The sequence below is a fragment of the Protomyctophum parallelum genome, assembly GCF_964188405.1.
Source record: "Protomyctophum parallelum genome assembly, chromosome: 2".
Taxonomy (NCBI): domain Eukaryota; kingdom Metazoa; phylum Chordata; class Actinopteri; order Myctophiformes; family Myctophidae; genus Protomyctophum; species Protomyctophum parallelum.
This window is the reverse complement of record NC_139699.1, coordinates 52,729,744-52,801,832: the sequence shown is the minus strand read 5'-3', so window position 1 is coordinate 52,801,832 and position 72,089 is coordinate 52,729,744.

The window sequence follows — 72,089 nt, the reverse complement described above, 5'->3', positions numbered from 1 at the left end:
AAGAATGGTGGAGCGATGCTTATGTTGGCGTCGGCGGGTGAGGCCCGCAGGCCGCGCAGTAAGAGGCGTGAAAGTGGTTTAAGGTAAAGGCCAGCGGTGGGAGCTTCTGACTAGCGTGTAATGTGTGCTCTGCATGCAAACACTGAGCTCATTCACTGTAGGCTAGACCCCCCCCCCCCCCTCTCTCTCTCTCTCTCTCTCTCTCTCACACAAGGTCTGTCTGTCTCTCTCCCCTCTGTCTGTCTGTCTATCTGTCTCTCTCTCTCACTTTCCTCCCATCTATTTTTGTCTCCACCAGGCCGAAGGCATGGGGAGAGAGTATGTTTTGCACTCCGTCCGTCCGTCCGTGTGTCCGTCCGTCCGTCCGTTAGAAGCTAATCTCGGCCACCGTTAACCCGGTCGATGCCACATTTTGCACACACACTCCCTGGATGCCAACGATGAACCTCTGCCCCAAAATTTCCAGAACGGCCTGTTATAGCGCCACCAGGAGGCCGCTTTGTGCAAAACAAGTTTTTGCACAGTACACCTACAGATTTTGTCCAAAAATCCCGCAAATCGTTACACAGTATCTCCATAGTCATGTGCTCAAGACGGATGTGTCTGATATTTCATATTCCATCCTAATTGGCTAACATTGGCTTTCAAATTTTGCAGGATTGGCCTGTTTTGAACAAAAAACCTCAAATCATGAACGCAGCGTGCAATTTCACGTGAAATCTTTCACGCACTTTCCTACTAGGCTGAGGAATATAGCCCACCCATTTCACATTGCCCTGTTATAGCGCCACCAACAGGTGGATTGTGCATGCGTGCCATCAACACGGATCTGCACCATTTCCCATATTCCATCCTGATTGGCAAAGATTGGAACAAACAAACAAAAAACATGTTTATATTACTCCTAAATATTCCTATCCTCCTGGTGGAGACCTGTGCCCAGAAGGGCACTTTTTCTAGTTCACATTCTTCTTCTCTGGCTTGATGTGTTGTGTGATCATTTGGAATGCAGAGTGTAGTGTGTGTTGACAGGACAAGCAGAATGAAAGAATTAGTGCTACAGTACAGATCTCTCCATTGATGGCGGGAGAGAAGAGGCAGGCTCAGGCAGTCAGTGGAAGTTCCAATCATATGTAGGCAGGCAGGCAGACTGACTGACTTCTAAAGTGTTTCCCTCAAACACGTCCATTGTGTGTGTTTTTAGTGACAAGCGGACGAGATCAAATCCATTTGTTTACATCCCCGTTGTTTCCAATAAGGAAGTGGTGTACAGTTTTGGTCCAATCAGATGGTTTTATTTCAGCAGTGATTCGGTCGGCGTAGGCATACCTACCGGATCTTCTTTCGAGTTTTCCTGAAAAATCTGCTTTTGTTGCGTTGGTTTATGTGCTAAAAGAGTGACTTTGAGAGCTGTTTCCCCGCTACAATGGAAGTCAATGGACCCTTTTTTTTCTTTTTTAAATGACTAAGACAAGGAAAACACATAAAAATCACAGGAACACAACAGAAAGGTAAAACAATAATTAAACCAAGAACAGGGTACACAAGAAACATAACAATGTCAGCACATGTCACGGACTGTGACAATTGGCAGGTTTTGTTTATGCTTAAAGGAGGATACAGGATAAACAAGTTAAATTTAAGTGATGGAACTAAACAAATAATTGTCAGACAAAATTGAAATACTGAAAAGATAAATGGGTTCTCTCTCCTGATTGGCCGATACCACCCTCAAGTACTCCGATACTTTGGGCCGAGTACCAAAACATCCAATTGACACTAGGCTGAACGAATGCAACGGGAGCAAGTCTGACCCAACACTGTTTATAATCTACAATTATAAATGACAACTGACGTGTAGATCGGAGATCCATTTGCATCTATGACAAAAAGGGGGTAAAATTGGTGGTTACTCAACAAAAATAAAGTACTCGTATCGGTACTCGGTATCGTGAGTAGTAGCACGTACTAAAGAATTGTATCTCTAGGCCTAATTACTCTAATTACTATTACAATGTAGATCTTAAAAAAATGGTGGCAAGACACAGGCCAAATGGAGGATTTAAAAACATGTCATTGTAAGCCGCCTCTAGCCTCTGAGGTCTCGTCGCGTTTTCAGGAGGACATTTAATGTTTAATCAGCTCGGATGAAGATATTCACACCTGTGAAGACCCTGTGTGTGTAAAAGGCTGTTAGTGTGGTGGTGTTTCCACTGAGAGCGGCTCTCTTGTGGCTTTGGCTCCTTCAGGTTCGTCTGAGCCCTCACCCTTCTCTCGTCTCACCTCCCCGCTCAAGCCTGAGTCGTGTGTCGTTGATACATGCCGAACATCGCAGACCTACAAGCTCACAGCACAAGCTCACGACGCCTTGTGAGCTTGTAGGTCGTCTGTTTTTGGCGCATGACACCATGCGGTGGATCAGATTATGAATTAAGCATGAGAGGGAGGAGACTGAGGGAGCTCCTTTGCCTGATGCTCTCCCAGGCAGAAACATGCAGGTTGTTAATGTGTTCCAGACAGACAGCGTGCCAACCAGCCAGCCACACTCTGCTCAGTGGAGCAGAGAATCAACTGCACAGACCTTCACTATCGCTAACATTACTGATGATGACTGTCTGTCTGTCTTTCTGTTTTCAAATTTCTGCCGGGTGGTGATCTCACCTAGGGTGTCGGGATGGCCATAAACTGCGCTGGTGTGAACATTGGGAATATGATTTGCATATATCTATGCAGTGAGTTTTTCCTTATGGAACAGACCAGGTCACAAATCAACACAAAGAGAACATTTATCAGAGATGGAGCATGTTTATTTACAATCTGAGAGAGTAATGTAACCAAGAGAGAGAAAGATATTAAAATAACCAAATGACCATACAACCTACAATAACATACCATTGAACGTCAAATATTTAAAGGTAGTGTACAGTAAGTGATTTTTCATTTGGTTAAAACAAAAGGTTTTTGGTGAATCATTCATAGTAATCATTGCTCTAGTGTTTGTTCAGTAACAGGGGAGACTCCAGCTCTTTAGTAAACAGAAAAAAGAAATTCAGTTGTGTTGTCATTTTCATCCAATCAAGAGACAGATACTCATTTATGCCCCAGTTCCGTTTTCATCTGCTATTTTTTGTTTGTTTAAAACCCATTTTGGACTGAAGCCGATTCTAAAAAGTCTTCTAAATCCTCACCTAAGTTTTCTGAAAAACTTCAAATATTTATATAGCAGCATCACTTTCTTGTCATTTTGTACATACTGTACAGAACCCCAAGAGGGGTTTCCATCCAGAAGGGTTAGAACACCTAAAGGGGTTCCTGCCCAGAATGGGTTAATAACTTCCAATTTGAACTTGTTTATTTTATTTTTTTATCACTCCTAATTGGAAGATATTTGTGACTGGACAATGTATAGCACTGGAGAGACCAGGAGACCTGTGTTACTGAACAAACACTGTGTACAAAGAAGCTAACGTACACCCAGGTCTTTGTAGCGGTGCCGGCACAAAGGAGAAAACTAGTGTAGAGGATATCTTGAAAAAACAAGAGGGTGACCGCACACGCCAATAGCCAGAGTGCCAATATTTTATTATTAGGACAGCAGGTAAGACAAAAATGAATCCAACGTTTCGGTGGTTAAGCCTTCATCAGGGAATGGTGAAGGCTTAACCGCCGAAACCTTGGATTCATTTTTGTCTTACCTGCTGTCCTAATAAAATATTGGCACTCTGGCTATTGGCGTGTGTGGTCACCCTCTTGTTTTTTCAAGATATCCTCTACTGAACAAACACTATCACTGATTGCTATCAGAATATAGAGATATTTTTAGCATTTATTTGAACAAAAACATATGTACTTACAGTGCCTTTAGATGTGAGAGACAGAGGAAGGAGAGAGAGAGAGAGAGAGAGAGATTACACCAAAAATATAACTAGGCAAAGAGTGAGGAGGGAGAGTTGTGTGCATCAAATCTGGTTAAAACGGTGCCGTGACCTTGGCCAGCCAGCTGACACCAGCAATCATCTTTAGGTCACAGTGTCACAGCCACTCAGTTTAATGACATCACCGCACCGCTGGGCCCGTGGGGTCTGTCCCGCCATTCCTGTGACATTGCACACTATCAGTGGTGGAAGTAAAAGTAGCAATGCTGCCTGCAATGCAGAGATAGTCAAAGTAAAAGTAAAAGTCCCATATTCAAAAAGGTATGTGAGTGAAAGTACAAAAGTGCTGCATCAGAATATACTTAAAAGTACCAAAATAGAAAATAGAAGTACTCTTTATGACGTCATTGGTAAACGGGTAAACTGTCCACAGCCCACCAATGAGACACAGAGTGAGTAGACAGAAATGGTGCTGTCTTATAGAGACACACGGGGACTACAATTTTCACAGACAGCGGGCCCCACTTCTGGTCCGTTAGAACGGTGTACTGCACCCATAGAAATTCCATTGAAATTCAACTGTAGTTAGCCTACTTTTAAAATAACAATGAATGAATGAATGAATGAAGTGTCTTTGTCAACATATATTGTTGTTTTCTCAATAGAGGATCTATTTCCCATTTAATTTACCACTTGAATGAGTTACCCATAATGTTAACGGCAGACAGAGAACCTGTCGCTTTTAAGGACGTCACTGCCTTTACGAGGCTACGAGCGCCTTTGAAGAGTGGAATTCTCAATAATAGGCCTACATCCCGATCCCGACTGACTTTGTTCATTCACGTCTATATTTTAAACATGTCACGGGCTTACTAATGTTCTACCTACCTCGGAGCTCCGACGGTGTGTTTTACCGTTGTCAACTTGTTGTTGTATAATTAACTTGGCCGAATAGTTGGGAAAATAACCCAGCTAAAATGGAGGAGTGACATATCGTGACATTTTCAACTACCTAGTGAATTCCCCAGATGCGTATTAATAATTTGTCTTGCAAGCCTGTTTGGATAATTCTCATAGCATATACATAGCATATAAAACAAAATACCACAAATATATCAGGGTATTGAAAACCTCAAGGGATGCGACCGTGACGTATATACCGTGCGACCACTTTGACTTGAGATTTACAATGCTAGCACTTTTCACAAACTAATGGAGTACATTGTGGGTTGTATATTGAGATGGCAGGTATGTGACATTGAAAAGGACAAATCAAACATATGGGACACTTTATTGGAACACAAAAAAAATCGCTACAGCCTCAGTAATGAACCAGTGAAATGAGGGTATTTTATGATGCCTCTCACAGGGATTGCATTGGCAGCTGCAGTACACCGTTGAAACGGACCAGAAGTGGGGCCGCTGTCTGGCGTGAAATCTGTAGTCCCCGTATGTCACTAATTTAAGCCCTTTCATCCCGCCATCCCATTCTGGCCTGTCATTATACAGTAGGCAGTGCCTACTAGGCACACACACAAAACGACAACGGACATTGTGACCTTGTAGATCGGGAATTTTCGCCATTCATCACCTAAAACAAAGAACAGTATGGTTAAAGGAATACTCTTTTATCTCCATATCTTTATGTGCGATGTATCGATCTGGATCAATCAATCGATAGATCGAATGATCCAACCTAATCGAAGCAAAGATTTCAATAGTGCAGAGATATCGAGTCATGTTATTTGATAACGAACGGTTATGTTGATCAAACATGTCACACCTCCAGTACCATCCATGGTTTTCATTGTTGTTGCTGCTGCAGTACTGTTACATTTGTCTTAGCACCTTCTGTAAGGAACAGAAACTTATTATAGTAATATTATCGAGGGCACCTAGGATGTTTCACTTTACCACTTTTTGATTTTCATGAAGAAGATTGCCTAGCAAGCATTACTTTTATTATTGGTCTTAACTTACAGTCATAGACTTAAAGCAAGTTGTGATGAGTGCGTGTGCTATTTGGCTGTTTTAGTAGTGGTTACAAAAGACGATCTATAAGTTCCTGATGCGTTGTGAACTTGTAGAACTCATATTTTGTCTAACAAAAAGCCGCAAATAAAAATAGGGACACCAGGCTGAAAGTGGTTAATGAGAACATGGGTAGAGAACCATGTATACTGTACAGTGTCTTACCTCAACATTACAATACGCTTAGATACTCCTAAAACATAAACAATAGATAAGATAAGCGGAATATTGAATCATTAACCGTAAACGAGCGTCTTCAGTTGACGTCACAGAAATGTCATGGACGCTAAACCGCAACAGCGCTCACCTCTGAAGGTTACTCAGAGGAGCTGGCACGTCTCGCCTGAGCTCTTCAGCCTGTGTGAAGTTCTCTTCTAACCTTGTATGTCCACAACTGTTACGTTTAAGGAAAAAATTTAAAACAATTAATCTAATGTATAGTCACAAGCTCTTGTGAATAACTTTTCATTGGTTCAATTAACTTCAATATTTTATGATAGCCACAGACACACTATCGCTTTCAAATATGTTTTGAAGATAGTTAAATCACAGATCTACAAGCTACACCATGTAACGCATAGTGAGCTTGTAGATTTGCTATTTTTGCGTGTACATGTTGAAGTGGGGCATTAAGCAGGGCATTAATAAAAAAAAGATAAAAAAATAAACGTTGAAAGTTGAAATGTGGAGATACAAGGTTCCTGCCCGACAGCAGTGTTATAGTGCTGGAATAACAAAGCGTGTGTCAGACTGAAGGTACTGCGTGGTCGGGGTAGAAGTTGGTTAGTGTGTGTGTGTGTGTGTGTGTGTGTGTGTGTGTGTGTGTGTGTGTGTGTGTGTGTGTGTGTGTGTGTGCGTGTGCGTGATACTGACTCAGGCTCTGCTCCTGACCTCTCTGTCTGTCCGCCAACGTGAGGATCAGAGAGTCTGCAGCCATGGCGCCTGGAAGCACAACTTCTTTGATGACTCCAGATTTATTAGGTTGTTTTAAAGGCCGCGTTGTACTTCGTTGCGCCACACTTTTACGTGCTGATAAGGTATAAATTGTGGAAGACACCATGAGAAAGATCACCACCACCCTCACAAGAGATACGATGAGTAAAGGGTGATTTATACAGAGTTGCACAATGGTGTCGTCCAATGACGGTAGTCGCGAATGATTTCCACCTGTGGTGGAAATTCAGTGTTCTCCCACGGGATCAAATAGGTGATTCAGATTCCTGACACATTACAGGGTCTATCAGGGTCTCCCAAGGTCTATCAGGGACGGTGACCACTGCAGCGTGGTGACGTCATGTTGTAGTTTTCGGTGGTCACCTCTTCACTGAAAACTGGACTATGAATAGGCCTTTAGACTCACACCTCCTGGTATTGAATCCCGCTGCCAACACTATTTTTTCCAAGAACCGTTGACTACTTTTTTGGCCGATAAAGTAGGGATTACTGTAGGTGTGTTAGGCATAGGGTTTGTGAGGTTAGGTTTAGGTGTAGGTTTTGTGAGGTTAGGTTTAGGTATAATATAACCACTTGTGTGTAGTACAATTTTGAACACAGGACTTACTTATAACATGATAATGATAATGAATTTATTTATATAGCACCTTTCTGGACATAGTCCTTTACAGCGTCGAGCAAAAACCGTCACCCAGGTGGATGCGTGCACACAAGCTTCTCGCTCTCGGGGCGTCTTACTGGTAATGTTGCTCTGGAGAGGGAAGACTGGAAATCTCTGTTGGAACTGTTACCTCCGCGACCCAATTCCGGATAAGCAGTGGAAGATGGAAAGAGGAAACAGATTTCCTGCTGTTGTTTTTTTAGCAAAGTTTATACAACTTTGTCATCATCATCTTCCTTTTGTGAAATGGTCCCAAATCGAGCTACACTTTGCAATGTTATCACTGCTTGATTCCATGCAAAGAAAACGGGCACTCGCTCAGATTTATAATCTGTCCCAGATCAGGAATCTTTATTTAATCTTAATGCAGAGTCCCATGTCATCTACCATTAGTGTTTTGTTGAATTCGGATGGATTTTGATTGCAAGCAGTGTGCAAGCGCTGTGAACCCATGCATGCATCTGAATTGTAATAATGCATCCAGTGAGTAAATGGCTGCGATGTCATTGCACTGGATTTAGAACCAGTTTAGGGCTTCCGCTTTTTGACTTTTCTCACTCTGCCTAAAGCTCATCCACACCAAAGATCCACCATGCAACTCCTTGCAACCATTATCACAATGGTATAGTTACAAGGAGTAAAACTGTTTTGTTGCCAGGAATTGCAACTCGTTTCATTGGTGCGTTTTGGGCTTTAGATAGTATTGCGCCAGACGACACCTACAGTAGTTTTAAGACCAACACGCCTCTGGACATACAGATGAGTGCGGTTAGATTTAATTACACAACATGGGTTCTGGGCTTGAAAATGACAACCGTGTTGGTTGGAAACTAACAATGACACTTGCGTTTCAATGTTGTGCCAGTTTATACCGGCTGCAAGATATCTCGATATTCACAACGGAACTGTTCAGGTCACTATTATAGGCCTCAGACCAGGGTCCCATATAAGCAAATGAGCCTATCCTAGTGATGTAATGGGACGCACCAGAAAGTGATCCATCACTCCTTTTTGGATTCCCAAGCCTTAGTCACCGTTGTAGACTATCCACAAAGTCCAGCTAGGAACCTGACGTGTGTGTGTGTGTGTGTGTGTGTGTGTGTGTGTGTGTGTGTGTGTGTGTGTGTGTGTGTGTGTGTGTGTGTGTGTGTGTGTGTGTGTGTGTGTGTGTGTGTGTGTGTGTGTGTGTGTGTGTGTGTGTGTGTGTGTGTGTGTGTGTGTGTGTGTGTGTGTGTGTGTGTGTGTGTGTGTGTATGTGTGTGTGTGTGTGTGTGAGCCTGCGTGCGGTGGAGGGTTTGACAACAGTCAAATGAGTGCCTCAGACCGCCCCTCCCCATGGACAGCACTGCCCCCCATGTGGTAAACAGTGTCCATCTTGGCTACCTTTTATTTGAAAGGCGTGACAAACGACGTAAACACGTGAGCTCAAGTGACAGGGTCGCCATCGCGCACGCAGTCAGTTGGTGGGGGGGCTGGATTTGTCCTGAAAATGTGAGCAGAGGGGGAGCGAAATGCACTCTGACACAAAATAAACCATTATCGGGCACCGAGGGAGAGCCGCCCGGGGGTCACAGACTGCTGGAAGAGACCTGGAAGTATGGGGGGAGTTTTGTACACTATAGCTAGGTAGTCCTGGTTTACATAGGAGCACTTCACCCATTGCAAGCTTATCTTCATAATCGGTCCTCACTCAAGTCACGTTAATTATAAAATGGCACCATGTCTCACTCTGCTTAGAGGAGGGTTGTGGACAGTTCAGAAACCTGCCTAGTGCCTACCAATGACTTTATCAGTATATAGGCAGGTTTAGACATTTCAAACAAGGATTAAATATATATATATATGTGTGTGTTTTGTAATAAATAATCGATCTACAAGCTCACAGCGCATCACGTCATGGACTTTTAGATCTGCTATTTTCACGTGTATATATCACGTCATGAGCTTGTAGATCAGCTATTTGTGTGTGTGTGTGGGGGGGGGGGGGGGGGGGGGGGGACCCAGGGGAACCCCATTCAAACCAAGTATATGTGGGGTTTAAGTGGTTGAGGGGTGGGGCTGGCTGTGTTTTGGAGTCGGGAGGGAAAGTGGACACTGGATCAGATAATCCAGAGAAAACAAACTTCAAGGTTAGGGTGGCTCCAGGACACTGCAGATCACCACGCTGAGGTCAGACTCTCAAAATAGAGACGACTTCTCCCGACCCTCTGAACGCTGCATTTGCCCATTGGTTGATTTATTGGCGGTTCATGGCAGAACAGCAGGAAGTTTGTGTTTGTTTACTTGTGGGATTCAGACTCTGAAGTGCTGTTGCCTTTGAGGCAAGGGATCAGCTTACCCCCCTTGCCGGTCGCACAGCTCACACTCCTAACCTTAGCCGTTTGTTTGGAATCAACGTTTATAGAAGCACCACAGGTACTGAAACACACACACACACACACACACACACACGCTAATGTGCCGAACATGCTTGCACTATAACAACACATGTACATACTGTACATTAATGCTGCACAAACACACAGACAATAACGGGAACTCACCCGGTCATGCGCACACTGAAGCCATCTAGACTAGAACTAGAACTTTTAGGATCTTGGAATACAGATAGTTATTGATTTTCATCAACACAGTTTCCCAAACTCCTTGTTTTTCCCCCTCTTGTCACTAAGACCAAACAAATTGAAACTACAGAAATGCCTCCTACTGCATGCAAAGTGAATTTCCTCAATTCATCATTTGCGCTTGCTATAATAAAGCAGTTATAGTCAGATTTACAGTGGTCATACAACGGTGACGCAGGCTGAAAAACGCGTTGCCAGACTCGCGATGCAGCGATTTGGGAGCTAATATCAGCCCAGCGTGACACAGAGTATATACCGTAAATCCTCATTTATTATCCGGGGCTTTTATTTGTCTCAACCGATTCTGATACTGATACTTTTATTGGAAGGAGGCAGCTATAAGAAGAAGGCCTATATTTCTACTTTTCAAACCGATCATAATGAATAATCACATTTTGTATCAGTTAGAACCCAGTAAAATGTACTGGGCTCATGTATTGAAAGTTGAAACCAAGTCCTCATGAAATATTAAACAGTGCAGTTGCAGGTGCTCAATGGTGATTTTTATATATTTTTAGAACAATATTGCCTATGGTAAATACTATAATAACATCAACACATCAATTTAACTTGAACAACCAATGTCAATTTGAAGCTATGATTCCCTGCTTTCATAAAAAATTCAATGGCAGTCCCTCAGTCAAATCTGGTCACAAATATATAACTTCAACTGAGACATTCTACCACAGTAGCCTACTGTGGTCCATCCTATTTAATGCACATTCAAATATCTGTATCTAGGCCTACAGTTAGGCTACTGACAAGTTCAGAAGCAAATAATGAAATAAAATATACAGTATGGCAGGCTATTTCCCATAATATCTAATAATTATTATTAATCTATAATATATATATAAGCAGTTTATATATGAACAGTGCCACACTACAGTGATCCGACTGTTGTAACTTCAACGGGGTACATACACAATGAGAGAGAGAGAGAGGGTCGCGTTAGCAACAAGCTAAGCTTAGCGTTAGTTCTATAAACGATAGATCAGCCAGGAGAATATATTATCCTGGCTGATCTATCGTTTATAGAACAAATTGAATCGTTGCATAAAGGGCAGATCTGCGGGCACAGCGCGTCGTGTCACAAACACTCACTCATTGTAGTAGGCTGTGGGGTAGATTTAATTTGCTTGGTTTTGTGTCATTCTCCTCCCTCCTCCGCAGTTATAGACTGCTGCGCTAATTCGTTTTATTGTCCGTAGCCATGCAAAGTGCTTAGTGGCGTTCTCCCCTGTTAGTTTGTTGTTGTTGTCCACGAGCAGCGCGACCATCGGCATCTGGACACTGACGTGACAGCCAGTCAGAGCAGGAAGGTATCAGATATGGCCACTTGAAAAAAAAAAAAAAAAAAACGGCTAATAAAAGAAGGAGGATCTTTATTTGCTAAATTCAACGCCATCCCCGGTAATTAATAGGGGGGACGGCTTTTTATTGAAGGAAGGAATGTATATGAGGATTTACGGTAAATGAAGCATAAAGAGGCCGCGTAACGTAACACATACACAAGCCAGTGTGAATCCAGCCCAGGTGGTTCTGTCATGCAGTTGTAACAGTTCAGCGTACAGCAGAGGGAAGTGTATTGTCAGCGCATGTCCGTGTAACACTGATAGTGAGATCCTCCTGTCTATTGAGCGGAGGCGACATGCGATCCCCCCACACCCCGCGGAGCAACGCCGTGACCTCTGACCCACAAGCCCTCCAGCCAAGGCCCTGCTGCCCCACCGACAGATGCAGACCACTGGAGCACAGCCTTCAGAGGTCTGACAGCTTGCTTAACCCCCCCCCCCTGCACACCCACCCACCCATCCCATCTCATTCCTCTGACACACATGCGCACACGCGAGCATGCACACACACACACACACACACACACACACACACACACACACACACACACACACACTCACACACACACATACACATACACACTTTCACAGTTGGCTTGTGAGGACATCAGCGTTTCAGGACAGCAGTTTTATGTACAGTATGCCATTTAAAAACAAATGCTAATTTTTAACCTAAGCCTTGTAGATCAGCTATTTTGGGTGTGCAACACAGGCGTGCGGTCAAGTATAAGGCATACCTCCAGCCCCAGCCCCTAAACCTAACCTTTTAACCTTATAATTTGCCTAACCCTAACCCCAACCTGAATCATTTTACAAATGTGCCCTCACAATTCTAGTAATACAAGTACACTCACACACCGCTACTCCGCCTCTCCTATTTCAGCCCCTCCCCCCTCCGTCTCACACCCTCTGGGGAAACCCCTTAACGACTATCGACTCCTCCCCTGTCGTCTGGGATTGGCTCCATCAACTGCCTATCTGCTCCGCCCACAAGACCCGCCCACTCCACTGACCCGCCCCCACCACCCACTCCATCGCCGGTGACCCGTCTCCAGGACATCTTGACCCCTGTCGCTGAGTTATGGCTCTTTTGCTTTACTTTATGTTTTTAAATGTTTCGCCCAATTTGCCTGATGTTGGAACTTAAGTATGAAATGTTGAAACAGTTTCGGTATTTCATACTTAAGTTCCATCATCAGGCAAATGTACTTTTTGATCCACTACAATTATTTGAAAACTTAATTTCCAAGTTACTTTGAAGATTTAGATTAATTATTACAAATTAGGCCCTATTATACTTTTTTTCAAAATATTTTGAGTTTGACACCTTTTGAAATTTAAAACAAAATTTAAAACAAATTTAAAACAAAAGTCAAATGGTTCATTCTGCATAATGGCAACTTTGACTTTTTGTACTTTTTTAATTTTCATTCACAATACATTTGCTTTAGTAAAAGAGTACAGCCTACTACTGTACTTCTTCCACAACTGGTTTCTAGGACATGTTGACCTGCAAGTTATTGGTAGAGTTATGTCTGGAGAGAGGGCAGTGGAAGGGGGTGGTGGGTATATTTCTGTCTTCATAAACACAATGGCAGCTTCTCTGATCTATCTTGTCTGACCTTATTGATTGAATTAGAAGGGGGGGAGAGAAGAGAAGGGGGGTGATGCATGGTGACGGTGTTTAAATGACACATGGCAGTGCTTCATGCAGGCCCTGCCAAACGGCCCCGGTTTGGGCTTCGTTCAGAGACCATCGTTTTTGACGTGGGTGTTTATGGCAGCTGTGAGTCCTATTGTTCCCCACTTGGCCTACGGTATAATACATGCTTACCATATCTAGTCATAATGTTCTTACAATTGCAACTGTTGCAATCCTGTGTTTACTGTTACACTGTTACATGATTACTGTTATGCTAGATGCACCGCCATCTTTATTTTTGTTTGTCCTTTGTTTCCATTGTATTGTGTTCAGGAATGGCCCTCAGACAATTCATTTCAGTTTATTGTCTAAATTGTAAATTGTAATTATTTTGTCAGTCCAGCAAGAGTTAGGCTATTATTATTGTTGTTATTATTATTTTTGACTATTGTTTATTCTGTCTGTAAAGGAAATGCTATATGTAGTCTGTCCTGTGTCAGCGTGTGGAATCTGCAGCGTGGGGTTGATCTCCCAGCAGCCAATAGCAGAGCATCTGTAGGCTGCTGTGAGTTAGTGGGATCAGATAGAGAGTGTTATCTGCTGCTAGTGACTGTTATCATCTCTGCTCTACCTCAGGCCTTAAGGAGCTGAGAAGTTCAGACCACACACACACACACACACACACACACACACACACACACACACACACTCCCGAGAGGAAACACTTGGCGTTCAGCCAGACGGTGATGAATTGACACCACATCACACTATTTCAATCTAAGTGGTTAATAAATAAAATGTTATCAGTTAAAAATGTGTCTGAAATATTTCAACATGTTTTCTGTCGGGAACCTCCGTGTCAACCGTATGTCTTTGCGTTGAAAGTGTCCCCCATCTATAACCTCTTTATTTAACCTCTATACTCCACTGTGCACGAGTACAAATTGAGGCGGTTGTTGTTCTAGTCTCAAGTTTAACAAGTCCACACTCGCTGCATGTGTTCTGAGTCTGCCCCGGTGGACGAGCGGGCGGCTGGCTGGCGCCCTGCATCTGTTCTTCTTTGCGGCCAAAAGCGGCCTTGATCTGTCCCTGCGTGTCCACTTCCAGGTCATGCCTTGGGCAGGGGTGTGTGTGTGTTTGTGTGCGTGTGCGAGCATGCATTACTATTCTTGTGAGGGCCAACTGTCCCCAGAAGCATAGTAGAATTTGAGAAATACATTTGTGAGGACGATTTTTGTGGTCCTCACAAGATAAATAATTGGGGAAATATTCACATTGGGCTTAGTGTTAGGATCGTGTGTGTGTGTGTGTGTGTGTGTGTGTGTGGTGGAGGGCATCTTAAGGAGGAAGAGGCGGGGGCGGGGGGACAGGAAATCAGAGACAGGCCAAATAAACAACGCTGTCAGCCGTAGCATGCACCTCTGACCCGGGCTGTCCCATCTGTTTTCTTATCTCCTGTAGCGCTAATACTGACAAGTGACACCTTTCTCTGTTTCCCTTCCACTTCCTCACCCCACCTTTCATATGGTTAAAGGAGAGCATGGTGGCAGACGTGACAATGAAAATGTATTTGGCCCCTGGAACCCCATCGGAAACTATTTTGTGTCAAAGATCCCCATACAAGATTTATATTAGAATGTTAAAAAAAAAAAAAAAAGATTCAGACAAGCTTGTTGATCGTCTGTTTTAAATAGATGATACTATATTAACACGTTTAACCTCCTGGAACCCCCTCAAGGATCCCTGGAGGTCCCTGGACCCCACTTTGAGAACCAGTACATGTCTCAATGGAGAGTGCAGTAAGGAGAGGGGGCCACCTCTTTAACAAAGCTTGCAAACGCCAGAGTCTGAAAATATTTCAGCTCTCAGCAAGCAGATAAATATGACTCACTGAAACGTACACGTGTAAAATAAAAGCTTGTCGTCTCTTGTCACGTTGTTGTATTTTCCCAGATGGTTGGCGGTCCCTTTGTAAACAATTAAAAACATACGCTGTACTCGGGGAGAAAGAAACAACTTGGTGGAGAGTGGAGACAGCCCTTTCCTCGATCTACCACAGTGGTTCCCAAATCTTTTCATGTCAAGGACCCCCAAATTGACACTTATCAGCCCGCAGACCCCCATTTGAAAAGATATGCCAGGGACCCCATAAGAGAAGATTTTTACGGCTCTAGCAGAGATTCCCAACCCATTTAATTTCAAGGACCCCCAGTTTGACATGCATTAGTCATTTAATGACATTTCTATCTCTGGGACCCCCAATTTATATTGTAAAATCACTGTTGGTTTAACTCTGAAAGTTCCATTTGTACACTGATCAATTGGTTGATAAATGGCAAGGTTGCGCATCATTGTGTAAACAATGCACGCCCCACCCAGTTATTATGTATGTGTCCCTTTTATACCCATATATGGAGTTATTTGTCAGGCATGCCAAATGAGGCTTTTGTGCTGGTTCTGGACAACCCGGAAATGCAGAGTACCCGTTCCACCCATCTGTCTGTACCTTTTATTTCAATATATGAGGAGGTCTCCGTCCTATCAAATAGTAATGCTCGACACTCAGGACGGAGATTAATTAAAGGAAGGAACTTTATTGATATCATAACAGAGCGCATCGCTCCACAGGCTGGGAGCGCCTGTTGGGACGGCATCCAAAATGTTCCCCCACGTTTAGTGGATGAGACCGAAAATCTTAAAACGTGTATAAATCGTGGTCCCATTATACCTCCCATTGTTGTCGATCGCCTCAGGGGTGTTTTGGCTACATCTAGCTACTTCAGCTACATCCAAGATGGCGCCTGGTGCATCTCGAAATGTGCTCCGTTGCTGCAAATCGCTTGGCGCTCTGATTTAATGGTTAACACATCTACAAGCTCACAACGCGAAGAGGTTTGCAAAATGCAAATCCACCTTAGCATTCCCTCACCTGCTTATTAACACTTAGTACATCAATGCCAAGTTCATTGTTTAGGAACTTACAACACTCTCTTTCGATCATGTCAAAGTGATATTTTTTGCCGAATTCATACTGTTCAGGAGATGGGGAAAAAAAGAAAGTAGTTATTTAGTGACACACTCTTGTTAATACTTTTCATTGGTTATAAATTCATAGACAAAGTCACACACACACACACACACACACACACACAAACACACACCCGACATTCATTTTCAATGTTTCAAAAGTAGCAAAAATAGACCATACGAGCTTACAACGCATCGCATCGCTTGCACTGTAGAATGGCTATTTCTTTTTTTTCTCTTTTTTTTTTTAAATCTATGCACGAAATGTCTATGTTCACAGGCTTCTGTGTGCGGCCTAGAGGAGATCTGAGCATGTGCAACACCATACCTCTTACACAATGTGTCCTTTGGGAAACCGGGCCAATGTCTTTGTCACTGCCTTTGCGTGAAATTCTGACTTCTAATAAAGTCAGACTCATAATTTACAAAATAAAAGTTTGTAAGACAGCAACGATTAGAAATCTGTGAGGGAAACGAACGGGAACTCATCATTACATTGTAGGTAAATGGAATGACACAGGCTGATTGGCAGTTTTACAGGAGGGGGGGTTTGGCTTATCTAACACGTCTTCAAATGTCCCACGCTGGGACGCTTGGTAATCCCTCCAGTTCTAAACAAGAGGACGGGAACGAAGCCACCGCAGAGCACTGCTAAAAACAACCCAAACATCTGCAGTGTCAAACTCACCCCGACCCAGCCAAGCAGATGTTCTGTGTCCAACATCACTCATGCACACACGTGCACATGTGCACACACACACACACACACACACACACACACACACACATATGCGCAAATTGTGAATGCACTGTCCAACACGTCACATACACACACGCATACATAGAATCTCTTGCGGTCATTCTCACAAATACGCTGATACATGCTTTAATGTAAGCACTCACAAAGCCTATACATGTAAGCGTGTGTGTGTGTGTGTGTGTGTGTGTGTGTGTGTGTGTGTGTGTGTGTGTGTGTGTGTGTGTGTGTGTGTGTGTGTGTGTGTGTGTGTGTGTGTGTGTGTGTGTGTGTGTGTGTGTGTGTGTGTGTGTGTGTGTGTATATTCTCACTGACAGACATAAACACATCCTCTTGTGAGAGTTGGACATGCAGCATACTGACATGACAAATATTTCCTGTAGTGTGACTTTATCTTTCAATGATAGCAACTGATGTTAATTATATATTGTACAGTTCAACATTCACACGGTATAGCTAGGTATAGAGCGCCGCAGTCCCGCCCCCAACGAGCGGCCCGGAAGAGAATTCCCATTTCCCATTCAGTTTTCCCAAAGACGTTTCAAAAAGTAGTTTTTAAAGACATGTAAGCCTCGGATAAGGCCAACTCGGCTGCTGACAAATCAAACAATTTTTTTTGGGCCGAACAAACATTTAGAAAGGGCAAGATACTGTACAACACTTTTGTTTTTAGTTTTTCTAATTATTTGTTCAGAAAAATGTAGATTTCTATGTTAGATATTATGGAGAATTAAGTTTAACATTCTCAGATTTTTTACAAAAACGGCGCTTATAAACTAACCGATTAATCGATCGATAAGCTTATCAAAACTTATCAATTAACTATTAATGCATTCATTGATAATTCACATCCTAACCTCGACTCATTTATTTTTCACATTATGTTTTATACTTTGTCATACTGTAGATATGTCCTGTGTCACTGATGTCACAGGCTGCACAATGGAGCCTCACCTTCACGTGGATCCTGAGATCCACATTTTTGTACCCTTTCATGGTTAAATAATCTGAGGCTTTTTCTTCTGTGCAGCGTGAGTGATGGTTCCTATAGTTCACACACTGCAATGAGCAGATCTACAAGCTCACAACGCGTGCATCGTAACACATTGCGAGCTTGCAGATCTGCCATTTTCCAAGTGTGACACGTCATACCGTGAAGCATTAATCAGGCGTGCGGCAGGTCTGTTCTGCAGGGGGGCTGTGTTTAGACTGGGCCGGCGCCAGGCGTCATCGCCTGTCTCTGGTGACAGGTGAGAACTTTCAGCTGAAGTCACCACACCCTCCCTCTTCTGACAGCACACCACCTATCCATCACTACTGTCACAGACACACACACACACACACACACACACACACACACACACACACACACGCACATCTCTATACCACATCAACACACACAGGATGCATACTGAGACTTTGATTTGGTGAGAGAGAGAGTGAGAGAGAGAGAGAGAAAAAGTAAAGTAAACAGGATTATCATCATTGTAACCAGACCCGTCACATTTAATTTCATTTGAATGAACGTGTGTAACTTTCACTCTGGCATTGTACATTAGACTTTGTGTTTAAAGGTCTGAACAATAGGTTACACCACAGGATATTTGTACACTGTTCAGAGTTGCATGAACACTGAGGATTTGAGGGTGTATTATGGAGACCACAGGAGGGTGGAGTTGAGATGCTGTCAGCAGCTGCAGTCGGTCCCAAAGGCTCAAACAAGTACAATATCTACTACGAAGTGTGTGCACAGTGTGTGTATGCATGCGTGTGTGCATGCATGAACAAAAACAAGCATGCATTAATTGCACTCATGATATGACTGCATGTAGCTGTGTGTATTTGTGTGTCTTGTATTCTGCAGATGAGTGCTAATCTAATCTGAAAAAGCCACGGTGTATGTCTCTCTCTCTCTCTTTCTGTCTGTCTCTCTTGCTCTCCCGCACTCTCCCTCTCTCTGACCGTGACACTGTGTGTGTGTGTGTGTGTGTGTGTGTGTGTGTATGTGTGTGTGTGTGTGTGTGTGTGTGTGTGTGTGTGTGTGTGTGTGTGTGTGTGTGTGTGTGTGCGCGCGACTGCGTGTGTGTGTATGATGGCTGTCAGGCAGCCACAGAACAACACTGATGGAGAATTATGCGGGTCGCACACACCCAGAAAACAACATTACATCAAGAGACAAAGACAGCAAACCGTAATGGATTGTCCCTCTGTAAGTGGATCTGCTCTGCTTCTCCTCACAGAGGGACAGATAGGCCTGTCCGTCATTTCTCCCTGCTTTAGAAACAAAACGCTGGAGGAGTGATGAGGGAGATTTGGCTGTTGGAACATTATTAATTATTACAGTGGTGGACAGTAACTAAGTACAATTACTTGAGTACTTTACTTAAAGTATATTTTTTTGAGTATTTCATATTTCAGTTCATGACGTTCACTCCTCTGCCACTGCATTTCAAATCGAAATATTGTACTTGTCAAACGTGCTTACTTGTACGCCATATTTCTCTTTCCAAAAAGTGTGAAAATTTGAAGGGCGCTAGCTAGCGCCCCTCAATATTGTATTGAACGACTGGCTCTCAGACATGACGTCATGTCATGTTTCAGCCAAGTCTATGGACTTTTAACGTTTCAAAAAACAGGCTCCCACTCATGACGTCATGTGACTTGTAGTGTTTGCTTTAAGCAGTGACGTCATGTGACAGCCGAGTGTGAGTTTTTCACTACTAGAGCTTCAGGGCGATATGCAGCCCTCACACCTACTGTACTGTGCGTTGCACCACGTTGCACCGCTGACCTGGCCATTATGTCCGGTCTGTGTCCCTTTTATGCTCAAATATGGAGATCCCCGATGCTTCTTATATATATTGGCATGAGTATATGGGCTTATCGGTTTGATCGCCGGTTGTGGACAACTGGATATCCATACCTACTGTATATATGAACAAATCGGTCGGATCAGCGGTTCTGGACAAAACCCATATCCGAAAGGACTCATGACGATGTGTCTGCCCATCTATGGTCGTAGTAGGTTTGTTTATGGTTATGTCTGAGTCACAGTGCCCTGGTCCACCCGCCGGCTGGCCCGCCCTCCCATTGTTTGTTTTTTACAGCAATGCATTGATATTAAAGATAATGCTTTGCAATTTGTTCTTTTCAATACTTGAGTATTTACTTGAGTATATACAGTACTACTACTCCACCACATAGGCCTGCCTGACATTTCTCTGTGTTTAGAAAAGAGGAAAAAGTGAAGAGGGGGATTTAGAAACGGGGAAATGAGAGCGTTGGAACAATATTAATAAATCACACAAAGTAACTCCAAACACTCATATGAGGTCTTAGCAGCGGAGACATAATGGCCCCTCTCTCTTTTCAAAGTGTGGAGAAGTACAGGTTCAATAAATGACACACTCTGACAGGGTGAATGCACTCTGGGAGTTCAACATCAGCCTCTCACACACACGCACGCACGCAGACATGCACATGAGCGCGCACATGCAAACACTCACGCACAAACTCAAGCATGCAAGCAGGCATCCATTTAAGTCACTGGAATTACTTTAAATGCTTTGAGAAATGGTTCCCAGTCTTTTTTCATAGAAAGTATTTCTAATCCATTTACGTTGCATGGACAAGCCTTCCAGAAGGCTAACAGGGTATGATTATTCATTTGTTTGACACTATGAATTTGTTTTGAGGAAGTTACATCTGAAAGAATCAGTCAATGTCACATTCTGGACAACTCTAGCTCCACTATCCTGAGGTGAAATTCAGTGAAAATAACAGATCTGCAAGCTCACAATGTGTCACTTATGTGACGAGTTGTGAACTTGTAGATCTGTTATTTTCAGCTAAGATATTTGGTATAGAGCGGTTCGATCCCTGACTCCTCCTGGCAGCTTATCTAAGGCCCCTTTTCCACTATGGGGTGGAACCAGAACTATCCAGAACCTGAACCTATTTTTTTTAGTTCTGGGTTTGTTTCCACAGCGCACAGCGCGGTACGGCACGGTTTCAGACCAGGTTCTCAGAACCTTTTTTCGGCCCTGCTTTTGAGGTAGTACTAACGCTGAGTTCTGGGAACCTATGGGCGGGGCCAGCAGCGCTGCTGCTCTCGATTGGTCGAGCTGAGGTGACAACACTGAGGAGACCGGAGCGAGGCGAAGCGCACAGCCAGTCAGCCACACAACACAACACCGCACATTTTAAACTTCTGAGTGCGACACAGCGCCGCGGACACACAGAAAAATAACCTGGAAAAGCCCACAGAAACGCTATGGCCACGAGAGAGGGAGAGAAAGAGCGTGTGTGTGCGTGAGGGAGAGAGAGAGCCATAAAGCTGTCGCGACGAGTTTGCTTGCAGTTGTTGTTCTACCGCTAACAGCTAGGCTAACTGCAGAGAGGGGTGTCCGGGGGTGTGTGTGTGTGTGTGTGTGTGTGTGTGTGTGAGAGAGCCATGATCTATTCTAAATTGTCAGAACAGAAGCACGATATTATGAGGCTAATGCTACTGGAGATTAGTAGAGTATATTGTTTTATACACGGACAGTAGTGTGCACTAGACTTTTTTTTTTTTCAGGGCAAGGCATTAGGCATATCATTACTAGAAATGTGCTGTACACAATACTAAACACTGGAATAATTAAATTCAACTAGCACAACGGTTAAATGATTTGTATTTGCACATTTCTTGATATTGACATTACAACTGGACTGGATGTTATGGCACAATCTGCTCAAGAGGCACTATAATTGCAACCTACACTCATGTTAAATGCTATATTCAAAAGGTGGATTATCATTTAGCATCATATGAGCTATACGAGATTTATTTTTATCTTGCCGTTTAAGCAAAATATTGTAGACAGGTAAAGGTTGGAGAACAACTGGTCTAATGCATTTAAACGGGTGTTTTACTGTTTTCCCACTCCCCACATGGAATGGGGCAAATATAGCCTATATAGCGGCAAATATAGCCTATATAGCGGCAAATATAGCCTATATGCAGAATGTATGCTGCATCCATGTTCATACACTACAGTATGTGCATATACAGTATATGTATTATGTATAGGAAATATATGTGACAGCTGTGGCATATGTGACATGTGGCATATAAAAATATGTTCATATTATTGGTTTAGAAAAGTACAATAAAGCAAATAAATTTGAAAATAGACAATCTACAAGCTCACATGTGTCTCATCGAGCTTGTAGATTGTCTATTTTCAAATGGCCGAAATGTATTTAAGTACAATACTATATACATAGCTACTTTCCACCACTGTTGAATATAATAACCAGTCATTATTTAAACATGAATATCTCTGTATTCCGGGACCCCCCCGGCCGTGCCAGGGGGGGGGGGGGGTGTCCCTGCTGGCCGAGCTACTCAGCAGTGGGGGAATAGGGGGGGGGGGGTTCTGGTTATATGGAAACGGAAGCAGAACTTGGTTCTGGAACTACACATGGTTCTTGGTAGTTCTGGGTCCTGGAAAGTTCTGGTTCTGGTTCTGGTTCCACCCCATAGTGGAAAAGGGGCCTAAGTGTTCTTGAGCTGAACACTGAACCCAACTGCTCCTATGGTCACCTGCTTCGAATGGTGCCAGGTTTCCTCTGCTGTTAGTGTGTGAGAGAGAGTAAAGAGAAAGGAGTCAATCTGAAATGCATTATATGTGCTTTGGATGAAGGCGGATAAATGCAGGCCATTTAAACAATCAACTACTGTAACTTTAGGGTTTAAGTTAAAGGATGTAATTGGTCCTCAGTGATGTTAGTTCAGTCAGATAACTCACGAATAGATTGAGAGTTGAGACCAATTGCTTCCGGACATTTTATTTATAAATTGTAAATAAAAGTGTGAATATTATGTTTGATCTTGTTCTTGGTGTTCAGGCTCTGCTTAATACATTACTCCATGCTCAGCACATTAGCAGACAACCATTTAAGAGCAGGGAGATGTTCTATGATCTATGATCTATACTCTATAACAACAACAGCCTAGTGGTGGTGGGGGGAAACAAAGCATAACATCCATGGCTGGACTTCGGCCCGGTCATTTTCGAATCACGAATTTGCCTACCAGGCAGGTTTCTGTTCTGGCCACAGCTAGGCCTCATCTGAGACACAGAGCAAGTAGTGAGGACCAATTGAAGTGCTCCTTTAAGCCCTATTTTATACTGCGCCAACTTAAAAGCTCTATTGTTGCTATTTTAATAAAAATATATAATTTCTTTGTAATTTACAGCAAACAACAACAAACCCATCTGAGAATTCTCGTTTCTGGACAAACAAACCTCCACATTTTATAGCTTTTACTTCGTTTTTAGCGCAGCATGAAGTGAAACCCACTCTGCTTCCTCATCAAGGTGAATATCACACGACCATCCCCAGGACAGCTTTACAATCGCAGAGGTTAAACGAGGACCAATTGCTAAGCAATATATTCTAGCAGGAGCAGTTCCAGTTAAATGGACTGGTGGTTATAAATATTAGCAATCAGCCGCGGCACGTACGGACGGAGGAGGGAAAACACCATGGATCCAAACGCTGAAATAAAAATCAATTCATCAGCAGCTGTCCCTTCATTCACCTCCGGTCACAGCCGCACGCAGACAGCTCTGTCAGCTCGTGGGGACATTTGGGGTTTAACAGAAAGTGGCAGTGGACATGTGTCTGTTTTATAGGCACCGTGAGTGCTTGCATTCACTGCGGTTAATTTCCGATGTTGCATAACGCGGTCATTCTGTTCTTGGTCTTCCATGGATTGATATCATTCATTCTGGCGTTAATGTGTGTGGACCTCATCATGCTAACAATGGTGGGATCTTTGGTTGAAAGGATGCAGAAGAATAAATGCACCAAAACATTGGGCCAAAGTTGATTAGGCCACAGAAACATCTCCATTCATTCTTTTTCACATTTTATACTTTTAATTGTATAATGGAAGTCAATTAGAGCCAAATCAGGGGAAAATGTCATCAGAACAATTCTATATCTTTTTTTTAAACAACGCCATGTCAGTCGTGGATTTTCTGCGTGAAAGGAGGAGGGCAACTGTGGAAGTACTAAAGTCTAGACTGGCTAGTAAATGTTAGACAGGCGTGCGCGTGTGTGCGTAAGTGTGCGTGTGAGTGTGTGAGACATGGCATGGCTCATTGAAAAGGCTAATCCAACCTCACCTGTGTGCAACAGGCAGCCTGCGTGGCCTCCCAACTCCCTGCTGCTCACTCTCTTTCTGCACACACACACACACACATGTGTCATGTGCATGCACACACACATGCACAGCTCTCTCTCTCTCTCTCACACACACACACACACACACACACACACACACACACACACACACACACACACACACACACACACACTGTTCTCCAACCCCCTCTCTTTTCTCCATGCATTTACAGCCTCTAAAAGCCTTTTCCTTTTAACAGCAGGGGGGGTGGCTGAGAGTGACAGGGAACAGAATGCTCCTTATGTTGTCACTTTCCCACTGTGGTGGCCTCGAGGGACGCCTGCCTGGCACACCGGCACTCACCACACACCTGCAGCATGCATGGACAATTCATGGAACATTTGAGTGTGGTTTCCAGTAAAACAATAGTTGTATAAGTTTGCCACATGCAACCTGGCTCCCCAAATCCTCAAGATCAATGATGTTCATGCAGCTACTTTAACCATTTTCATCCTGGAGTCTCGATTTTGGGCATGTCATCATAGGAAAGAAATTACACAATATTTCAGAAATATCGATCCCAAAAAGAAAATAAATACATTTTTTGTTTATTCATTTATTTACCAAAATGCGATATGAGTAAGCCTACCTACAAGCTCACACTGTCACGTTGCGCAGAAAATAGGGCTTTTAACATTTTTCCCAGTAATGGTCTCTAAATGGAGGGCGCGACTAAGTGTTTCTGTCACTTCAAGTTCATGGGAGGCCATACTGTACATACAGTATACAGTAATGTTACGCATGTTTGACAGAATAACTGTCAGACTACCGTGTGACAACGTCCCTCGATCTCCACTTTTCATTTCTTCTTTCCTGAGACAGCTGCCTAGCAGTGCATTAGGAATAGTAGCGCTTTGACAACCGCTACTTATGTGCACCACAGGGCGCAAAAGTATTCAGATTTGTTTAAGTCGCAATACTACAATAATATGCAAATACTCTTACAAGTAAAAGTCCTGTATTCAAAATGTTACTTGAGTAAGTGGTAGTGGAGTAAAAAAGTACAATATTTGACTGAGATGCAGAAGTGTTACGAATTAAAAAATTGAAATACTCAAGTAAAATAAGTACCTCAAATTTGTACTCGAGTATTAGCCTGGGTTCCAGCCTGATTTGCTGTGTTCCGCGGATTTGAAAATAACTCAAATCCGAGGAACACAGCAAATCAGGCTGGAACCCATGTGCCACTCAAGTATAGTACTTGAGTAAATCGTCTCTGTTGGATGGTAACCTCATGTCTATAAAACTGTTACTTCTCAGGATTCAAATTGCTAAAGAGGCTGATCCACAAGTTCAAAAAGCGTCGTGTCCCTTTTCAAGATTGTACATCAGCTACTTTTGATGCTTTTGTGTGATGCTGTATGATCAAGTATGGCGTTAAATTATGACAAAGACGTTTCTGCCCTATATGTATTACTACCAGTCTATGATTACTACTTAGGTACTTTCCATCATCAGAGAGGGAGGATTCAGACAGCAGGAACAGCATCAGTGAACATGAACTCATAAACCACCTTAGATACTATAGATAGTGGTACATTGTTCAGCCTGTAGTGTGGAACTCTTCGTTTAAAGAAAACATATCGTTGCTGTCAGGTAAAAACCCTGTATCTCCATATTTAGACTTTTTATGTTTTTTTGTAATTCCGTACCCTTCTTCATCGTACACATAAAAAGGTTGTTAAAAAAGTGCACTTCATTGTCACACCATTGGTTTACAGGTTTAAATGTTTTGCGGAAGCTCCATTTTTGAAGTCGAGGGCAGGGAGAAGAAATTCCCAAATTAAATAAGCATAAGCATCTAAATATGAAATATGTAGATATATTAATGAATGCATCAATATATCTACACACATAATTCCAACTTGACATGAGGTTAAGCTAGGGGTTAATTCTGTCTTTCTGTTTTATCAATATTAACCTGTGAAAAGTATTAACAATATCTTCTGATCCAGATCCTTTTTTCACATTTCATGAAAAGTAGCCATTTTTGGACATACAAGTCTTCAACCCGACAGCAATATTGCCAACGCGTCTGGGCGTCAGTGTGACTGTCGTCTTTCGTTTCACATGCAAGTCTGAGCGACCGCCCGACACGGGCGTCTCGCTGGCTCAGCGCTCAGGTATGCAGCGCTCAGGTAAACTTGTGACGGTGACGGATGGCCGGGTGTTGACATATGACTGACAGCTAGACTACCCGTTTCACACTTGACTTGGAGATTCATTAAGCATTTTGGACAGGGGCCCCGGGCCCTTTGGACGGGCACTCGCTGTGGAGGTAACCCGATCCGCGGGCCCCCAGGGGGGATACTGTAATGTTTTTAACATTGAATGCCCCCCCCCCCAAAAAAAAAACTATGGTTGAGAGCCCCATCACAGGCCGCGGCAGTGAGGAGACCATCTTGTGCGTGTGTGACACGAGAAGAAAACAGCAGTGGAAGAAGTATTCAGATTGTTTTAGTTTACTTTTGCTTAAGTAAAAGTACTGATGTAAACATGTTTAAATACTCTGTAAGACTGCTTACAGGTTTTCCTAAAGTAAAAGCAGGAAGGGCGAGATCCAATGACCAGGTCGCTACGGAATCTAGTTTCTAGACTAGTTTCTTATTAACTAGTCAATATGCAGAATGGTATACAATTTTTTGGAGTATAAAATGCTTAAGTGTATTTGTTTTGTAATAATACTATTAAGTTGTAATAATACTACTTAGTACTTAGTAGTTACTTTCCATCACTGGAGCAAAGAAGGCATGTGTGGGGCGCCGGGGCGGTATAGAAAGTTGTACAGGAACCTCTTCCTTCTCATTTCTCATCTTCTAAATGACACGGCTCATCCCACATCAGCGCTCACTTTCCATTCCACACAGGTACCTAAACATCTTCCCTCCCTGAGCGTCTCGCCGCTGTGCGCGAGCGCGTGTCGGTCGCTCCCCGTGTTGTGACAGGCATCTAAATTGATTAAGCCGAGCCCCGGGATCTGACACTACAGTGCGTTGCCTTCTATTTGTTGATTACTATTGATTTTCTTTGATACTTCATTTAAAAATCAATAGCAGCGGGAGGGAGAAGAAAAATAGGCATGGTTTACACATACTTTAACATACTATTGTGCTTGTGGGGGGGGGGGGGGGGGCAGCAGGTTTTGGCAGCGGGCTGCGGCGCGGCAGGCATGGTGAGCGGGCCACGGTGCCCAATTAGGCGAAAGCTCTTAACAGGTGAAAGGGAGAGGACCCCCCCACCACCGGATCGATGTGTTCGCCGCTTTCTTCTCCAATCACAGAGAGTGGTCATAAATTAAAGCGCATCTGTGTTGTTTTGAAGACATGAGGCGTGTGCTTGCACGCGAGCGGACAACTTTGTTTTTATATTTATTTATTTGCTATCTTTCACTCCCCTTGGTTGATAGAGCCCCCGCATTTGGCGTAACCCCTCCCTCATCCGTCACTACGCGTCTGACGGGGAGGACAGCGGTGTCGGCGGGGGTTTGCGTGGTGAGCAAACGGCGCACGGCCAGCTGTCGTTGCACTTTGAACCTGACTCACCGGGTTTGACGTTTTCAAACTTAAAATGAACGTTGATTTACAACACAGGACATTTCTCTCTTCCTTATGTTCTATACACACAGCAACATCCTCAGTTTGAAGTTCACCCTGACAGAGTACACATGAACCGTTCCGGGTCAATTTCAACACGGGCGTAGTCAACAAATCATGAGTTATTTGACCATTTCGTTGTAGTTGGATGTTATTGTGTTATTTCCACGGCAGGTGAATGGATCATTTGTAGAGGTGTAACATTATTGTAATGAAATATCGATTTGATCAATTGTAATTAAAAACTAAAAGTATATCGATTATGTAAACCGCAAATATCATATTGTATAGTTTGACTTTGTATTGTATTGTTTTGCAATGGAAATAATCAATATCGAATCATTTTGCAATGGAAATAATCAATTTAATCTATACAAGTACTTGTATAGATTGTATTTAGCAATTTTAAGAATAGTGTCAAATACAATGTCCATCTATTTGCCAGAGAATCACTGTTTACTTATTTATATCCATAATAATACATCTCTCCCTTTAAAAACCTGCACTATCCACAAGTTTCACACATATTTAATGTATTTGCTAAATAGTTACTGTATCGATTTCAAATGATTGAATCGTATCGCCATAATGAACTAATATCATCCATCTATTCTATGGTCAACCATGCGATACGTATCGTATCGCTGTTGAAATGTATCATTCAAATTCGACACACTCATTCCACACCCCCACAGGGAATGTAGTGCCCTGTGTCGAGTCCGTCGCATAGCCGGTTGTCCAGAACCAGCACAAAATCCTCTGCCCGGGCTCTGGACCTGATCACCCTATATCTCCATATATGGAGCTTGCCTGTTCTGACATCAGAACATCTGCATAGATTACATAGATATGGGCATTAAAGGGACACAACATGGGTGGGGAATGCATTTCCAACTTGCATCGTTCCAAGTAGGCCAGTGGCCAACGGGCACTACTCTAGTGTGGTTAAAAGCAGCGAAGTAGAACGGCCGGCTGTGAAACGATCCCTGTTAGATCCCTGGCTCCACCTGGCTCTACCTGGCTCCACCTGGCTGTGTGTCAAAGTGTCCTTGAGCAAGACACTAAACCCCTAACTGATGACCAGGTGGTGGGTTCATTGCATGGTTTCCTGATGTGTGCTGCTCAGTTGAATGCTGAAAAGCTCCAGTATGTAGGCTGTGCTCACACTGACAACTGAGTGCAGTTGTGTTTGAGATGGTTACCGGGTGCAGTTGTGTGTTCCCTGTGAACACACAACTGCACTCTATAGCTACTATAGCCAGTGTGTGCCAGTGGGTTCACTGGTGCAGCACTGCAGTTGTGTTCACTGCATTGGTGCAGTTGTGTGTTCACTGCATTGGTGCAGTTGTGTGTTCACTGCAGTGGTGCAGTTCTGTGTTCACTGCATTGGTGCAGTTGTGTGTTCACTGGTGCAGCACTGCAGTTGTGTATTCACTGCATTGGTGCAGTGCTGTGTTCACTGCAGTGGTGCAGTTCTGTGTTCACTGCATTGGTGCAGTTGTATGTTCACTGGTCCAGTTGTGTGTTCCCTGGCTACTGTGCGCAGTTGTGTTCACTGGTCCAGTTGTGTGTTCACTGGCTACCATGGGTGCAATTGTGTGTTCACTGGCTACCATGGGTCCAGTTGTGTGTTCCCTGCACTGGTGCAGTTGTGTGTTCACTGCACTGGTGCAGTTGTGTGTTCACTGCACTGGTGCAGTTGTGTGTTCACTGCACTGGTGCAGTTGTGTGTTCACTGCACTGGTGCAGTTGTGTGTTCACTGCACTGGTGCAGTTGTGTGTTCACTGCACTGGTCCAGTTGTGTGTTCACTGCACTGGTCCAGTTGTGTGTTCACTGCACTGGTCCAGTTGTGTGTTCACTGCACTGGTCCAGTTGTGTGTTCACTGCACTGGTCCAGTTGTGTGTTCACTGCACTGGTGCAGTTGTGTGTTCACTGCACTGGTCCAGTTGTGTGTTCACTGCACTGGTCCAGTTGTGTGTTCACTGCACTGGTGCAGTTGTGTGTTCACTGCACTGGTGCAGTTGTGTGTTCCCTGGCTACTGGGTGCAGTTGTGGAGTTGTGGGCTTATGTACTGTGCCTCCTCTATCACGTTCCCACCGCCTCACTTCATGTCTTCTGTTCTCTCCTTCTCTCGTTCCGTTCCCACCTTCCCGTTCGCTTCTCGTTTGTCTCTGAGTGATACCCACTGACCTTTTTCTTTCTTTGACCCCCCCACCTCCCCCCCCCCCGATATTCAGGTCTTTATTTCCACCCTCCTCGCTCTCCCCCTTTAGCCCAGAGTCAAGCATGCGTTACGGAGCGGAGCGGTCGGGTGGGTTCTCCTCCTAGCAGACCAGAACAGCTCAGTTCTCAGAGTTATCACCTTTCACCCGGGGCCGACGGGAGGTGGCCCCCCACCCCACCCCCATCTAACCCCTGTGAGGAGAACCAAACACCGTGGCTTTAGCCTTGGCGGTGCCTGTATGTACTCCAAGTCAGCAGCGACTAGGGCTGCCACTAGAGATGTCCCGATACTGTATCGGTATCGGGGAATAGTATCGGATCGACCCTTATTTGTCATATCGGGTCTTATAGGTATCGGCATATATGCCAGTCTAACCACAGATCCGACACAGGGGTAAGGGGTTGATACTATGGCAGGTGAATAAAATGTTGGGACATGTGGAGTTTGCTTTGGAGTTGCTCAAACTGTAAGTGCACATTTGAGTGAGGAGTCTGCTATAAACACAACACGAGATTTACAGCTAGATGGCTATAAACACAACATGAGATCAGGACACTGGTATCGGTATTCAGTATCGGTATCGGCTAACACAGAAATTGAGGTATCGGCAAAAAAGTGTATCGGGACATCCCTGGCTGCAACTATCAATTATTTTCATAGCAATTATTCTATTGATTACTTCTTTGATTAATCAAAGAAACCAATTAGCTGGATTAACTGTCAGTGACACAGTGAGAGACACAAACAAAGCGTCCTGGAGAGAAACAAGACCAGGTATAGTGATACAGGAGGAGCGCAGTGAGGTGACAGTGACATCAAAAGCTGCTTGGCTGTGTAAAGTATAAGTGTAGGTTATGGGTGTTAATGGTTCTGAGAGGCTGGGCCCCTTGTTCAGGTGACATGTGTCACGTATCTTTGTGTGATATGCAGTTCCCCCTTGGGTGGGGTGTGGGGACAAACTGTCAATAATGGCACACTCGGTTGTGTGTGTGTGTGTGTGTGTGTGTGTGTGTGTGTGTGTGTGTGTGTGTGTGTGTGTGTGTGTGTGTGTGTGTGTGTGTGTGTGTGTGTGTGTGTGTGTGTGTGTGTGTGTGTGTGTGTGTGAGACAGACAGACAGACAGACAGACAGACAGACAGACAGACAGACAGACAGACAGACAGACAGACAGACAGACAGACAGACAGACAGACAGACAGACAGACAGACAGACAGACAGACAGACAGACAGACAGACAGACAGACAGACAGACAGACAGACAGACAGACAGACAGACAGACAGACAGACAGACAGACAGACAGACAGACAGACAGACAGACACGGTGCTGCATGGACATGATGTCATTAAAGCCCATGAGTGGCTTTCATGTTCGTATACATGCACATGCAACCGTGTGTTAGTTTAAAAATAATAATAAAAAAAATAAATATATATAGGGCTGTCAAATGATTAAAAGATTTAATCAGATGAATCACAGCTTGTTAGAAATGTATTAATCATGATTAATCACCATTCGAATTATGTCCAAAAAGTGCCATATTTTTTTGTATATTGTTGTGGGAATGGAAGGATAAATGTCAGAAGTCGGATATAGGCATTTAACATACATATAGCCTATGTATGTTTACATTTCTTATAGGCAAACAAAAAGGTAGTAGCGCACACCAAAAGTAGGGATGTGCTGACCACAGGAGACAAACTTTAAAAGTCACGATAAACAAGTTGCCTTCTTCAGGGTATGACCCTGTGGGTGCTTGTATTATAATATAAACTTGTAAGCTCCAAATGTCCCCACAAGAACAGTAGAATTTGAGAACTAGACATTGTGAGGAGTGGACCATTTTCCTTAACCTGACGCTGCCAGATCCAAGAAGCTTGCTACACAAATTTGTTTCACAGCTTATTGGGATCTGGGATCGCGGAAGCAAATTCGATGACGGGGCTGTTCCTTTTTTTCAAGATACTTGGTAGATGATTGGATGGGACCGTCTGTCTATCACCGTGTGGGCGTGCAAACACAACCAATCATATTGACGTGTCTAGATAGCTTCACATCCGGTTTCGCACATATCCCGCCCTTAGCTCACGCTGATTGGTCCGGTACGGAACGGATTTTTGTCAGCTCAACTCCCTGAGAGATCCCAGATGAAGGCTGTGTTGGGGAACATGGTTACCCAATACCGCCCTCATCTGGCAGCCTCAGGTTACATTTTCCTGTCTTCACAACAGAAATGGTTGTTTCATGGTTAAAAAAAAACTTGGACTATAGTTAGGCTTACGATTAGGAAAAGTTTCAGGTTGGTGTTTGATTTGTTATGCCTGATTTATATAGTTAATTGCGTGCGAGTGTTGCACACCAAAGATTCTGCAAGTCCACAATGCATCGCAATTAGGGCTGCAACGATTCATCGATTAATCGTAATCGAATCGATTATTCAATTAGTTGTCAACTAATTTGGTAATCGATTAATCAAATCGGCAACTAATCACTAGTTTTTTTGCAATTTATCATTGGTGATTTCCCACTTAACCATAGTTTTTCCAGTGTTAAGTGCAACTAAACTAAAGAGGAGTGATCCATCTCTCTTCCCTTACAATTACCTATTTGAGTTCAGAAGAGTACTGTTCCTTCTAGACTGACACGTGTGTAGCTATTCTTTAATCAAATGTATGCAGTCAGAATAAGCCTAAAGACACCATGATTTGCTTTAATTCATTTTAATTTAGTTTGTCTTTTATTTGAATAGCAACCTAATCAGCAGCTAATCAAATGAAAAATTGAATTAAGGTTAGTTAAAACATGTCTAAAATAACCTAAAATATATTTTTAAGGTGATAGCTAAATAAGTGTCATAGTCCGATTAATCGTTTAAATAATCGGCAGATTAATCGATTATGAAAATAATCGTTGCAGCCCTAATCGCAATGCAACGCGCTGTGAGCTTATCGATCTGACTTTTTCTGCTCCAGTTAAATGGTTACATAGGGCAAAACATATATAAAATAGGACTGCATTAAAATGGCGATGCCCTCAAAAGTATAGTAATATAAAGGACTAATAAGTTGTTATAATAAATTGTAAATTTGACCATGTGTGTGTGCGTGTGTGTGCGTGCGCACGTGCATGCGTGCGTGAACACACATGTGTGTGCGTGCGTGCGTCCGTGCGTGTGCACGCGTGTGTCACAGACATGGTGACCTTGCCCATGCCCCCTCCCTCCAGTGGGAGTGACAGATGCTCAGTAATCTGAGTGAAAGGCGATCCTCCACTTAATGGGATTGTTTCTGTTACACCTTAAAGAAGAGAGAGCCCTGCCAGCCCACCCCACCAGAGCGGAGCAGCCGTCCTCCACAACTGCTGTCCTGGGACCCCCAGGTGGACACAGGGGACAGGGAGGGGGATGGGGGCTTCACACCTCATAACCATAAACTACTAGTAGCCTAGAGCTCTGTGTGTGTGTGTGGGGGGGGGGGGGGGGGGGGGAGGTAGAACTGTATTGTCTTAATTGTATTGTCTACAAACAGAAGGCTGACATATTGACACAGAATGTATCCATGCTGTTATTGTGTGTGTGTGTGTGTGTGTGTGTGTGTGTGTGCGCGTGCGCGCACGCGTGCCATTTTAGGAGGCTAACATACTTATAGCATTTGTAATCATTTCTACACCTGTAATCCTATTAGAAATGCATGACATGATTATGCGGCAAGTCTGAATGAATTGGCGGTCGTCGCCAAAGCTGATCTATACCTGTAAAACTCCAAATCCCCTATGCGTAGTCTGACGTCATCAACATGAATTCATAGCACTGATGACTGACAGACAGACAGACAGGACCGTCACAATGGGTGCTACAGGTGGGGCATGCATTCCCAACTCGCATCGATCGATTAATGGGTCGATAACATGTGGGCATAACTTTGTCCCTGGACATTGGTGACAATGACACTGACAACTGTTTGACACTGGATACCAGTGATGTACTGGTCTGGTAGAGTCTATGATACCAGTGATGTACTGGTCTGGTACCAGTGATGTACTGGTCTGGTAGAGAGAGACCAGGATGCCAGTGATGTGCTGGTGCAGTTTAGAGCATGCTGGACTCTTGCTGGAGTATCGTCTACTCTTTAGGTGCAACAATCAATCCAACTGTCCACAGCCCACAGATGAGACAGAGTGAGTAGACAGAAATGGTGCTATGGTATAATGAGCATTAGTGAGGATCAAATTTCAAGAAGATGTTGAAATGGGTGCTGTGCTCCTTTAAGCCCTATTTTATACGTATGCTATACTAAATACTGCACATAGCCAATGTACATACTATAATCAGTGCTAGTTTTTGAAAAGTATTATTTTGAAAGTATTATTATCCTAATATAAATGCACCACGTCTCTGCGTGTACGTACGTGTGTACGTCTGTAATCCACATAACTCGAGGACCGTTTGCCCACCGACTTCAATTTGACACACACGTTCCACACAGTCACAGGGAGTGCAGTGCCCGGTGTCAGGTCTGTCGTATCACCGGTTGTCCAGAACCGGCACAAAAGCCTCTGCCCGGGCCCCGGACAGGGCCCACATCCAGATCATCCCTAGATCTCCATAAATGGAGCCTGCCTGTGACATGTTCTGACATCACAATTATGCACGACCTCGCCCGTTATTATCCAATTCGGCACTGTTCTACCACGTCTCTGGGTCTACGTGTGTACATCTGTAATCCGCGTAACTCAAGAACCGTTCATACTAAATACTGCACATAGTCAATGTACATTGATCACACCTGATCCCCCCTATATCTCCATATATGGAGCTGGCCTGTTCTGACATCACAATAATGTTCTGACATCTGTATAGACTCCATATTTGGGCATGCCTGACAAAGAACTATGGGCATAAAAGGGAATTGTATATGTAGGGAATCTCTGCACATATGTATGTACGTCTGTAATCCACGTATCTCAAGAACCATTCGTTGAGTAACTTCAAATTATCCACAGTAGATGACCCGAGGCAGTGCAGTGCCTAGGGGGTCAAGTCAGTCGGATAAGCGCTTGTCCAGAACATTCAGTGAAAGCTCTGGCATGGCCAATCGATTATGGCAACCCCAGCTGATTAATATCAGGCATCTCCAAATGGGCATGAGACATACAGTATATGGGCACAAAAGGGAAACAGAGATGACAGGTACAGTGGTGTGAAGTCTACCATTATATGCTATATACAGTACATAGAATGCCTTGCAGAAGTTTTTTTGGGGGAAAAGCATATACCATCTGCTAAACATTTCGTCAATTAAACCAGTTTGAGGGCCCAGGACAGAGGTCTCCGTCTTATCAATTAATTATGTCGGATGCCAGGAACGGAGATTAATCAAAAGACGGAACATTAATCATTCCATAACCGAGCGCACCGCTCCACAGGCTGTTGGGCCTGTTGGGCAACATTCAATGTCATTTCCGGTTGGGACGTCATCCAAAGTGGTCCCCCTCCATTTTAATGGATGAGATCGAAAATCTTAAAACGTGAATAACTCTTGATCTAAATGAAGGCTTCCAATTCTTTCCAAAGATTGTGTTTTTGACAGCCCATCGCGGTCCCGTCGCTTGTTGCATTAGAAGTAATCATAGCTCCGGTTGATGTCGATCCTCCAAAGGGTATTTTGGCTATAGCTACTGTACTTCCAATATGGCGCGGAGCGCGTGCTGTAAAGATACTTTACAGCACGGGTACTATGACAAGAATGGGGTGAATAAGAGGGTGAGAGAGAGAGAGGACAACATCCTCACCTCTCTCTCTCTTCTGGTGGTAGGTAATGTAATGTGATAGAGAGGCACAGCCTCCCACCCTCCACCTATAGCACAGTAAAACTGTTCATGTCATAAGACACAACGTGTCAAAATGATATGTTTAACTGTCTCCTGCCTATTATCCACAACAATAGCCCGGCCCGGATGGATTTCCTCAACGTGTGAAATGACAGGTTCCTACGCCTTATTTAGCGTAGTGCCCACTACGCATACCATACCCCTTCAAAGGGAACCCTTCAATGTGTTACCTGTGTAGAATGCACAGAGACATGGGATCGGGTTTCACAGCCATCCGCCATTCAGGCCTATGATTGCTTTGTTTGCCGGAGAGATCCATGTCCCTGAGCCGTGATCCGTGTCCATAAGGGACAGGGGAGGGGGACAGGGGTGGGACGGGCCCGGGGCTTTGGAAGAGACACGCTGCTTTTGTCAACACATGAGTGGGGTCAGCTCAAACAACTGCTCCAACACTGATACACAGATGAACAGCACAGATAGCGGAAAACCACATGAATAGTACATGGAGGGAGTGTGACGGTGGTACATTGGATGAGTGAATCAATCCCATCCCACATGAGGGTGGAAGGGGGGGGGGGGATACGTTATTAAATGTAGTGCAGTATGAATTAAAAAACTGTTTTTTTTCCAGAACTTTTCACTGATAAACTATATAAAATGTAAGCTATAATGACAAAAGCTACAACTAAATATATTGACAATTTCATCAACACTATGTTAGGGAGGGTGGAGGGTGGAAAGTAACTAAGTACGTTTATTACTCAAACTGTACTTTATTTTGTCCCATGTAAATTTTTATGATTTTTGGGCATGCCTGACAAAGAACTATATGGGCATAAAAGGGAATTGTATATGTAGGGAATTTCTGCACATATACGTCTGTAATCCACGTATCTCAAGAACCGTTCGATGAGTAACTTCAAATTATCGTAGATGACCCGAGGCAGTGCAGTGCCTAGGGTCAAGTCAGTCGGATAAGCGCTTGTCCAGAACTTTCAGTGAAAGCCATTAGCATCCTATATAAGGAAAAATATTCAGAATGTCATTATTCTTTAAGTAGCATGTGACACGTGAAACTTAATGATTCTGAATCCATTCCAAGCATTCGTTTTGCACAAAAGAACACTCCTTGGGCTGAATTCTTTGCCTTCTATAGGATGTTAATGGTATGGTCACATATTATGCAAATTACTCAAATTGCTCAACATGCAACTTTTAGCAACCAAGCAGAATGTCATCCATTAGACCTAAAGATAATAACATTTCTATAATAAATGTTTACATTAATCACCATTTCTGGGTGCATGGAATTTCCAGCTCTGGTCCCATTTGGCAATTCTGGGCCCAATGCAAAACTTAGTGTCTTTGAAGCACCCTTACACCAGAGCCATCTAATAGAAGAGTTATGATTATGAGGGGGCGGAAACCGAGCGCTCGAGCGCTGTTCATGCAGCCTGAACTGAGACAAGTTGGAAATACATTGTTTTCAACGAGGGCGGCGCAAATAAGAGCTATTTTAAGCATGTGTGCAACATGCCAACTGTTTTAAAGTATTGTACAGTAACAACTACAGTCTCTTTAATGTTTATGTTGTACTATTACTACAAAACAATCTAAAATAAATTGATTTAAGATCATTAAAGCTGGGCTGTTGCCTGAGTCCAATACATTTCTGCCTACTTCCGGTCCAGGACTTGGCCCAGTTGGTTGCCCCCATTCTCAATAGAAGTCTACGTAGAGACATTGGACTGGCCCCATGAAGTGAACGCAGTTTGCGTAACTATCTATATCTACACAACATATTCACAGAGCCCTGCAAATGATAAGAAAAGAGGGGCGATTGCTCTGCTATAGTCTCGTTTGTTATTGGGCCAACCAGTATTCCATAACCTGGAGTCACGATTGCTCTACGATCGGCTAGTTGGTTGTTAGGCCCACCAGCCTGAGCGGGTGCAGCTTCAGCCTAAAACAGTAAATCTGTGGCTCTGTATGGTTTTCAGAATTGTTTGTAATAATTAGCCAAATTACCTTTGTGGCTATTTTATAGTAACTTGTCATGGAGATGCAGATAATCATAATGCAAGAGCCATTGTGCTATACGGTACATATCGATGGCTTAATTTAATGAATGACAGTTTCTCAATACATTTGCAGAAAACCAGAGAAACACTTTCAACCTAGCAACCCTGTTTTGGCCATCTGTCATGTGTGAAAAATGTTCAAATACATTTAAATACATTTTCACAATTATCAAAAATAGCTGATAACAAGAATCAAATTTTACTTATTTGTTTAAACATTTGCATTTTATCCCTCGTCTTGTAGCACCAATACATGAGATGACAGACTCAGACCGTCCAAATTGGAGTAAGTGAGTGTGTGGAGACCCTGGGGGTCATTGGGGAGGGGCCTGGGGCCCCCGAGGGGCCACAGATCAGGGGTCCTGCTCCTAATCCAGCCTTTTCAATTAGGCCCCTGGTCCAACGATAACAATTTATGAACCTGACCTTCCAACTCTCAGCTCCTGCACTCGGCCCTCGGGAGCCAACCACTCCCTCCCCCCCACTACATCAAGGCGTGCTCCCCTCTTTTTTCTTTCCAGAACCTTTGACCCAAAACAACAACCCATCCTGTTTGTGGTCCAAATAAACCTATAGTGTCATGTGCACTAAAGCCCTGTTTCTCAATGTGGGGTTGGATGGGGTCCCATGCAGCTAAGTGATTGATAGTAAGGAACCAAAATGGACCCTTATGGGGCAGTAACTCCCAGATTTGGTTCTACTTGGACATTCTCAGAGTTCAATTAACACCGGGGTTGTGTAAAAGAAATTGGGGGTCTTTCACTGGCAACCATGTACTCGCATGTTCAAATGCAGATGCGAGCGCGCACACACACACACACACACACACACACACACACACACACTGGATCAGGCATTCACATTGAGGGTCAGTAGCAATTCTTTAGCTCGGGCTCAAAGGTGAACAATAAAAAAATCCAATACGCCAAATGCTTAGGGTCAGCCGCATATCAATATATAATACAGAGAGAGGGGACAGGTGACAAGCCATAAGCGGACGGAAAGCGATTGAATTCCCTCGCTTTCTCCTCATCCCTGCCGTCCCTGGGTGCATCAATCCACGGCGGTTGATAATTAAATTAAGAAGGCGACGTGATTAACAAGTTCTTCAAAAAAGCAGAGATCGCCCCGCAATCCGAGGCGCGGGGTTGCTCACGATCGGGTGGAGGGGGATCTTTGGGAGAGAAAACTATTTGTGACATGTTCATGGTTCAGCCAGCTGTCTTCATTTAATTAAAAATCTTTCACCGCCGCAAGAGTTATGGAAGGACTTTGTGAGGGTTTTCTGGCAGTGGTCTGAATGAGAAGCTGCATAACAAACCGTGTGTGTGTGTGTGTGTGTGTGTGTGTGTGTGTGTGTGTGTGTGTGTGTGTGTGTGTGTGTGTGTGTGTGTGTGTGTGTGTGTGTGTGTGTGTGTGTGTGTGTGTGTGTGTGTGTGTGTGTGTGTGTGTGCGTGTGTGCGTGCGTGCGTGCGTGCGCGCGCTGACGAGTGTGAGATGTCACACTGGGGGCTGAATGAAGCCTGATCCATAGTTTGTCGTGTGACCGTGTCGTGTCGCAGAAATAGTTGATCTACAAGCTCAGAATGTGTTGCATTGTGAGTATAAATGAAGCATGAGGTGGCCTGTTTACAGCTTCACTGAAGTGATGATTATGTACAGTATGTTATTGATTATGTACAGTTATTGTGACACACATGGCTAGAAGTAGGGATGTCCCGATTTTTTTCCGATCCGATCCCGATACCTCAATTTCTGTGTTACCGATACAGAATATCGATACCAGTGTCGTGATCTCATGTTGTGTTTATAGCTATCTAGCTATACATCTCGTGTTGTGTTTATAGCTGACTCCTCACTCAAATGTGCACTTGCAGTTTGGGCAACTCCAAAGCAAACTCTACATGTCCCAACATTTTATTTACCTGCCATAGTGTCAACCCCCTTACCCCTGTATGTCGGATCTGTGGTTAGACTGGCATATATTCACTGATACCGATATGACAAATAAGGGCCGATCCAATACCCGATACCGATACAGTATCGGGACATCTGTAGCTTAGAAGTCATCATATTTGATTCTACTTTCAACAGAAAGCAGTCATCTATGATGACATGTAGGTAGCAGGTATATCCTTTCAGTAACTTATTAGTAACAGACAGTCTGTAATAACTTAAAACAAAAAATTTAACTAGCAGTCGTAGATGTTGTATTTATTTTTATTTAGCTTAGTATATGTGTTATTATTCAATGTTGAACTACTACATGACCTATTTATTTCCAAAAGGAATAGACTGTGCTTACACAAACGCACGTGCGCACGCATGCCCGCAAACTCGCTCGCACACACACACACACACACACACACACACACACACACACACACACACACACACACACACACACACACACACACACACACACACACACACACACTCTGTAATACTATTGCAGGTTGTTCGCAAATTATGGTAACAAGCTCAAGCAAGGTTATTAGCTCCATAACAACAGAAACCACACTAGAGATAAAAAAATACAAGGTAATTCGTCAACTAAATTATTGTCCAGTTAGATATTATCTCATAGTTCTTATGTCACGTCTGCATACGCCAGTTAATATAAAAAACAGACAATACACTTCATCTAGACAGTAATCCTGGACACCTGTGTTTAATGACTATGTATGCGAGAGGCATAATGCAAATCATTTTAAATGCCAATGAATGAGACAACTGACTGACCCCTGCTATAAGTCTGTTACAGTATCCACAACCCTGCCATATGATCAGCCTCTTCCACTGGCCAGAAGTTAATAGACTAAGATATATTCTTCAAAAATAACTCTATTGTACAATGGACATAGACCTTTTTATCATTCATTAGCTACTGAGGGTCACTGTCTTCCATTACCAGGCGTTGCATTATGCAACGTGCAATTTTTACTGTCTGTCAACGGAACTGTTACAGTCTGTAATCTTTAGTCAAGTTCACTCTGTCCAGACCTCCATCACAGCTGTGGTGCTTCTTAATAGACTGAGGTCCCCTCAGTGCCACTATAACTCTTCAGGTCATTGTTCCCATTGTCGTTCCATCGAGCTGAACAAATTAAAACTCTCAAGACGGGGTTGCCAACCTGAACATTTTCATGTTGTCGCATTGCGATGCGATCTTCAAAAATGTTACTGTTCCTCTCAAGCCTGATTTATATGTTTGTGCTAGTTGCAGAGTCAAACACAGATCGTATTCAGTCATAATTCAAAGCATGAGGATATTGAGTTAGGTTTTCTATACAAAAAACAATGCAACATAAGATTTCACAGCAGAATAAAGTCAACAAGGAACGGTAGAGACCAGAAAAAGAGTAAGAGGCACGCTGTAGGATATCCAAAGCTCTGCTACGCTTAAAAAACACTTTCTGTGGACACGCCCCCTAGAGGTTTTTAAGAGGAGGGATGTATTATTATGGGATGTAATGAATTAGAGTGGAACCAACCAGGAGGCAATTAGAGATTAGCCAGTGGAGAGGGCTCCACCCAGCAGAGGTCAACTGGTCAAAAGGTCACGCGTATACCACCTACAGTCAGACAAGCACAGCATATTTATAAGGCAACCAGTATTATCATTGCTGTAGGACAGACAGCTTGTAGCCTACTGAATATCTAAAAAGGTTACTTTTTTATGAAATGTTAATTAAAAAATAACCCGTGTTTCAATTGATCCAATGTAGATTTAAGTCACAAGCTTTTAAGCTATTATTATTTATAAAACACACAGACACGCTTAACCAATTTTACTTTCACTTTCAAAATGTTAAAAAAAATAGCTGATCTATAAGCTCACAACGTGTCTCATCGCGACACATTGTGAGCTTGTAGATAAGCTCATTTAGCTATTTTTGCTACTTTTGTGCAACAGTCTTGTATGACAAAGTAGGACATTGATTTATGGTTTAAAAAAAATACAAAAGAAAAGTAGAGAAATGGAGAAATACAAGAGATACAAGGTTTCGGCCCAACAACTTTTTTTTCTCATAGCTGGATCACATGGTTTTCACCACAAACATTTGCTCAGGGATTTCATGGTTATTGATGATGATTTATTTTTAAAATAAATCTTCCTTCCACTTTTGTTATTATTTTAATCAAAATCACTTTAGTTCGCGAAGCCCATTTGCAGGTTCTGGGAATTAGTTTTTGCTGTTTGCTTCCAGATAGGATGAACATCTAGTTTCATATTGTTGCCAATACACATGGTATTTCAGTCCTGTCAAATTAACAACCTCAGTGTGAAGTGAAGGGAGTATATGGGCAACTGGCGGCCCGGGGGATACAATTCGCCCCCCACATTCTCTTAATGAGGTAATTAAATGTGTATTTTAAAAGGAAGTTTAGTGCCGGCCCGTGACAGAGTACAGATTCCCTTACTATTTAGAGAGTACATTATTCAGTGTGCGTGCATGCGTTCACTACATGTGCACACTGCTGCAATCAAAATCCATCCAAACCCAACCCAACACTCCTGTTCAGAATGGTAGAACCCAACACTCCTGTTCAGAATGGTAGAACCCAACACTCCTGTTCAGAATGGTAGAACCCAACACTCCTGTTCAGAATGGTAGAACCCAACACTCCTGTTCAGACTGGTAGAACCCAACACTCCTGTTCAGAATGGTAGAACCCAACACTCCTGTTCAGACTGGTAGAACCCAACACTCCTGTTCAGAATGGTAGAACCCAACACTCCTGTTCAGACTGGTAGAACCCAACACTCCTGTTCAGACTGGTAGAACACAACACTCCTGTTCAGAATGGTAGAACCCAACACTCCTGTTCAGACTGGTAGAACACAACACTCCTGTTCAGAATGGTAGAACCCAACCCAACACTCCTGTTCAGAATGGTAGAACCCAACCCAACACTCCTGTTCAGAATGGTAGAACCCAACACTCCTGTTCAGAATGGTAGAACCCAACACTCCTGTTCAGACTGGTAGAACACAACACTCCTGTTCAGAATGGTAGAACCCAACCCAACACTCCTGTTCAGAATGGTAGAACCCAACCCAACACTCCTGTTCAGAATGGTAGAACCAAACCCAACACTCCTGTTCAGAATGGTAGAACCAAACCCAACACTCCTGTTCAGAATGGTAGAACCAAACCCAACACTCCTGTTCAGAATGGTAGAACCCAACCCAACACTCCTGTTCAGAATGGTAGAACCCAACACTCCTGTTCAGAATGGTAGAACCCAACCCAACACTCCTGTTCAGAATGGTAGAACCCAACACTCCTGTTCAGAATGGTAGAACCCAACACTCCTGTTCAGAATGGTAGAACGCAACACTCCTGTTCAGAATGGTAGAACCCAACACTCCTGTTCAGAATGGTAGAACCAAACCCAACACTACTGTTCAGAATGGTAGAACCCAACCCAACACTCCTGTTCAGAATGGTAGAACCCAACCCAACACTCCTGTTCAGAATGGTAGAACCCAACCCAACACTCCTGTTCAGAATGGTAGAACCAAACCCAACACTCCTGTTCAGAATGGTAGAACCAAACCCAACACTCCTGTTCAGAATGGTAGAACCAAACCCAACACTCCTGTTCAGAATGGTAGAACCCAACCCAACACTCCTGTTCAGAATGGTAGAACCCAACACTCCTGTTCAGAATGGTAGAACCCAACCCAACACTCCTGTTCAGAATGGTAGAACCCAACACTCCTGTTCAGAATGGTAGAACCCAACACTCCTGTTCAGAATGGTAGAACGCAACACTCCTGTTCAGAATGGTAGAACCCAACACTCCTGTTCAGAATGGTAGAACCAAACCCAACACTACTGTTCAGAATGGTAGAACCCAACCCAACACTCCTGTTCAGAATGGTAGAACCCAACCCAACACTCCTGTTCAGAATGGTAGAACCCAACCCAACACTCCTGTTCAGAATGGTAGAACCCAACACTCCTGTTCAGAATGGTAGAACCCAACCCAACACTCCTGTTCAGAATGGTAGAACCAAACCCAACACTCCTGTTCAGAATGGTAGAACCAAACCCAACACTCCTGTTAAGAATGGTAGAACCCAACCCAACACTCCTGTTCAGAATGGTAGAACCCAACACTCCTGTTCAGAATGGTAGAACCCAACCCAACACTCCTGTTCAGAATGGTAGAACCAAACCCAACACTCCTGTTCAGAATGGTAGAACCAAACCCAACACTCCTGTTCAGAATGGTAGAACCAAACCCAACACTCCTGTTCAGAATGGTAGAACCAAACCCAACACTCCTGTTCAGAATGGTAGAACCAAACCCAACACTCCTGTTCAGAATGGTAGATGGCATGTCTGAGGGACTCCTCATTTGGTTCCCAAACTTTTAGCTCTCCCCAGAATGTAATGTCTCCCTAGGACCCAAACTAGCGAAAATAGCCAATCTACAAGCTACAATCGTTGTAAGCTTGTATATGTCTGCTATTTTTACTACTATTTTTAATGGAATTTTATTTGTATCTGTGAAATTATTACATTTGTTTCTGTTGAAACAATACTAATTAAAAACAAAATGTTGGAAACATTGATATTGATATTTACCCGTAAAAAAATGGGTCCATGACCCAAAACCCGTCCCATAATGTTAAGTTATTTGTGTGTGGTTTTAATTGCATAAGTCATGTGAACACATTCATACTGGTCATGAGCTCCTCAGCCTTTAACATGTTTGATAGACAGGTGCATGTATAATTGAAGCTATAGTGAACTGAACAGCAGGGATGTGTGTGTGTGTGTGTGTGTGTGTGTGTGTGTGTGTGTGTGTGTGTGTGTGTGTGTGTGTGTGTGTGTGTGTGTGTGTGTGTGTGTGTGTGTGTGTGTGTGTGTGTGTGTGTGTGTGTGTGTGTGTGTGTGTGTGTGATTAGCTTTCGGGTTACCCCCCATTTGTACCATTTGTACCCCCCTGTCTCCTTCAGTAACTTTGAGACCAAATGTAACCAAATGGACCTTTGGGTACATTTGTACCCTCTCAGAGTTTCAAATTGATGAATTATCACTGGGGATTTTGCTGTGTATTTAGGGTTGTGCTCAACTAAAGAAATTCTTATCGAATTTTGACGTCATTGGCTATTCTAACTTAATGTCATCATCACGCAATGGCATCACAATGTTGTCATCACAAACGTGTAGTTGTCCTTTAAAAATAATTGTCCAATATGCAAAACATCTTTTAGTCGTTATATGTTTATGCTGTTCACATATTGACCCGCCTTCGAGCAACTTCCACTGTAAGCTAATTTCCAGAACGTGGACGGTGGTTCTGGTGAGTGAAATGTTAAACTGGACTCTATATCTGAAAGGAAGACCGGAGGGACCCCTCCAAGCAGCGGTAGCTGTGAGGCCCAAGGTGTACTGCTTTGGAGGGGACAGTGACGGTGATCAGATTGAAGTGCACATTTTCAACACAGTGTCTTTGAGCTGGATGAAATTGCCCCCAGTGACGACTGGAGAAGGACATTGTCCCCATGAGGTCCCCTCCATGCGCAGCCGCTACACTGCTGTGCTCATAGAGGACACTGCCTACATATGGGGCGGGTCTCCTCCATGCAACGTGCTTTATGCATTTGATGTCGACACCCACGGATGGTTCAAGCCCAATATCTCTGGTGCTGTTCCACAGGCAAGGGAGCAACACTCGGCCTGTGTCCTGGGAAAGATAATGTATATCCTCGGAGGTTGTATCCTAAATGTGGGCACTAATGATATCTACAAGTTGGACACCAGCACAATGGTCTGGTCTTTAGTTAACCCCAGAGGTACTCCACCACCCGATTTATACCGTCACTCTGCCACCATCATTGGGACAAAGATGTTTGTATTTGGCGGCCATGCGGAACACTATAACAATGTCAGAATGTTTGACACAGAGACCAAATGCTGGCTAAGTGTGCCTTCTGCACAGCCTCTTCCAGAAGGACGCTGCGCTCATTCAGCCTTTGTCTACAATGGAGAGATGTACATATTTGGTGGCCGCAACTTTAACCACACCGTCAATGATCTGTGGAAATTCAATCCAGGGACCTTCTCCTGGAAGAAGGTTGAGCCCAAGGGGGAAGGCCCATGTGTTTTGATGACTAGGATGTGCTATTGTTGCATGGTGGGAGATCTTATCATTGTCTTTGGAGGATGGGACACATCCAATGGCAATGATCTCATCATCTTGGACCTAAATCCTAGACTGAAGATGTTATCCAAGCTTGCAGTTATTCAGTACGGTCTGGAGCAGTCGGAACTCCCACATGACATCAGGTGGGAACTGGCAGCCATGTCAACAACGACAAAAGAAAACATTTTTACCTCCCCGTTAGCCCAATATAATCACTAAATAAATAAATAAATGTTAAAAGCTGCGGTGGGGCTCAACCATTATATACACAGTCCGTATATATACAGACCTGGCGCAAAAATAATTAAAATACTTTCCAGATTGCAATGATTTACTGTAGGTATAGCTGGTACCAAACTATATCATTACTGTCAGGCAGAAACCTTGTATCTCCATAGAACATAGAACTGTTTTTCTTTTGTTTTTGTTTTGTTTTTTTCATTACTTTATATGCTACTTCGTCATTGTCTACAAAAAAGAAAAACGGGACAGTGTTGTTGTTTTGCATTTTCGAACATGAAAGAGGTTTAGTGTCTGTGGGATTTATAATTATTTAACTATAATATAATGTATTAATAGAGCCACAAGCTCTATAATAAGAGCTTGTGGCTAAATAATAACTTAATTGGATCAATTGGAACACTATGGGTTATTTTTTTCCATTTCCTGAAAGGTTTAGGACATACAAGTTTTTCTGCCCGGCAAAAGCGATGATATAGTGGCTGGTTGGCAGCGGTATGAGACCAGGGAGAGGAGATGCTGTGAAGGTCATGGACAGCATTCATTCACACTCTCAACACTGTGACTTGGGTTTACTTCGCTGAGCAAGCCGGAAACCCAATGCTGCCGTCCTTCTCTTAATCCAACCTTAAAAATCTATGTTGTCCAATCGGTATGATTGTAGAATATATTAAAACATTACAATTACTTAATGTTAACCAAGCAGCAGATAGTGAAAACACGGTGAACAGAGCCACAGGTAGCTCATTTACTGAACAAAACACAGACAACGAACAGGAAAGTGACAGAGCGTCCAATGCAGGAGAGGGAGCACCTACATTAGTGACTCAAAATGATGTGACACAAACTGAAATGGAGCACAATGTCTGTGATGATAACCCTGTTATTTCTGCAAGTGTCAAGGTAAAAGACTGGTAAAAGACAGACTGTAACTTTTATGAAAATAAATGAAAGTGTTCTATGTAGAGCTAAAGTCCTTAATAGGGCAGGCAAAGCCACAGGAGGGTACAAAAAATTGGTATAACCTGCAATTTATTGAAAATGATGGGGGCAGGGGCACGGTGGCACAGTTGGTAGTGCTGTCGCCTCACAGCTAGAAGGTCCTGGGTTCGATTCCCGCTGGGGACGCTGTGGGCACTGGCGGCGTGTTCCCTCCTCCGCGTCATCAGTGCCCATACCCGAGGCGGGGGTTGGCGATAGGGCCTTTCTGTGTGGAGTTTGCATGTTCTCCCCGTGTCCCCTAGGGTACATACCCTCACAAAAACATGCCGTAATCCTGGTCTCTAAAACTACCTCCCCCTGGCCAGCCGGGGCGCCTGATGGAGGGGAAAGGAACTGGTCGGAATAACGTGTCCCTTCCACACGCTACGTCCGGCCGGGGAAATTCCCCTCTGTCAGGTCAAAAGAAGCAGCTTGGACTCCTCATGCATAGAAGGAGGCATGAGGCCAGTCCGCTGCCCCCCCAGGTTGGCAGAGGAAGTGTAGCGCCCAGGATTACATTAGATAATTGGCACTGGGTGAAAAAGAAAAACTGGGTTACAAAATCATGGCATAAAATGTAAGAAAAAAAAAAGAAAAAAATGGGGGTCATGGTCAAAAAGGAGGCAGTTGATCTGTCACGTGTGAATAGTCTCAACATTGAATCCGATTCAGAAGTCAGGGATGCTGAAAAGACATATCATTTGATGAAGCAAAACAAGTAGAGATTGACAACTGGAACAATAATGATGTTTTTGAAGAGGTTGAAGATGCAGGCCAAAAATGTGTTTCCACCCGTTGGGTCTGTAGTTTAAAAGAAACTGACAAGGGTATTGTACCTAAAGCTAGGCTTGTAGCTAGGGGGTTTGAAGAGTTTAATACTCAACAGCTGCAGAAAGATTCACCAACCTGTGCCTCTGAATCCCTGAGGTTATTGCTAGCAGTGATTTGCCAAAATAAGTGGAAAGTCTAAAGTTCTATGGACATTAAATCTGCCTTTTTGCAGGGCATGGAGTTGTCAAGGGACATTCATGTCCGCCCACCCCCGGAAGCAAACAGTAAAGGGATTCTATGGAAACTAAAAAAAATATATATATGGTCTTGCTGATGCATCACTTTATCCTACTATAATTCTAACAATGAATGAATGTCAGAAACACCGGCGTATCTCCTCATTGCCTGCACCAATCGCTCCCATTTTTCACACAGGCATTGACCATAATAATATGGATTAGCACACATCTCTCCATGCCAAAAAAAATCTGCATGCTCCCAGAATCCAGCTAGGCTACATTTTACTGACGCAACTGTCATATTTACTGTACAGATATTGTTTTTACATCACCACACGATCCCACGGGCAAACCCCCTCAAAACTCGCTGATCTGCTCCACAGTACACCACCTCAGGCCCCTCCCCCTTTGCACAGACAGGCGATTGACGATTCAAACCACACACGGGTAAAAACAGCGCAGGCACCATTGTGGCAGACAGGCAGCTGTTACACACGGCGCATAGCCTACTAAGGTTATTTAACCACTTTGCAATGCAATGTTTGAACGTCACTTCATATTATAACTTCAAACCAAACGCGGGTGACACGCCTGGTCACTGACGACGCGCGTCGCGCAGTTACAGATCTCATCTTTCCTGCACCTAATGTGAAACATTGAACAGCACGGCCACGATCACAACGGAATGATTATCTATCGGGGTGGCTCTGTTGGATCAGAACATATCAATAATTTAAGCCACCACTCGACAGAAGGGAAACACACATCCCGTAAAATACAATGATGAAATACACACAGACAAATGCAATGACTAACGTTTGGCTGCCTTGTCGACACCACTTGAGTACTCAGGAACGAAACATTCCTAAATCACAAAAAACGTCTCATTCTTATCCTGATTAGATAAAGCACAAAAAACTGCAACTTGATTTGAAGCCCAAAAAGCCAACCTCCGACTTTAATACAGTAGATTATATGCATCTCTATGGGCAGCAGACGGTCAGCTGAGCGGTTAGGGACCGTCTACAAAGTGCAACACCGAAAGTGAAAATATTCAATAGCTTTATTTCTATGCAGAATATTACCAACAAATATACATCACACATCAATGGTGTACTTATGATTGTACTACAGCATCTATTAGTGAATACATTTTTCCCATTGACTTGCATAGGAAAATCTACAACTATAACATTATGTCCTACAGTCCACTTGCCCCCCCCCCCCCCCCCCCCCCCCCAGGAGTGTAGGCTCATAACGGGGAAGAAGTTATAAGAGTGCGGGTGCCCTGTAGGCTTTTGTTTTCATTTGCTCGGTTCACCAGCAGCCCTTAGGGTTATCGGTTAGGGTTAGGGTAGCCGTTACGGTTATCGGTTGACACCAGCAACATTATCTATTCATCCATCCATCCATCCATCCATCCATATTAGCCTATACTTTTGTGCCTATAACCCAACTTCCCAAGATCATCTGTAAACTATTCCCTGCCTATCAGTAATGTGATCTATTACATCGCATTACCCACACTGAATATCATTTGCTGTTCATATATTCAGAACGGGTAAGGACTAGTTGGTATAATAGAGTGAAAGAAATCATGCTGAGCACAGGTGGTAAAGTGTCAAAAGTGGATCCTGCAGTCTTTTATTGGTTAGATGACCAATGCAAAGTTAAAGGTGTACTGGCATGTCATGTAGATGATTTTCTCTGGGCCGGCTCGCAGCACTTTGTAACTGATGTGATTCCTCGACTGAAGTCTGCGTTCCATGTGTGACGTGAGGAACATGGGAATTTCTGCTATGTGGGACTGGATATTGTCACTGTAAATGGTGTCATAGAGATGCATCAGCAGAGCTATATTGACAACATGCAACTCATCCACATGCAGCCAGCACGTGCTATACAAAGAGATTCAACTCTTAGTGAAACTGAAAGAGAGCAGCTGAGATCAAAAATAGGACAAATTCTTTGGGTTGCAAGGCAAACCAGACCTGGTGTTATGTTTGATGCCTGTATTTTGGCATCCATTCTAAAAAGTTCTACTGTACAGTCCATTCATGATGCAAATAAGGTGATTCGTAAACTTAAAACTGAAAAGGTTACTCTGAAATTTCAGCATGATGCTTTGAACTTGACTGTTTTCAGTGATGCTTCGCTGGGGAACTTGCCAGATGGAGGTACACAAGGGGGGACATTGATCACACTCATGGGGGAAAGCGGAAAGTTTTCTCCTCTCTGTTGGCAATCGAAGAGGATCAGACGTGTAGTGCGGAGCACACTTGCTGGAGAGACTCTTGCTATGTCGGATGGAACCCTCTTTTTTGCCACCCTCTTTTCTGAGCTCACTACTGGGACTGCTGAATTGAATGCTCCCACGTTGGTCTGTGTGACTGACAATCACTCCCTTTACGATGTCCACTAAAGTCCATTAAACAGGTCACAGAGAAGAGACTTCGGTTAGACATAAGCGGCATCAAAGAGCTCATTCGGAGTAAAACAATCAAAAAGGTGCTCTGGTCAGTGACGAAAGCCCAACTCGCTGACTGTCTGACTAAAAAGGGAGCGTCACCTCTAGTGCTCTTGAAAGCACTATGTGAAGGACTATGGCATCCAGCCTAAATGTAAGGGAAAAAAAAGAAGAAAAAAAAACAGAAGTGGGAAAGTTTGTATTTGGGAAAGTTTGTATTTTGTTATTTTTCTTGAATGTTTTTCTAGTTGACTTTTCTTCTTTGCACTTGGTTTATGGGATGGCTGAATCTATTTTTTATTTTAAAGAAAGAAGAGGGAGATTGTTAACTTGTGTTGCCCTCTATTGTACACTTTACGACAGTTCTATATAGCTTCTTTACGGCAACACACACTAGGACATACGCATGCGCAGTGGGTGCAGATGTGAAATGTGGAGGGAACAGCGTTTACTTGTTCAGCCGGTGTACGGAAAAATAAAGTGATCTACAACTATATATAAACGTGTTTATTTAGACCGGATTAACAATTACAACTCATACAATCGGGGTGGTTGTTGTATTGCAGATGCAGAAGCTCAAAACAAGTCACTTTGCACCATGTTTCTTTCAACCTTGTCGATCTGCTAGTCTTAATACTGTTGTTTGTGATGCTGTAGTATGATCATAGAGCATTGATTAAAGAAAAAACACAAAAAGTTAAAATATGGAGCAGCAACAATATCTATATACAATAATGAGAAGAGCACACTTTCTGCACGGTTCGGTTGGCCAAGTCATAGATGGAAGGTCCATTTACGCCTGTGGTTTGTGCCCGTGATATGACACTGACTTTAGTGATATGTCACTGACTGTGTTTTCAATCCAACTTTGTGGCTGTTCGCAGTTCCCTTTTCCGTGATGCGATGGACCGATTCAGTGATGCAAATAGCCTGCATCCTGTATCCTGCATCCTAAATTGAGGAAGGTAGCCGTCATGTCACCCTCCGGGGGTCCTGGGATGCAATACTGTACTCGGACAGTACCGTAGTTGAAGTAGAACTCACAAAACGGGACCCATCTAAAAGACCACCCCTGGGTCCCGGAACCCATTAGATTGAAAACCTATTCACTGCACTGCCGATTACAGAGCACCCACACAACTTGCCAGCACGGAAAGAAATCACGGTCACTGGCCATTTGCCAAAGATAAATCGATGTCTGCCTTTTGTTAAAAATGTATTGTTTTCTTTGTGTGTGTGACGTGTGTCTCACTCAGATCGCAGTGCCACATAGACGCGTGGCATTAGATGTGAGGCGCGCGAGCTGCTATACAGAACCGATATCTGATATCACTCCATGACGGTTATTAATCTGATATCACTGAAGCAGCTATCCCACTCCATGACAGTTATTCATCTGATATCACTGAAGCAGATATCCCACTCCATGACAGTTATTAATCTGATATCACTGAAGCAGCTATCCCACCCCATGACAGTTATTCATCTGATATCACTGAAGCAGCTATCCCACTCTATGACAGTTATTCATCTGATATCACTGAAGCAGCTATCCCACTCCATGACAGTTATTCATCTGATATCACTGAAGCAGCTATCCCACCCCATGACAGTTATTCATCTGATATCACTGAAGCAGCTATCCCACTCCATGACAGTTATTCATCTGATATCACTGAAGCAGCTATCCCACTCCATGACAGTTATTCATCTGATATCACTGAAGCAGCTATCCCACTCCATGACAGTTATTCATCTGATATCACTGAAGCAGCTATCCCACTCCATGACAGTTATTCATCTGATATCACTGAAGCAGCTATCCCACTCCATGACAGTTATTCATCTGATATCACTGAAGCAGCTATCCCACTCCATGACAGTTATTCATCTGATATCACTGAAGCAGCTATCCCACTCCATGACAGTTATTCATCTGATATCACTGAAGCAGCTATCCCACTCCATGACAGTTATTTTTTCCATAGGGTCTCAATAGCATATAAGAACTGTGTTCCAAAAATAAACAAATGAGCCCTCGATTGTATGGATATGAAGCATCAACTGATGGTGAAAAAGTGCTAATTAGGTAAGATTAAGAAAATCAATTAATGTTCTTAAACACAGACCATATCAAAATGTATCACATACCAGACAGAATAGGCAGGCTGATTTGTTTATTTTTGGAACACAGTTATTATATGATGCGATGACCATATACTATAGGTTTTTCGAATTGGGATAAAAAAAAAAAAGCCCATGACCCAGGGGATAATGGAGTGACGTCAGGACTTTGATGCCCTATTTGTCAGTTTATTAGGGAGGGGTTGAGGAAGGGGGCAGGACAAAGACACTGTCTGGCCAGCCCACTGACCCGCCCATTAACCCCTGCTTAGCCTTTTGTTTAGTGGCCAGTGCATCTGGTCACAAAGGCCTAATCAGTGGTTCACCTTAGGGACTGTCCCCCTCTAGTCTGCCTGAAGAACTGACCCTCTAATCTAGTTACTGGTCTGTCTGTCTGTCTGTCTGTCTAAAGTAGACTATACTGTCTGTATAATCTCTATACATCTCAATGAATCGACAAAAAGTGTCGGAATTACCATTTAACGCTGTTTTATACTTTGTTGTACAATGGTGGTGTACAGACATGGTGAAAATAGCAGATCTTGATTTAATAATCGTTCATTAATCGTAATCAAGGCAAAAGTTTGAAATGATTGTGATATAGATTTGAAGTCATATGACATGTATAATTTATACCTATTGATAGCTCATACAACACGCTAATCCCAGACATGCTCTGTAAATCAGCTGCTTCTGACCTGACAGTATTCTCTTTGGCAGATTCATCAGGTTTCCGGTCTAGACAGCCCAGTAAGAAACTTCTTCTGTGATCTTTAGATTCCTCAATAAAATGATATTATATACACGTGAAAAATGAGCGACCATAAAACAAAGTGATATGTCTTATTTAATTTGTTGAACGGCTTATTTATCAAAGCTCACAATCGTTAAAAGATAGTATTTATTCATAAGATTAGCCATACCTTTTGTATCGGCTATTTTCACTGTTCTTTTTTTTTTTTTTACAGCAGTTAACTGCCAGCTAATTTTGCCATGCTACTCCTACTATTTGTTGTCTATGTGCATTTGGATCTACATTGATTTCCAAGTCTTATCCAAGCAGATATGAACACTGCTGACACAGATTGGACAGTGAGACAGATGGCAAGCTCTTACTGGGGGCCATGTATGACCTGGGGGTCTATTAAAGAACTACAGCATGTGTGTGTGTGTGTGTGTGTGTGTGTGTGTGTGTGTGTGTGTGAGCGTGTGCATGTGCGAGCTCGTGCGCGTGTGCGCTCACGCTCGCGCGCACACAGGTACTGTCGGTGCATACAAGCGGCAGCAATCATTCAGACGTCCGTAGCATGGATGGAATCCGGCTGAAACCCAATCGCCGTGGCCCATGCCAGCATGCCATCCTTCTGGCCACCTCGGCTCCTGATCAAACTCCCTGTGGTTGACGTGATGGACAGAAAGCCGCTTAGAAGCAGTCAAGGGGAAAGCCTTTCCCCCGCGTTTCCACCTGAAATGTGTTGAGACTCGCGCTGCGTCGGAAACAAAAGCGCCCACACTGCACAACTGTCACGCTGTCCTCATCACACTGGCAGGGCTAGAATTATGGTGACGGACTGCGTCTTTGAACTTTTGAGACAAAGCCTGTCCGTCGTCGCCAAAGCGCTCCGGTTAGATCTGGGTGCGGTGAGGCGTCACTGGCAAACACTCACACAGTGGAACAGTGAATCACTTGTCTTCCACTTGAAATTCGGTGCTGTATCATATATCATATCGCTTGTTACCAGTGTTGTACAGTTACAGTATATCCTGTTTGTCCAGGTCAAAGGACTCAATTTGTACAATTCAACACGTCACATTGTGGCTTGTAGATCTGCTATTTCCGGCGTGGGACAACAGACAGACAGACACATTGATCCAGGTTGTTCAGTTCTTCTCCTATTGAATCAATTGGTGTGATCGACCACATCAATGAACGAGAGTAAGGTTGGCCTCTACATGGAGCGTACCTAAACATGTGATAATCCTACCAAGAGCCTTTAACCTGTGCTGGAATGTTCCTGAAGCAGCTCTTATGTGTCAACTATGTAAACACATCAGTCTGTCACACTTACCTGCAGCCCACTGGGAAACTGATCTGTACTTCTCAAAATGTTCAAGGACCCCCATAGCATGTTTATTTGGCCGTGGACCTCCATTTGTGCCAGGGACTGATATGCAAGATTTGCGTTGTTAAAATGTTTAAAGAATATCTTTAAATTTGTCACATCTCTTTCAAGATTTTTTTTTTAATTGCTCAGGGTCAAAGCATCCACACTGCCACAAGCTCACGACGTGTCGCATGGCGGTGCTACATGAACTCATTTGGCTGCATGGGGACCCGCTGGAATCTGAAAAAGAAGTGCTGTGGTTTCTATTGGCTTTTAGTTGGAATCCCAACTAGGCAGGTTTCCTAACTGTCCATGCACAGTCCTGCTGTGCTGTGAAAGACACATTGTGTTTCTCTAAAGCACGTACTTTTGATCACAATTTAAATGTATGGTTATCTCTTGTCGGTTGCGGAAGAGAAAGCAATGCGTACTGCATTATTTAGGAGTTCATCAAAAAGCTAAACGTGTTCTGGAGGCAGCTCTGTCAGCTTTGTAAACACACCGGTCTGTCACACTTACAAGCTCTCAGTCAGCAGTACAGTATGTGGAAAATACTCCACTAGAATTATTTGAACTTGAACTGAACTGAGCCTGTAGATCAGATATTTTAAAAAGTATTTTGATGCCAATAGTACCTAAACTCATGTACAATATTTAATACAGTACTTGTATTGTAAAAGAGTATGCATACATTTAGTTAAGTAAAAAAATATATATAATCAGAGTACTTACTTCTTAATTCTGCCACTGTCAGTCATTTTAAGTAGACAGCCTTTAAGTCATACATGTCATATTCAAGTACATTTGTCCGCTGGTATGCTAATCCCAGGTGCGTTTAGGAGAACTCACTTGACAAGACCTGTCAGTGGGCCTCGAGAAGATTTTCAAGGACATTCGTAAGATATTTGCCATGCAGACTGCATGGCAACAGCTGATCTACACGCTCATTAAGATTGTAGATGTACATGGTGTGCAGCACTAGTATGCACAACTATAGTAGTATTACACTACTATGCAACTACAACTATTTTGTGCCAATTGCCCTGCGGATATACAATGCAGAGAATGGTCGCTCGGCTCAGCCCTTGAACTAGTGCCTTTCACTCACGCTTTTTTTTCCTCACTCACGGTGGCGGCGGTGGCTCAGGGGTAGAGTGGCTGGATGGTAACCGCAAGGTTGCTAGTTCGAACCTGGGCTCCCCCAGAGTTGGTGTCGAAGTGTCCTTGAGCAAGACACTGAACCCTTAATTGCTCCCGATGTGCTGGTTGCCTTGCATGGTTTCCACCGCCCATCAGTGTATGAATGTGTGTGTGAATTGGTGAATGTAATGCACAATCTATGTAAAGCGCCCTGGATAGAGGGCGCTATATAAATGCACCATTTACCATTTTTCCCTCACTCTTTGACTGTTTAGGGTTTGACTGTATATTGTTCTGTCTATTTTCTATAGCAATAATGTACTGTACATAACATATGGCTATTATACATTCAAATGCAGTAAATTATACTGCATTTGTCCACATGCATGTGGTTTTTGTTCTGTACACCTGGTGTATGGCACTCGATCTTCCTATCCCAGTATGTTGCTATCCCCCCAGTAGCTACTATTTATTTATTTATATGTATGTGTTGCTACTACCCGTAGCTGTATTCAAGTCCCTTCTGTATCTGCCCTGTGTTTCTTACTGCTGTTGTCTTTGGCAACTGAATTTCCCCCAGGATCAATAAGTCTAGGGTTTTAGTTCCTTGAATGTGTCGGTACGATAGCAATTCATGACAATCGATCATTCATATCTTGTTGACTTCAAGTCGATTCCTGTCATAATGCAACAACACAATAGTCTATCCTGTCCATATGCAACAACATACTACAGTCTATCGCTGATAAACAAAGGTTTGTCTAGGTGGAACCATACACTGCTGAACTGCAGTCCCAAACATATTTGAATAAACATAATGTACCAATAACATTGAAATATTGAAACATGTTAATGATAAGATGCCAAAGATTCAAAGCAGAGCCGACAGAGAATTGCCAGAGACTGCACGCACGCACGCACGCACGCACGCACGCACGCACGCGCGCACGCGCACGCACACGCACACGCACACGCACACATACAGACAGCTTAGGAAAACATTTGTTTGTTCACCTTGAAGCAGTTTTTATTCTGGGTGTTATGTCTAGATCCTTTTGAGCAGTGCTGGACCAAGTACTCAGCGACCAGTACTTGAGTCAAAGTATACTCCTGGTCAAATATTACTCCAGTCAAAATTGTAATAGAGTTGACTTGAGTACTAAAACAAATAGTAAATTACATTGAGTAGTTAAAAATACAAATTTCAAATGACTATTTCTTTTTAATTGCAATGCATTGCTGTAGGCTACTGAAATTTTCTACTACTTGAACTACTGACAATTCAAGTGGTTTGTGTGTGTGTGTGTGTGTGTGTGTGTGTGTGTGTGTGTGTGCGTGCACAGACCTCCCTGCTTCTCCTCACAGAAAGATCTGCTTTATCTCAATCAGACCCCTGTGTGCACGCTCGCGATTGAGCGAGAGAGAGAAATACAGCGTGTGAGTGTGGTTTGCTCGCCCGTGCGTACACGTGTGTGTGCGTCTGTGTGTGCACCTGTGTGTGTGTGTGCATCCATGTGTGCCTGTACGCGGCTATGTACTGTAAATGTGTGCAACACTTTCTGTTTGTGTTAGACTTTGTTTGACTTTTTCATGTACGCACATTTGCATCCAGATATGTGGGCTAGCTTGTGTGCGTGTACGGTGCGTGCGTGTGTGTGTGTGTGGTTGGGGGAGGGGGAGGGGGCGTGACTTCACCTTTGAGATTGAGCAGGAATGCTGTGGGGATCACAGTGAGGTTCACATTTCAGAGCTCCATGTTTTTGGGGGAGAACAGAACAGAGAGGAGAGAGGGAGGTCCTGGGAGGGAATCCATGCCTCATCATTGTCTCCACCAGGCCGAAGGCATGGGGGGAGAGTATGTTTTGCACTCCGTCCGTCCGTCCGTGTGTCCGTCCGTGTGTGTGTGTGTGTGTGTGTGTGTGTGTCCGTGAGCAGCTAATCTCGGCCACCGTTAACCCGTTCGATGCCAAATTTTGCACACACACTCCCTGGATGCCAACGATGAACCTCTGCCCCAAACTTTCCAGAACGGCCTGTTATAGCGCCACCAGGAGGCCGCTTTGTGCAAAACAAGTTTTTGCACAGTACACCTACAGATTTTGTCCAAACATCGCGCAAATTGGTACACAGTCTTTCTCAGACTCCATCCTGATTGGTTAAGATTGGCTTCCAAATTCACAGGAGTGCTCAGTTTCAAACAAAATGCTGCAAATCATGAACACATCGCGTGATTTCCGTGAAATTGTGCACCCACATTCCCACTAGGCCGAGGACAAAATGCCACATGAACAATTTCAACTCAGCCTCAAGGTGGCGCTATAACTGGCCGAAAAGTGTTTTTACCTCTAACTGCACGGATCTGTGGATAACTTTGTATGCCAACTCCCTAGAGGCCAAGGACAAACCTACATTCCTATCCTGGTGGAGACCTGTGCCCAGAAGGGCACTTTTTCTAGTTTACTCTGTTGTGTGACTGTGTCGCTCGCCCATTGCCGAAATTAGGTTTAAAGTGATTCTGTGTAACCAGTTTAAATCAACACATTTGTATGATATATTCTCACACTGGAATAACCTTTCCCCATGAATGTGTTTTTGAGGGAGGAGAGAGGGATCAAGGTACCGGGAATTGAGCGTAATAATTTAGCACTGTAATACTTTTCTGCATTCACCCAGCAGATGGCTTGCTTTTATTTTTAAAGATATGTTTTGGGTCTGACTCTCTGCGATACAGGTACAGTGGAGAGAGACAGGAATCGGGGGGTGAGAGAGCAAAGCGATCATAGGCAAAGCAAGACAATGCAAAATGCTTTACAGCATAAAAACGAGAAACGAATAACACAAAATACAAATACAAAAATAAATAAATAAATATAAAGAATATAGAAAATGACAAATTTACAAACTACACAACTCAGCTAACAAGTTGTTAGTAGAGAGAGTGGGCTGTGACTAAAACATGGCCAGAGTTTATGCTCTGTCTTATAACTGTGTTGCTCGAGTGACACAGTTGAAAAAATATATATAAAATTATGATCAAAAATGTTACCATGCATACAACTATATCGGCATGGCATCAATTGAAAGAAAGGGTTTGCAAGAAGGGATACAATAACAGATGAGTGCTAGGTGGAATCTGAAGAGGTGAGTGCTAGGGGGTTAGGGGGAGTCTGAAGAGGAGAGTGCTAGGGGGTTAGGGGGAGTTTGAAGAGGAGAGTGCTAGGGGGTTAGGGGGAGTCTGAAGAGGAGAGTGCTAGGGGTTAGGGGGAGACTGAAGAGGTGAGTGCTAGCGGGTTAGGGGGAGTCTGAAGAGGAGAGTGCTAGGGGGTTAGGGGGAGACTGAAGAGAAGAGTGCTAGGGGGTTAGGGGGAGACTGAAGAGGAGAGTGCTAGGGGGTTATGGGGAGACTGAAGAGAGTGCTAGGGGGTTAGGGGGTTAGGGGGAGACTGAAGAGGAGAGTGCTAGGGGGTTAGGGGGAGTCTGAAGAGAAGAGTGCTAGGGGGTTAGGGGGAGACTGAAGAGGTGATTGCTAGGGGGTTAGGGGGAGACTGAAGAGGTGAGTGCTAGGGGGTTAGGGGGAGTCTGAAGAGGTGAGTGCTAGGGGGTTAGGGGGAGACTGAAGAGGTGCGTGCTAGGGGGTTAGGGGGAGACTGAAGAGGTGAGTGCTAGGGGGTTAGGGGGAGTCTGAAGAGGTGAGTGCTAGGGGGTTAGGGGGAGTCTGAAGAGGTGAGTGCTAGGGGGTTAGGGGGAGTCTGAAGAGGTGAGTGCTAGGGGGTTAGGGGGAGTCTGAAGAGGTGAGTGCTAGGGGGTTAGGGGGAGACTGAAGAGGTGAGTGCTAGGGGGTTAGGGGGAGACTGAAGAGGTGACTCTTCAGACTCAGACTACAGCGGAAACGTGGTATAGTGAGTTCTGACTGCAATGGGGAGTTTATTCATGATAACTACGTTTAAAAGGGAGGTCAGGAGAGGAGAGACAAGGGTGGGCACAAAAGTATAAGGGGATAAGAGGGAGGTTGTGAGTGAAGGGTATAAGGGGGGTGGGGGTGGGTGGTTGGGGGGCGTCTGGTGGGGGTGGTGGTAAATCTTTCCTCTGTGTGAGAATAATTCGATCCGTGCAGTGCTTGGCTGGCTGTCTCTCCACTTGTGTCTTGTTCTGTCCGTCACAGAACAATGCGGAGGGGCTCGCGTTACAGAGCCAGAGGAGAACACTGCTTCTCTACACAGGTAGTTTAGTCACTGCTCCTCCCCTCCTCGACCCCCCCCCCCCACACACACACACACACACACACACACTCTCTCTCTGCTTTTCTCAAGCTTTTTAAAGATGTATAGACACGCAGTCCGCTAAGGACGCCTCTTGTCTCTCCGCCCCTGTGCTTTACCTCTCATTTGTCGCACATGCACGCACATGCACACACATGCACACACATGCACCCAATCACAATCTCTCCCGTCTGTTTTGTCTATCTACATTATTTCTATTACTCTCTGCTTCTTTCTTTCTTTTATTCACTTCTCTCTCTCTCTCTCTCTCTCTCTGTCTCTCTCTCTCTCTCTCTCTCTCTCTCTGTCTCTCTCTCTCTCTCTCTCTCTCTCTCTCTCTCTGACAGGTACATTCCTCAGTAGATCGTGGCAGGGAATACGGGAGAACTCTCCAGTTCTGTTATGCTAACATGCTGTCTTCATCACTCATCAGTGTAGTATGTCAAACTCACAGATGTTATAGTTAATTTCCAAAGTGATCAAATTATTTTGTGCAATAAATGGTCTGCTAGATAATGAGGTGAGTAGCCTATGTGAATACCAATGATAAGTATAGGCCTACCATTTCAGATTTGTTTACTAATGAATGGCATTGTTTTGGCACTTTGGTGTTTAACCTTCTAGCATTCCTACTTTCTCTGGTGTTAACTCTAAACAACTATCCTCTCTCTCTCTCAATTCAATGAAATTGAAATGAAGGTGAAGTCAAACTAAAATGTTGGTAAACTGGCGAATTCTCCGGATACCGTGGCAGGCAGGCTGGTCTCACCTAATCCCCCCATTCTATACAGACTGCCCTCCCTGTTCTCTCGATCACCTTATTTAAACCCTGGCTTAAGTACCTGGACAGGTAGGGATGTGTTGAATCTCTCTCTCTCTCTCCCCTCTCTTTCTCAACACAATGCGTTGTGAGCTTGTAGAACAGATATTTTCAAATCGTATATGGGTTGCAGTGGTTAAACAAATTTTGATGGTGAGCACCTGGATCCCCATCAAAGACACGTGCAGGTCTCCATGCTGGCGTTGCATCATGACGTAACCCACTGGGTCTCAAACGCCAGGTCCGGGGACCACCAGTAGTCCAAAATGTTTTACACCGGATCTATTTCATTCCATTTGTACACTCTCAGAGTCCAATTAACACAGATGATTTTAGTGCAGTATTGTCCTTTAGTTCACTCATCCCACCCAATCTGCCTTTTTCGAGTTCACAGCAACAAAATACGCTTTTCCCCTTTTTTTCCCCATTTAATTTTTATCGTTATTGTTGTTTTTCTTTTTCTTCTTCTGGGATGAACAGAAGGTCCATTAGTGGCGTTGATCATTAACCTCGCCGTGTGGCTCTTGCGTTTGGCCGTGTTAGTTTTTGTCGTTGTGAAAACACAATCGTTTTCCCGTTCGCTAAGAGCCCTTAATGGACTGGAATGGGCACTCTGAGGCTCATTAGCATTTGCCAGCTTCCTACTCCACGTTAATGGAGAAGTGCTCTTTATATTTATAATGCTTTTACAGAGAGAGGGAGGGGCGGATCAATATCATAATCTACGCCATTGTTGGAATATGAAGGGAGGTATTTTGGAGCGCATTAGGGACAAAGTATTGGTTTGAGTTGCAAAAACAAGAAAACACTTTGATCAGGGTGTGGCCGGGCTGTCTGGAGGGGCAATATAGGGCCTGTGTTGATGGAAGAGGTAGACTTGTAAAAAGTATTTCTGTTCACGTAATTTGATAATATAACCATTTAAAGAAAAAAGTTAGTTTTATTGAATAATGTTGCAAGTTTGACAGATCTCCCCGCTTCTATCCGTTTAATTGTTTTCAAGATGGAAACATGGGCCCATGTGTCTGGCATTTTACTGTGTGTGTGTGTGTGTGTGTGTGTGCGTGTGTGCGTGTGTGTGTGTGTGTGTGTGTGCGTGTGTGCGTGTGTGCGTGCGTGCGTGCGTGCGTGTGCCAAATAGTGCACAGTAAAAGTTGAGAAAAATACATCGTTTTTAACCATAAAACATTTCCTTGTGAGGACCAGTAAAATGGTCCTCACAAGGAAATGTTTTATGGTTAAAAACGATTTTTGGGCTGTAACTTTTGCAGACGAGGCGGGAAGGCCTTTGAAACCGTAAAAAGAGAAACAGAAATGCTACTGAAACCAGTAAATGGTGCATTTACAGAGCACCTTTCTCCAAAAGCGCTTTACAATGTGCATTCCATTCAACCATTCACATACATTCACACACCAACGGCAGAGGTAACCATGCAAGACACCACCCTGCTCAGTTTGGGGTTCAGACAGTGTCTTGCTCAAGGACACCTTGACACTAGGTGGGAGCCACTGCTTCCCCAGTGGAACCAATAGAAGTGAAGGTGTAGTCTTTGTGTGCGCGTTGTCGTGGCATGGCTCCGACATTGGACTGTATTCAACTAGAATCTCGACTGCCTGCAGTGCGTCTAACGCCATGTGGTCGGTGTTGTTGTTTCTCTGTGAATATCGTGTGTGTGTGTGTGTGTGTGGTGTGTGCGCGAGTGAGACAGACACACACAAACAAACATTTCGAATGAAGGCAGACATCGATTTAGCATCACGGAAAGAGAAACTGCGGTAAAGTAAAAAGAGGTAAAGTCAGTGACATATCACGGCCACAAAGCACAGGCGTAAACGGCACTTCCGAATTCTCCGCATACATCACGGTCTATGACTTGGCCAACCGAAGCACGCACAAAGCTGTGCACACACAAAGTGTACACTTTTCAATTGTACATATAGATGGTTTTGCTGCCCTGCAACATGCTCATCCATGCAGATAATGACGCTGGGTTTGACTGAGTGTATACGTGTTGTTAGTTGTGACTTCCTTTTACTACTCAACCTGGCGTCCCTATTTTGGGTGTGACATTATAGGCAAACGTATATAATTTCCCCAAATTTCAGTTAAAAAAAAAAAGTGAAAATAGCAGATCTGCAAACCTGCATCGTGTCACATGGTGACGTGTCTATTTGATATACGTAGATGGTGTGTGTGTGTGTGTGTGTGTGTGTGTGTGTGTGTGTGTGTGTGTGCGAGATAGTGGGTCATTAAACGATGAGGGCTTCCCCTGCACCTCTACTTCTTGTGTGTGTGTGTGTGTGTGTGTGTGTGTGTGTGCATGTATGTGTGTCCTTGTCTTATCGGTGGTGTTGAGAACAGTGATCCAGGTTGGGTCAGCGGTCCCACCCTTGTCGCGCACACACACACACACACTGCTGCTTACTGCCCCTTAGCACCATGCTGCTACCCTGATAACATATCAGTGTAAAACACACACGCATGCATGCACGCACGCATGCGCGCACGCACGCGTCAAAAAATCTAATCAGCCTCATGGTGGCGCTATAACAGCCAATTCATGTTCTTACCTATAACTGCACCGATCTGTGTACAACTTTGTAGGCCAAGAAATAACCTTTGCCCTGCATTTTTCACATCTGCCGGTTATAGCGTCACCATGAGGCGGATTTTGGCAAAACACATTCCTGTACATTACTCGTACACATTTTATCCATACATCATGCAGATCGGTATACACTATCTCTACAGTCTAGTGAACAACACAGACCTGTCCGCTTTCCCATATCCCGATTGACTAAGATTGCCTTCCAAATTGCAGGATTGGTCCATTTTGAACAAAACGCCTCAAATTTTCAACACAGCATGCGAATTCCATGAAATTATGCACACATTCCCACAAGGCAGAGGAACAAATGCCACTTTAAAAAAAAATCACATCAGCCTCATGGTGGCGCTATAACAACCAATTCATGTTTTCACCTATACCTGCACCGATCTGTGTACAACTTTGTATGCACACTTCCTAGAGCCAAGGAAAAACATTTGGCCTGCATTTTCCACATCTGCCTGTTATAACGCCACCATGAGCCATTTTTTTGCAAAACTTAAACGCTACTATCCTGGTGGAGACCTGTGCCCCGAGGGGCACTTTCTCTAGTTAGCCACATTGCATGATGGCCCCAAAATAGCCGATTGACAAAGTCACAATGGGTCTGCAACTCTGCATGTGACGTGTTGTGAGCTTGATAGCCGATGTACAAGTAAAGCGTGTTGATATACAGTACGCAACAAAGCATGTGTTTCAATCCCTTAACAGTCAGTGTATCATTTCAAGCTTTTTCTCCCCACATTACATCTAGTAGTTCTAACATGTGAAACAGAAATGTCTGCTTTCTGTCTATGGTATCAGAGCTAAATGCGGAGAAGCAGCGTTCAGATTGTATGTTCCACATATCTGGAACAAACTCTCAGAAAGCTGTCTGCTAACACTCTCAGTTATTTTGTCAACCTGACGCCGATTTTAGAAATTCCTTGTAAATCAGTAGTTTTTACACTTTCAAGATTTTTCTAACATTTTCAAAAGTAGCATATTATGTGCAAGCTCGCAGCATGGCACGAAGTGACGCGATGTGAGCTTGTATATCCATTGTCTATGTCCCATTTTCAACCTATATTCATATCCTCACTATAATGCTCATTATAATATGGTACCATTTCTGTCAACTCTGTCTGTGTCTAAGTGGAGGGTTGTGTGTGGACAGTTCAGAAATCTGCGTATATACCATGTGACATCATCGATAGGGAATCCAAGCTAATATATGCAGGATTCCTATTCGTGGAAAATGTACATGCTATAATAGAAGCCATTGTTTTGCCATGAATACAATTGGTAGGTTTCTGAATTGTCCAAAGCCCTCCTCTGAGACACAGACTTATGGAATCATAATTATAATGAATTGATGAGTGAGCATCAATTATATGAAGATAGGTTGAAAATGGGTAAAGTGATCCTTGGTATACTAGAAGTAGTATTTAGAATTTCCTTGTTGACATGGGCTATGCAAATTGTTGCTGTCCGGAAGGAATTTCATATCTCAATTGGTTTGTTAATTAATGTCTTACTTCATCATCCTACAGTACCACACAAAAGTAGCAAATCAGTTTGTTGAGCTGGTAGATCTGATATTTTTGCTATTTTTTTTTTAAGTGAAAGTGTTTCGGTTGGTTTTATAAATATTGAACCAATGAAAAGTAGGCTATTTACATGAGCTTGTGACTAAATAATACACTGGATCCATCAGAAAACACGTATTTGTTTTTACATTTCCTCAAACATTTCCACATGACAAAATAAACTTGCCTTGCCTTAACCTCACAGTGACCTTTTGAATCTCATTCGGGACACCAATGTTGGCCTCAGTTTGACATGCCGACCCAAAGCAAGGAGTTTCACGTGGAACATTTGTCCCGAAAAACCCAAGTCAGAAACACGCGCACACACAAGCATTCATGCATGCGCAGACGTGAGTGCGCTCGCACACACACAGGAAGCAGTAAAAAGCCACCATGCCCATGGTGGTCTGTGGGGATCTGGCTGGCTTTAGCGTAATGGACCCTGGAAAGGGTACGAATGCCACATCATTCCCATAACACTTTCCCTCTCTCTGCCTCGCCTTTTCTCTCTCTCTCTCTCTCTCTCTCTCTCTCTCTCGCTCTCTCTCCTTTCATCATCCTCTCTTTCTTTCTCACTAGAGCCCAACTGATGCCAGGTTTTTGGGTTGGATGCTGATACCTTAATTATTCTGTAAGCCACCTATTAATTCCAATGTTTATATATATATATATATAAATATATATATATATATATGCACACACACACACACGTATAAACATTAATTAATAGGTGGCTTACAGTATAATTCTATACACTATATACAGTATATAGCAGGGGTCCTCAACTAGAAATGATGAAGGTCCACAAATATTTTTTTTGAATAAGACCGAGGTCCGGTCCCATGCGCGGCGTCCATCGGAGAGCGGGGCTCTATGCCCGTTTAGTATGGTCAAGCCAAGCTTATACAAATCAGATCGCCTTCCACCCAACCAATAATGGGGTGCAGAGTGCAGGCCCGGAGTGGAACTCCAAATCAGGCCGGGAGTTATACGCCCTGGCAGGCCACACTGTGCGCGCGTAGCGCGCGCCAGAATTTTGGGGGCCCTTGGGGGACATTTTGGGGGCCTTTGCAGCAATTTCACATGAGAAATGTATACCATCTGATGTTATTTATATTATTAACTTAAAAACCTCTTTGGTCCGCAAAGAGGTGGTCCGCGGTCCGGTCGCGGACCACGGTCCGCCAGTTGAGTACCCCTGGTATATAGTGTTGTCAAGTAACTAAAGTGTGTGTGTGCCACGTGCGTGTGCGTGTGTGTGGTGTGTTTTAATGCAAAATCTTGAAATCAATCTGAAAACTTTGATTCACGTTTTTATTTCTGTTTGACTTTCTTCTCATCCTCTCATCCTTTCTCTTTTTCTCTTTCTCCCTCTGTCTCTCATTGTCACTCTCTCTTCTCCCCCCGTTCAAAGTGAAAGGTGCTGTCTGGATGGCCTGTTCTCCATCACCAAGGTCAGCCATTGATATGGCCTCTCATGTCGTCGCTGTTGGCCAGAAACCTTGTAAATCCACATTTTTTCCATAGATTTAGTATTTTTATAAGAAGAAAATATAATAATTATGCTGATGTTTTACGTTGCACTGCAAGTGGTGGAGTGGGCAAGGGTATGTCATATTCTTTATGTATACATAGTGAAAATGATAAATAAAGTGATTCTGATGTTGACATTGGATCCATTGGAACAGCCCCCCCTCCCCCCCTTATTTTCCTGAAAAATAACGGTTTCGGACATGCAAGCTTTCCCGCCCCGACAGCGACGATGTTTAATGCGTATCTGCTGCATGGTTGCGTGCTGTCACTCTCCATGCATGCCGAGAGCTGTCTGCCGTCGTCTGGAGGTGTGTGTGTGTGTGCGTGTGTGTGTGTGTTGTGTGTAAGGTGTGTTGATACCGGGGGGCCCAGACAGTAACTTCAGCAAGTTTACCTCCGGAAAAGCGTATCGATCAGCCCTCCTTAAGTAAGTCCAGTCATTAACCAAAGACACTACAGTACAGCAGCAAACACCAGATACCTATACCTAGCACAATGAACCACTTCCTCCCGCTCTCTAGGGCCTGATGTTAATCTGACATCCATGTCGGCTGGAAACCTCCTAAAGTCCAAACCCGTAACTTTACCGGAAATGAGGGGGAAAAGAACCATGTGTTCCGATTGGATCCAGTGTAGTTTAGTCACAAGCTTTGATCATTGTCATTGGTTAATTATTTAAGATAATGCAGACACACTGAACCACTTTTGCCAGCAAAAATAGCCAATCTACAAGGTCTATTTTCGCTATTTTGGCTCATACAATGAAGTGGGGCATTAATTTGTGCAATATATATATATATATATATATATTATTTTTTTTCAATTGGAGATACAAGGTTTCTGAACGTCATCGACATCTTGTTAATGCCAGGTTGTGAAAAGGTTGTGAAATGTGCTGTGATATCATTTTTAATGTTCGCACTAAAACTGTGTGCTCATGACAAAGAGTATATGCTTTGTTCATTCTGTTAACCATTTTATAACCATATTAAGCAATTAACCATTTAAGCCCTATTATTAAAAATAGAAGACCTACAAGCTGATGTGTCACGACTCACAACGGAATGCACTTGTTGATCTGGTATTTTTGAAATGTTACAGACTTTAGAATTTCCTTTTTTATTTTATTTGAGAATATATTTGTCCATAATGTCATCGCCCAAAATATAGCCAGGGTCACAGTAGGTAATTGATAAATGTAACATAAATTATACATTAAATTGAATGACGCAAGGAGCAGAGGTGTGTGAATATCAACCAAGCGATTTTCTGACACATTTAAATAAATACATAAATAAGTCACACTCATGTGAAGTGAGGGGCACAGCAAGAGTATTTATCAGCCAGATGACTTCTTACGTTCATTAACTGCCCTAAACAAACATTCCATAGACTTGGCGACGGGTTATTTTTAAATAGGCTCTAAATAAACATGAATTAAAAGTCCATAGGATTGGCCTACATGTGATGTAATTTCGGAAAGCCATGCATTGGAGGGAATAGCACCCCTCAAAAATCAAATCGTGTGGATCGGGTACCACATGGAAACAATTTGGCTTCATCATGGATCTCACACTTCTGTGATGTTTGCTGCATAAATCTATGACGTATGAATCCATGTTGGCTAAGGTCTCAGCCAGATCACAGAGAACTATAATGCAAGTCATTTAAATTAAATTATTACCGCTTTGTGGCAAAAATGTTACGCGAAGCTCGGCCAATCAGTTAAGCCGATGGGTCGGGTTAGCCAATCAGGGACTCGTACCAGCTTTGTGACGTGAGTGACGCCAATCCATGAAGCCGATGGTTTGGGTTGGCCTATCACAGAAGTTGATGCACACACACCATCTCCCGAACACACATAGAATTTCTGCCTCTTTCAAAGACGCGTGGGCCGATAGTCCGATACATATATTTGTGATTATTTGGGTCTCGGAAACCGTTGGGCCATCCGATTTGCCATTCGGTACACACACACACACACACACACACACACACACACACACACACACACACACACACACACACACACACACGCACACACGCACGCACGCACGCACGCACACACACATTCTGTGAAAAATCTAGATAATAGTATTGATTATGTGGAGGTATTTCTGTGGCCTACTGTAATGGCAGCAAGGACAAGAACTGTGGAGCTGATCAGTACTGTGGTTTGCGAGATTGACACAGACAGACAGACAGACAGACAGACTCCTAGAACAGTAGTTCTCGAACTGGTTGGAATAACGTGTTCCTTCCACACGCTACGTCCAACCAGGGAAACTCCCCCCTGTCAGGTGTAAAGGAGCAACTTGGACACTCAGGCATGAAGGAAGCATGAGTTCAAGTCCGTTGCTCTCCCCATGCCCCCCATATGGGGACTAGGTTGGCGGAGGGTGTGTAGAGCCCGGGATCACATTAGATAATTGACACAGGGGTGAAAAATGGGTTACAAATTCATGGGAGAAAAAAAAAGAACACTTTAACCTTTTTAGGCAGCTGAAGGAAAAAACATATTTGAACTGGACCCCTCTACCCTGAGAAGCACTTGGAATTGCAGGAGTTGAAGCATTACATATAGTTTGATTTGGTTACACAGATAAATATTGTGCAAATAGCGAGGCGTTGTGAGCTTGTAGATCAGCTATTTTCTAAATGTTTTTCCTCTTTTTTATTATTTTCTGATAATTTTGCCAATTGATTACTTTTAATGCAATGATCTCTTATCTTTTCTTTCTTTCTTCTTTTTACCCCCAAAAATCATGTGGCAACCCACAGGTTGAGAAGCACTGTTCTAAACAGATAGACCTGTGCACACACCAAGGCTCGCCCCCGCTCGATCATGATTGGCGGAAGGACCCTCTATATCCTGATTGGATGAAGGCTGGGCCACCTAGCCAAAAACGAAACTTAATTTTTTTGACCCCAGGGGTTAACTGGGGACAGGACACTATATTAGGGAGGGTTATGACAACAAAACGAAAAAATAAGTGATATTTGGAATTAAGTGAAATCACTGAATATACCTTTAACGTAACAGTTTTTCTTAATACATTGGTTTATGTGCAATGTGATCTACTGCTGTTTTAGTGCATTCATTCATTACATTGTACCTTAAAAGGAACACACTTTAGTCTGTGCTCATAATTGGTTTGTCTGGCAAACGTCTCTCATTGATATCGTTTCTTTTTCTTTTTACTGTGACGGCTTTACAGTTGTAATCCACTCTGCGTACACTGTAGGTATTATGGAGAGTTATGATATGATTCTCGTTCTCAACAGAAGCAGAACTGCAGAAGCCACTGCTTTTTGGCCACATAAATAACATGATGCGCATGGGCGTGTGGGTGTCTGCGCGTGTGTGTGTGTGTGTGTGTGTGTGTGTGTGTGTGTGTGTGTGTGTGTGTGTGTGTGTGTGTGTGTGTGTGTGTGTGTGTGTGTGTGTGTGTGTGTGTGTGTGTGTGTGTGTGTGTGTGTGTGTGTGTGTGCGCGCAATGCAGGGATATGCCTGTAATGTACATCCTCCAACATACTGACCCCAACACGCCCCAATAAATAACGACCGGATTACACACTACATTACCCACCATTCACCATGTCTCATTAACCCCCAACACTACTCTCTATCTATCTCTCCCTCTCTGTCTCCATTGTCTATCTCTGCCCCTCTGTTTCTCTATCTCTTCAAGCACTCTCTCTCTCTCTCTCTCTCTCTCTGTCTCTCTCGGGGTATATCTCTCAAATGGTAGATGATTGATGTTTGTTTTGGTAACGCTACTCCCCTTCACAGCAGGTTTTCTTCCCTTGAGCTGACCTGGCAGACCGGCCATGCTAAAGTGTTGTTGTAATTCTTGTGGTGACTGGGGGGGGGGTTATGGTTAGGAGCCATCATAACACATGATATCTGGGATGAGAGAGACCATGCTATGGCTGCTATTGTCTCTGCGTGATGCAAACGGTGGCGATAAAACCATGTTTATTTTTAGCATCGTCACTTAATAAACTGTATGCTTAGGTCAAATCTGTCAATGACAATTGTATTAATATTATTATTGTTGTTATTATATAATCTCTTCGTTGACCATTTGTGAACTACAAGCTCACAACGTGCCGCAACTTGTGAGTATTATGGCTTTTTTCAGTGAATGATGCCGTGATTGCCGTCCAGAATAGGAATGCTCAATATGGACTCAATTAATTAACCCTTATTGACAATGTTTTATGTCAGAAGAGAGCAGTTTAGTGGTTATGTTAAAGTACAGAATTTCAGAACACTGTAGTTGTTGGGGAAACATTCTCTCATTGGGTTGACTTCTATCCGGTGAAATAACAATGACATTCAGCTGTTCCTCATTTAACTGTGGGGACCCCCTGTTACCTCCTCAAGGACCCCTTGAGGGGTCCCCAGTCCCGACCTTAGACCCTACTTTGAGAACCACGGCCCCATAGTACCATTGTACCCTCTCTTCCTGGACAGGCCAGTATAATGACCAGTAGCTATTCCAATCTATTCACACAACTGATGACATTAAAACCTCTCAGAGGAATGTACGTGCGTGTGCGTCCATGTTTGTGTGGGTGCACAGCCTGCACACACAGAATTCCTCTGCGTGATATAGCCACGTGTGTGTGTGCTTCACGCAGTGTATGTTTTAAAGGCGTGCTAGCAAAGGCATGCAAATGCATGCATACGTCTTCATGCATAGATTTCAGCATACAGTATATTGTCTCCCCCTATTTCTTCAGTGCAGCCCTATATGGTCACCAATAGGTGTCACTGGAGAGTAATAGAGCTGCTGTGTGTGTGTGTGTGTGTGTGTGTGTGTGTGTGTGTGTGTGTGTGTGTGTGTGTGTGTGTGTGTGTGTGTGTGTGTGTGTGTGTGTGCGTGTGCGTGTGCGTGCGCGTGTGCGCATGTGTGTGTGCACGAAGCTGTCCCCATAGTCTGGGCTCACCACCAGGCTCCTGTCAGCATACAAGCCCACTAAACTCACCAAGGCTCTGGGGAGACGCAGCCAATAACAAAAGCCACAGCACCACCAAAGCCAAGCATACAGTGTAGTTAGTATACCGTATTACCACGGTGTCGTGTGCCCCAAAACAGCAGATCTGCAAGCTCACAACACGTCGCACATACAACCCCTTGATTAGCTTAAATGACACTAATGTAGA